Source organism: Plasmodium brasilianum, chromosome 2 (genome assembly GCF_023973825.1).
Source record: "Plasmodium brasilianum strain Bolivian I chromosome 2, whole genome shotgun sequence".
NCBI lineage: Eukaryota > Apicomplexa > Aconoidasida > Haemosporida > Plasmodiidae > Plasmodium > Plasmodium brasilianum.
Window position 1 is genome coordinate 110755 of NC_090115.1, and position 52352 is coordinate 163106.

At 22.0% G+C, this 52352-nt stretch overlaps 7 protein-coding genes across 7 annotated transcripts; 1 reads left to right on the forward strand and 6 right to left on the reverse strand.

Moving 5' to 3' along the window:
* Positions 1-11513: 11513 nt before the first annotated feature.
* Positions 11514-12481, forward strand: MKS88_000633 (tryptophan-rich protein; the record flags this gene model as incomplete). Its single annotated transcript, XM_067217533.1, has 2 exons — positions 11514-11597; positions 11828-12481. 2 exons carry the CDS (start codon positions 11514-11516, stop codon positions 12479-12481), a joined length of 738 nt encoding a protein of 245 aa, XP_067075419.1.
* A 9400-nt stretch (positions 12482-21881) lies between these two features.
* Positions 21882-22319, reverse strand: MKS88_000634 (lysophospholipase; the record flags this gene model as incomplete). The annotated part of the gene is made up of 1 exon (XM_067217544.1): positions 21882-22319. The coding sequence occupies one exon, from the start codon at positions 22317-22319 to the stop codon at positions 21882-21884; it is 438 nt and encodes a 145-aa protein (XP_067075420.1).
* A 54-nt stretch (positions 22320-22373) lies between these two features.
* MKS88_000635 (lysophospholipase) lies at positions 22374-22898 on the reverse strand (the record flags this gene model as incomplete). The annotated part of the gene is made up of 2 exons (XM_067217554.1): positions 22374-22757; positions 22842-22898. The coding sequence occupies 2 exons, from the start codon at positions 22896-22898 to the stop codon at positions 22374-22376; spliced, it is 441 nt and encodes a 146-aa protein (XP_067075421.1).
* A 4838-nt stretch (positions 22899-27736) lies between these two features.
* Positions 27737-29363, reverse strand: MKS88_000636 (PIR protein; the record flags this gene model as incomplete). Its single annotated transcript, XM_067217565.1, has 3 exons — positions 27737-27907; positions 28275-29066; positions 29151-29363. 3 exons carry the CDS (start codon positions 29361-29363, stop codon positions 27737-27739), a joined length of 1176 nt encoding a protein of 391 aa, XP_067075422.1.
* A 6328-nt stretch (positions 29364-35691) lies between these two features.
* MKS88_000637 (PIR protein) lies at positions 35692-37039 on the reverse strand (the record flags this gene model as incomplete). The annotated part of the gene is made up of 3 exons (XM_067217576.1): positions 35692-35874; positions 36100-36852; positions 37013-37039. The coding sequence occupies 3 exons, from the start codon at positions 37037-37039 to the stop codon at positions 35692-35694; spliced, it is 963 nt and encodes a 320-aa protein (XP_067075423.1).
* Positions 37040-41386: 4347 nt separating this feature from the next.
* On the reverse strand, positions 41387-42783 carry MKS88_000638 (PIR protein; the record flags this gene model as incomplete). The annotated part of the gene is made up of 3 exons (XM_067217588.1): positions 41387-41569; positions 41782-42561; positions 42712-42783. The coding sequence occupies 3 exons, from the start codon at positions 42781-42783 to the stop codon at positions 41387-41389; spliced, it is 1035 nt and encodes a 344-aa protein (XP_067075424.1).
* A 4054-nt stretch (positions 42784-46837) lies between these two features.
* MKS88_000639 (PIR protein) lies at positions 46838-49037 on the reverse strand (the record flags this gene model as incomplete). Its single annotated transcript, XM_067217599.1, has 4 exons — positions 46838-46935; positions 47383-47536; positions 47879-48685; positions 48978-49037. The coding sequence occupies 4 exons, from the start codon at positions 49035-49037 to the stop codon at positions 46838-46840; spliced, it is 1119 nt and encodes a 372-aa protein (XP_067075425.1).
* Between the last annotated feature and the right edge of the window lie 3315 nt (positions 49038-52352).

The window sequence follows — 52352 nt, forward strand, 5'->3', positions numbered from 1 at the left end:
TTTTTTTTAAGCACCTTTATACATTTAAATATTTGTTTGTATCTTAATATAGTATCTCTGTAAAATTAGAAAATTTACTTTTTTAGAAATAATTATTCCATAAATAAGTATAATATCACTCCATAAAAACATTATCTTTTACCCTATTATATGCAATACGCTATAATATTATAGGCGCATTACCATAATTTACTGAGTGAATATTACAAAAATTATAAATATGTAAATATAAAGAAGAATATTTGAAGAAAAGAATAAATATAACACAAACATATATTGTTTTCAATATTATAAAGAATATTACTTGGAATATACTTATTTTATTTATAATTTCATTAATTTTTAGGTACCCTATATATATATATAACTATAGTACAAATAATTCACCTCTATTAATGACCACAATGAATTGTAAATCGATATTGTTTTTTTTGTTTCATTATTACAGTTCACATAGTGTATATTATATTTTTCATCAATGCGTGTATGCATAAAATAAACTAATCAGATCAATAATTTTTAATAAAAACTTTAAAATGTTCATTCCCTTAAAAAGAAGAATAAAAGCATTTTTATTTTTCCCGCCTAATAAAAATATTATTTTGAGGATAACTAAAAGGCAATTAGCATAATTCAAATATAGTTAAATATTAAATTTGGGAAATATATTTACAATATTTATTTAATTTTTCATAGAAACTAAAATAATATTTAAAAGGAAAATTATTATGAGGCACAATTTGTATGGATTCTTTAATCCTTTCTATACTTTTTCATTTTTTTAATGATAAATGAACTAAAATATTATTTATTATATCATTAAAGAAAATATCAAAGAATATTTTCTTATGTTTTTAGGTATATAATATATATATATAAGATTCGGCAATTTAAACATACAAACATAAAAAATGTTATAATTTTGGCATAAGCCGATTATTAGAATGTTTTAATAAAGTTACAACACATGAAAATTAAGAAAACAATATTAGAAGGTATATTGTATATATTAATATATATGGAAAGATTTATTTTCAGTCAATTTTTATGCATAACAGAAAATAAATATTTTTTATGATACATATTACATTTACATTTTATTTAATTTTATTTTATTTTATTATTTGTTTTTTTGTTTGCTTAACTTGTTGGTTCGCATACTATTCCTTTGTTTTGCTACATAAATAAAATATTTTATTATGTTAATATTAATATAACTTGTTTACATGCAAAATAAAAATGCGAATAAAAGTATGTTTTCTTAATGAAGTTTCATTAGAAAAAAAAAATAAAACTTATAATAATACTTCCTTATACATTGAATAAAAAAAAATAATAGTATTGCATATATTTTCAAAAGGTATCATATGCTAATTTTTATTTTATTTTGTTCTTATAATTTACTTATTCTGTTATATACTTTCTTTCGTTAGAGGTATTAACAGCTATAAGATTACCTTATTGTCATTCATGAGATTACACAGAATTACCTAATGATACAATAATGGACATTGAATAATGTAAATAAAATGCTTTAATTATTTTTTTTGAAATATATCTTCCTTAAATCCTTTTTTAAAAATTTTTTCTTATTATGTTAGATTATTTATTTTTTATTTCGGGAATCTCCATATGTTAAATTCCATAAATTATACGCTTAATAATTTCCAGTCATAGTCATCATACAATTACCATTAGATATATAAATTATTTTTATAATCCTGGCTTATTTTTGTTTATTACTTTAAATATGTTATGCTTCAATATATTAAGTATATCAAATGAACCAATTAATCCATTAATTTTTTAATATTTAACTTAAAAATTTTCCTCTGACTTATTCCTATTCTTGCTTTACATTTTAGTTTGAAGTTAACTTGAAATGACGATACTAAAAATATTTTCTTTATTTTTGAAAGTATGTAGTGATATACAGAATTTATTTTTAGAAAAATGTGCATATAATTATTAAGTACTATACATTTTTTATGTTCTAAAGAATATAATATTATATGAAAAAAGTAATACGTTCGAAAAATATCCAAATTTAATATTTTATCCAAAAAATCCTTATCTGCTGATCATATATAATATAGTATTACTTATTATCTATTTGTTTAAAAATAAAATATTTAAAAAGAAAGAGTATCCATTTTTGTTAGCTACTATGTAAGTTCAGTTTATATGTAAATATGGATATACTTTTGAGATGACCACATTATAATATTACTCAGCAGTTAAAGTAACAGATATATTTAGAGAACTATTAGATATATCATTATTAATATTGTTTTATATACATTTTTTTCGATCATTAATTTGAAAAAATATAAAAAAAAAAAAGTAATTTATGCATTATTTAAATGAGAAAATATGTTTCATGTAACATTTTTTTTAACTGAATAATTGTGTTAAATGGGTATATTTTCCATATAATTCATTCATTTAAATTTACTGTTTCAAATTATATTATGTGGTATTATAAACTATAGTGTATACAATAATGTGTAAAGAAGTCTTAAATACTTCATTTATTTGTTAAATATTTACTAAGTCAATAAATAGATATATAAAATTATATGCCTATTCATTTGGCCAAATTAATGGATAAAAGAATAAAACACCAGTGTACCTCAATTATATAACACCTATTAATAAATACTTTATATTCATATATATCTTTTAGTAAAGATATATTAAAAAAATATATTATTTTACCTCACCTTTTCACGTATTTCGAAATTTTTAGTACTTCGTTAGAGGTTTAAGAAATATTTTTTCAAAGTTTAATCGGAGTAATAATCTTTTCTAAATATATAATAGATATGCTGATAAAAATATGCGTACCATTACATTATATTTAATCATAAAACATATAAATTATCATGAGGGTGTTAAATTTATTAACTTCTTAAATTTTAGAATATCACTAATAAAATATACAACGTATTTTCCTTATTAATACCATACAGGGAATACGAAACACGTAATAGACATCCATACATTTCTTGTAAAATATTTTTCCACAAAAAAATATTAATTTAAAATGCATATATATATATATATATATGTGCTATTATCCTAAATTTAAAATTCTATAAAATATTGGACAAGCAAAATGAAAACAGTCCAGGGGATGTATTACATTATGCTTATTAATTAACTAATTTTTTGAGTATGCACCATTATAATGAAAAATTCTGTATATAAGGATAAATAGGGAAATAAGAACACTTTAAGAATAATTAACTATTAGTCCTTTAATCATTCCCATAATTATAATTCTCTAATATGTTTATTTAGACGATGCTAAAATATATATATTACAGTCAATAGAAAAAGGTAAAGAAATAACACAATCCAAAAATGAATTTAAAAGAAAATAAGGATACTCCTTAAACAGTAAAACAAATAACACATATTATTAAAAAAATAAGGCTTTTACTATTGTTAATTCGATAACTATGGCAAACGCCGTTAAATATTCAACATATTTAATGTTACTGTTGGTGAAGCATCAAAAGAATAGCACAGTTCTTAGCAGTATATAAAAAATAATCTCTCCATCATTTAAGCAAAAATTAATTAATAATATTTAAATAAATAAAAAATATATTTAAATTATTCCGTTTGTATATACCTATTATATAGCTTTCATATTGAATGCTTTAATATACATACATACATACATATATATATATAAGTTGTTCCTTAACTATTCTATTATCTAAGCAGTGAATAACTTAAATAAATGTAGAACAATTATACAACTGATACAACACTATATGAACATTAACACCTAATGTGTTACTTATACATATTTAACAGAACATTTTATACCAGTCAATAAATATAAAATAATTCCTTGAAAAGTACTGGAATTTCCCTAGTGATGCAAAGCTCTATAAATATATGTTCTATTTACGCCTTCTCTAATTAATATTAAATATAAGAAACATTACCATGTTGAAAGGTTAAAGCAATAATCGTAAAAAAGTATTGAAATACATTGACAAAATGAATTTATTACTATAGTTAAAATGGATAAAACTGAGAGGAATTACTCATATACAGATTGCAAGCGATCACCTTATATAAATTTTATATACTCCAATTTTATTATTTAATATAAAAAAAGAGTAGGCTTCAAATAGCCATTTTAGTACTAAGTTTTATATTCCAAGTAAATATTTAACATATTCATACTACTAATAAGAACAATTTAACAAATATTAGGAACATCTAATTATTATAAATTGATATTCCTAAGCTGCAATTTGTGAAATAGGGTATCATACAATAGTTATGTTCATATAAAATAGCAAAATAAAGAAAATGCATAAATAAAGCAAAATAGTTATTTCGTATGTTTAAAAAAAAAAAAAAAAAAAAAAATATTATCATCAAAGGAAAACATTTCTATCCGTTCCTCCCCATTTAGTTTTATAATTTTTGGAATATTCTGTTTTACTTTCCATTTCCATTTATTATTCCATTAATATATGCTTATCACTCTTATTCAAAATACTATATGTAATTCTTGCATTCACATATAAAAATTTAAAATATATAATACCGTAAAAAAAGTAAAATATTATTATCTTCTTACGTATATCATAACCATGAAATATATGTTGACCTGAATTGCAGTAAAAATGAGGCACGCTAAAAAAAATATAAATATAATCTATTTTTAATGCTATATATAAAAGCGTATAAATTAAGAGTAAATCAAGCTAACAATTTATAAGTGTAATATATTAACTAAATGTAATTATAACAAATTAAATATTCTGCTTAAAAAATGATACTCACAAAATTTTTATTTATATATTTATTCATTTTTATATTTCTCACCATTCTCTATCTCTTATGTATACATTTTAAATGAAGCATTAAAATGATAAATTAAGTATTTCTATTAAAATAAAATAATCTACATTTTAAGTAATAGGTATAAAATCTTCTATAATTTAACGTACAAATTGTCGTCCTAAAAGCATTATAGAATTAAGCATTCACTATTTTATATTTTACGGAAAATTAATACTTATTAATAGTATTAAAATAATGTTGTAATAAAGTAATATTTTAGAGAAAAAAAAAAAAAAAAAAAAAGAGAAATAGGCATCTCCTTAATCTACTGATTCAGATATTTTTATGCGTCATTAATATAAAGTAAAGATAAGCCTTAAACTTTTTATTATTTAATGCAGTATATATTATTCGATTTACGTAGAATTATACTATTTTTTTTATAATTAATGTAATAATATATATAGCGTTTCTTTATATCCATGTAATTCAGCTAATTTTTCTGCTAATATATGATAACTATTTTTTGTATTTTATATAAGCAGCTAAATTTTTATTTTATTCATAAATATACTTAAATGAACTTTTTATTGATTAAAATTTAGTTTGAATAAAATTATTTACGTCCAAAAGTGAAAACAGGGATATCAAGAAGTGTACAAATAAAGAAAAAAAAAAAAAAAAAATATTATATTGAATTCTTACCAATATCTGAAATTATGTTGATATTACTCTACTATACAAAATATAATTAATTTAAAAAATGTAAAAAAAAATTTAATATATTTATTCAAATTACTAAAAAAAGTAATAAAAAGTAGTACTAAACATACTTTTATTCATTCACTTTTTATGTAAGAGCTTTATCTAATTTGAAATGGCTATTATATAGTATCACTTGCGCATATCCATTATTCTGTCATTTGATTCCTTAACTGATATAATGAATGTATCCAAATAAAAATTCCTTTAAAAAATTTACACAATTATTAATTATAATAGGGTATAAAACATTCTACTAAGTAAATTATAAAATTGTAATTACTGTTTAATTAAATAAAATTATGACAATATGTTCCAATACTTTTGATTCGTTTTAGGAATATTTATTTTCTTAAACTTTCTTTTGATCCTACTATTTAATAGATATATTCATCCTTCTTTAAATAATAAATATATTCATAAAATTAAATTATCATTTATATGTAGTTTTGTGTTTCACTAAAAACGTTAAATATATCTCTTTAGAATAATATAAATTAATCAAAAGCCAATTACCTCCTTTACATATTTTTATTCTCTTATATATTTACATTATCTATGTGGAATTTTTATAACTACATTTTTGTATACCACTATATAATCAGTAGTAAATATTTTTATGCTTATCCTTAAAAGTAATATATTTTTACTTTAATGAATGATTCTATTAATTCTATATGCGCGCCCGACTATTTACTTCTTTTTTTTTTTTTTTTTTTTTTTTTTTTTTTTTTTTTTTCCTTTTATTATATTATTCTCCCTATACTTTTATTAACTAAAATTTAGAAATAATATACTTCCATTCGGATATTAGTTCACACCATATGCTGCTATATATATTGTATGTTCTTCCACGATAAATGTAATAATTAGTAGAAACTAAAAGAAAAAAACGAGACATAAATCATTTTAGCTATTAAAATATTTCATCTAGTAAACAACTAACTAATATATTTAAAAAGAACATAAAAAAATATGAATTTTTAAACCTTTCATTAATACTAGAACAATGATATCTAATAATGCATGAGACGATAAAATTACATAATACATATCATTATGAATAAATCAGAATGTTTGGACGGAAAAAAAAGTTTGTGCCATTATGTGCATATTACAAATTACATTGAAAAAAGGTACAAAATTAGAATAACATATAACTAAATCGTGCTTCCTTCTTTTTAGTGCTTTATTTGCAGCACGTCTATTTCGCGCAAACAGGATCAATATTGTCGATTTAGCATAATTAAATAAAAAAAAATTAAACAAAACAGAACAAAAAAAATCATTAAAGCAACTTATAACTAAAATCTGAAGCTACACATAAAATTTGCTAAACGCGTTGGCACCCTTTTTCCGTACTCTCGAAAAATAACCACAGTTAGGAGGAGATAAATCGTGGACTTATAATTTAAATAATGCTAAATTCAGTGAACTAGTTTAAAAGCAGCTTGTCCAGGAAAACAAATAATAATATCATCTTTTGTATTTTTTGCATATCATATTTTTTTTTTTTTATATCCAAATTAGTATGTATATAAAAATTTACGAAATCATGAAGTATAGTTTTTTTAAAAAAAACCCTTTTTGTGATACGTATTTGGGCGTATAAAACTTACTATAAACATGTACATAATTGCTATCCCAAATACTTAGTTTTACTGTTACACAATATTTATATTTTTTGAAGTTACCCTTAATAACCTTAGAAAAACAAAATTATTGAAATAAAACAATGAATATTATTCCAAGTTCACTTTTCGTACAACATAAAAGATAATTCATAGAATGTTAAAGTTTGTTCGCACAAATGTACAATGTATAGTGATAATTAATAATTCCTCATAACAGTACTTACTAATATATTAGGAAAGATAGTAACACTATTTCTGAAAAAAACAATTAAGTGTATTGTTATTGATCTGTGAGTTAACCTTTCCTATTTATGATGCTACTCCGATAATCCTTTTGAACTCTTTTCGGACAGTTGGTACTTTTCCATAAGTATATTACTCACTAAAAAGTTAGATTCATATTATTGTACTTTCCTTACCATGTTAAACGTTATTTAATTAATAAGAAAAAAATTATAATTTGACACTAACATCCATAACAGGTTATCCTCCGAATGCCCATAATAGCACAATGGTATTCTTATCTCATTTTGGTATTTTAATAGATGCTCATTCTATTTCACGCATTGTTTTGATGAAACTCTAAGGCACGCTGCACCTTATAGCCTGCTCACATAAATTATTATTATTATTCATAACTCAATAGTGTTTAATAAGTAATTTTAGAAATATATACTTACGTTCACCCTGTTACTATTGAAAATTCTTATAATTTGAACTTTGTCAATTAATTTATGTAATAGTAATCTATTTTTCTAAAAAAACATTTATAACTAGCAAACGAATAGTAGTACTAAATGTATTAAAAATGTAATAGTTAACAGTTCTATTAATTGGTAATGATTTTTTACATTTGCCAATATTTTGTACCTTTTATAGGAGCAGTATACCTTTATATCATCATAATATATCCATCTTTGTAGACATGATTTGTTCATATTCCTTCTTAACTCATTGTTAATATTTTTAGGCTCTTCTTATTATACTAACCCATGAAGTAGTTCTACCATTTGATTTGTTATTAAATGGATAAAACTTCTATTTTATTTTATTTTATTAATCGCACTACATATTACGATAATAAATGGAAAAAGTATAAGAAAACGATGCTGATCAAAAATCTCTTTTATCTTTCATTTTTTCATTTTTTTTTTTTTTATACCATGTTACATGTTATTCAAAAATTCAGCACCCCCCGTTCTTTCATTATTTTAGGAGCAACTATATCTTTACTGTCTTTTTATTATAAAATCTTTTAAATAATTATTTGTTTATATGCTGACCGAAGCTCACATATGTTTTATACATGTATCCATTTTTATAAACAGCGCACAGTACAACTTCTTTAAACATAATTCGCATTTATCAGCATTAAATTTGTGTTATCACTTGATTACCATAGCTATTTTGTCATATTTAAACAATTAAATTTCTCTTTCATCCATTTTTTGAACTTTTTTTTTCTAAATTTTTTTTTTAAAAACATCATCTTATTACTTAAAAAATGAGGACACATAAACATATATACATATATATCATAGCTATCCATTTAACATATTATTAAACAATAATGTATAAGCAGTTGGAATATAAAACATGTATAATTAATGTCTAATAACTGGTAATTTCTTTCTCTTTTTTTTTTTTTTTCATGTAACTTAGTTTAGTCCCACTAAAAAAAGATTTTACAGTATATTCATCCATTGCATATAAACTTTGTCATTTTTGTATTATGCGCATCTGTAGGCAGACACGTTCTCGATTAGTCTAACTGCATTCTACTCATTAATAAATAATATATAAAACACAAGTTTTTATGATAAAAAAAAAAAAAAAAAAAACTCGATATAATGCAAATGAATATTTTATTTAATACAAAAAATTCAATACCTAAAATAAAAATACATGTTCCCTTCACATTTTCATTTAAAGAATATCTTTATTTTATGCTAAAATATAATAAAAGTGATATTCATACTGATAATAAAAATACATATCTTCATTAGATTTATCAATTACACAATTTTTAAGTAGTTGTAAAACTAAAAAGGAAAGTAATTATTTTATATATATAGATGATTAATCCTTTAAATACCACGAATTGTAGTTCCTCAGATAAAAGTTCAAATGAGAAGATAAAAATATGACTCTTCTACCCTTTTACTTTACTTCGTAAGCACAGAAGAGAGTTAATTTCACATAAAAATATATATATGTATATGTACATATATGTACAGGTGTATTTTGGCATATTTTTCTAACGATTTTTTTTCATTTTAAAATGCAAAATAAATATAGCATAAATCCGAATTACTCATAATTTATTACGCTTAAGAGTTCTAAACAAAAGATGGAAAGTGTAATAATATTTATCCTTTATTTAAAGTTATGAATTTTTAATGAGACCATTTCAACTTAATTTATTTACATATGTAATTACGCAAGTCCACAAAAAGCATTTATAGTTAATTTATAAAAAATTATATAAATACGATATATTATTAGCCTTGTTATTACGATGTTTTACTAAATACTCCAAAATAACAAAATCACTGCATTATCCTCAGTGTTATGTAAAACTAAATAAAGACGACGGTATTATGTATACTGTTCGTTGCCATTAACACATCATTTTTTAATCTATAATATATACATATATATATACATATAAATACAAAATTCATCTATGAATTATGGTTAATAATTTTTCTTTTTTCTCTAATTTTTTTACGTGTACAAAGTGAGCAATAATATAATATTCTTAAAAAAATTACATTATTACATTATTACATTATTAATTCCACAGCTTTTATTTATTCAATTAAATAAAATATATTATATTAAAAAGTAAGTACTTATCATCGTATTATTCTAACCAGAGTGTGTGCTAAAATTTATTAATGAAATCTTTCAAAAAACAATAAAAAAATGAAACTATTTTCTTTTTTCAAAAGTTCATTTTTATTAATAAATATTAAAACAATATAATATATAGTTTAAAAGAAAAAACAAAAAAAAAAAAAATAAATAATTTTATATAATTACCATTATTGTATTTTTTTGTGTATTTATTTTTAAATTCAACAAAACCATGCTTTATCTTATCAATCCTTTAAAAAAAAAGTTTACCTTTTTTTTTTTTTTTTTTTTTTCCTGGATCTTAATAAATATAATAAAAAAATTCTATTAACAAAGTATTAAAAAAAAAAAAAAAAAAAATATATTTTAATAAAATAATTAACCATGCTCTTTTTTTACAGCTTAAAAAAAAAGCCTTAAAAAAAAAAAAAATGGCTATACTTTTTTATTTACCTCGCTTTTTTCTATTTTAGCCCTTTACAGTATAACAGATCTAATAAAAAAAAATATAACAATCTATTTTTTAAACGTACAAATCAGTGCTTTTTTCATCCTTTTCAAATTATATATTTAAAATAATTTTTAATGTAAGTTTTATGGCATCGTTGTAAAACTCTAAACATAATCTTTTATATGTATTACTTCAATTATTCTTTATATTTATTTTCTTTAATAACGATTATGCATTTATTTAAAGTAAACTGAAGTATAATTTTTATTCAAAATATTAAATTAATTGTATAGAAAAAAAAAATATACTTTGTATAATAAATTCTTGCCAAATTATGATATAAATATCGTAACGCCATATATATTATATATGTATATATATATATTATTTGTAATCTTTATAATTCAAATTACGTAAGTATACGTGAATGGTAACTTCCCCACACCTTGCATATCCTATTTCAGAAAAACCTTTTTTAAAAATAAACAGTTAAGAATAAATTAAATATTTATAGGAATCCCTTTGTTGTTTCAAAAAGACATAAATAATTTATTTTAGTGTTTATATATATGCCTAAAAATTAATTTTTATACATATTAATGATGCCACCTACAAATTGGCTCACTATAAATATTTCTTTCTAATTTTTTTTTTTTAGTTATTATCTATTTTTATATAACTAGTATTCTTTTTTTTCTTTTTTTTCTACCTTTTTGTAAGAAAGAAAATAAGAAATATTTAACGTTAAAAATTTTTCAAAAGTAAATATTATTAAAAGATTTTAAATTTTATTAAGAATTTTAATTTATAATTTAATAAAAGTATATATTATTTTTTTTTATTTTTTAATTAAAATATAAAAAAAGGAATATAACATCAAATTAGAACGTAAATACTAGTATATAAGGTATATGTAATATATTGCTATTTAGAAGAATTATCTCTTTATCAAATCTAACATTAAAAAATAATCATTAATTTGTGTAAAGAAAATGAAAGAAATATTTATATTTTCGTGTTTAACATCAGTATTTGTTATCGTAATCCCTTCCTTTTTTTTAATTCATGATTCTGCAGTAAGATAAAAAAATACATAATAAAAGCATTCCATTTTTCTTAAATATTAATATTACTCCAAAAAATTGATTGTTGTGAGCAATGTTTCTAAGTAAACATTTATATATATATATATATATATATATATATATATATATATACATACGCGCACATACCTATATATATACACATATATACACATACACATATATATGTCTTTTCTTTTTTTTTTTTCTTAAATTTTACTTAGGCCGCTCATCAAGCGAGTTACCCCAATATACAGTGCCAAAATCCTAATGTTGCTCCCTTGGCACTTCCTCCGGCAATTTCTACACCATATCAGCCTGTTGAAGAGGAAAGGAATACAGATGAAATAGATCCGGATGAAGTGGAAAATTGGATGAATTCAATAGATACAATATGGAATCAGTATACAAAAGAATTGGGAGCTCAAGTAGAGCAATCTGAAAAAAGAAAAGAGCAAGAATGGAATGATTGGATATATAATTTGAAGGATCAGTGGAAGGACTTCAATAATTTTGTCGAACAAAAAAAAAAAAGGTGGATCCATAAAAAAGAACAAGATTGGAGTGCATGGATTAAGCAGATGGAAAATAAATGGATAACTTATAAAGAAAAAATGGATACAAGATTGAGACATGCATCCCAGGAAAGACCAATGACACAGTCGGAACTTAGGAATTTGGAAGATGATATTAAAGAAGAAGTAAAAAAAAGAATGATAAAAGATTATAAAAGATGGGTTAGTATAAGTGAAGCCAATTTATATAAGTGGATAAAGAAAGATTGGGAAAATGGAAAAAAAATAAATTGGATGAATGGAATAAAAAAGAGTGGAAAGTTAGCGAAGAAAATTATTGGGCAAATAAAGATAATCAGTTAATATGTGGAGATCAGTTTTATTTTTTAAAACGTAAGAAGAAAAATGCATGGGAAGAGAGAATTAAAAGAGAAAAGGAACAGTGGAACGCTTTAACAAGAAAGATTGAAGAAGGATATATAGATAAACCTCACAACGAATGGGAAGAATGGAAAAATTATAAAAGTACTTGGTATTTTAAATGGATGAAATATTTCCTTCAAAATTTTGTATATTCGAAGCCAATAAATCCGTATTTCTAAAAATGAAGATATTTAACATACATACATAAGTATTTATATATATATATATATATAATACATAAAATCCCCGCAAAATAAAAATAAAACTTCAAATAAACAAAAATTAGTAAAAATAAATCAATTACTTTTCCCGTACATTAATTTGTATCTATACAATGTTCTACAATGAGAGAATGGCTATAGTAGTCATCAGATAAAATAGAAAAGTTTATAATAAAGTGAAAACATCTTTATTCCCATTGCAGAATTGTTCAAAGGTATATTATGAGTATCATGTAAGTGGTAACAATATATTTAAGAGGAAGGAAAAAAAAAAAAAGAAGATCCCATAAAATAAATAAGAACAAACCAAAATAAACCATAATATAGTAAAATGAAAGTAAATAAAAGTGTAACCTAATATAATCAGCGAAATGACATAATAAAAAAATATCATGTATTCAGAAACACAAATAATTTGAAAATATAACATCCAAAATAACATCTTATATGGTACAAAAAAGATAATGAAAATTTGATTCTTATATTTATGTTTTCTGCATATAATTTTATATTCATATGCCTTTTTTTTTTTTTTTTTTTTTTTTTTTTTGTATTTTAGTGATTCTTAATTTTTTGTCCATTTTATGTCATTATATAATAAATTTTGATTAAAAGAAATTTTTGTTAATTGTTCATTTATTAGTAATTATTATCCTAGTTATTCTATTTATGTATACGCTTATATATACGTATATGTTATATACGTATTATCTTACATTATCATATCTTTCCTGAATTAATTATATAAACATTTGCTTTTTTTCGGACTCTTCCAATATGTTTTTAGTTAAACATCTGCTATGCATTTTTCTGATTTTGTTAAAATAAACCTACACATATTTAACTTGTATGAATAAGCTTTTTATATATATACTTGTCCAATTATGTTTAATTAGTAAATTTTACCATACCTTTAGTTTTTATTCCTTTTTTTTGTAAGGGTATTTATAAAATTGTAATTGAACTATTGACATAGCATATTCATGTTATTTAATGGTTAACCATGTTAATAATATATGTGCACCGTAAATATTATCAGATCATTTTGTGGTTACGGTGAGAAGGTATTCTTAATCTTCGTTCAAGCATATTTTTATGATTTCTATTTTTTTTTTCAATAGTAAATGGGTTTTCCAAAAATTATGTACTTATGCATATATAGATATATAAATGTTTGTACACATTGCCCATTATTACAATCGAGCTAATTTTATAATCAATTTTTGCACTTAATTTACTATAGTACTTATTCAACAGTTTCGATTACTTTTTTTTTTTTTTTTTCTCCTTCTTTAACTCTACTATTTAATCTAATATCTGTTGTACTCGGTTTACTGCTACTACGCTGTTCTAACTTTATTGATGATTACTATGTAACAGCTTATTATAATATTAAATTAGTATTAACACGAATTTCAAATCATTTTTTTTTTCCTTTTTTTTTTTTTTTCTTTTGGTTTTCACTTGAAAATAGAGAATTTTAATAAGAACCTAATTTTGTATATTCTTAAAAAATATGTTTTATAAAAATCTGACTTCAAGCAAAATATAAATACAATAATATAAGGCAGTATTATGATAAAATATATGTATTTTAAGGAGTATAAGTAAATGCAAATATACTCCACGAATACTAGACTCGTAAAATTATTACTTAATAAAATAGGTATTTTAGCGTTTAATTAATATGCCATCATCTTTACAACATTAATAAGGAATAAACAACTAATAACATGTACATATCAAATAAATTACCTATGCAAAAATAGATATAATTTATTATATTTAATAAAAAGAAACGCAGTATTTTGTATTTTTTTGCAAATTTTAAAATATCTCTTTTTGTACTGTTTTTATGGATAATTTGTAAAAAGAAATTTAACTAGATATTTACAGAAAATTGCGTTTAGAGACATGATATTAATTAAGAATTATTATACTATTACAAGGAAAACATGAATACTGGAATAAAATATGAGTTTAAATGAATTTCATACGCACAAAATTTATAATTATATACATTTTATATACAATGATAACTTTGAGTATTGTTCAGGTAATACATGGGTTAAATAAGGAGCAATAAGTAAACTCTATCGTTATATTTCAAATTTTTGAAAAAAAATATATAACCGAATAATAGGTGAATAGATCTTACTACTTATTTTTATCTGTTCAAATAAAATTATTTCTTCCTTATGTGCCTCGTAATAGAGGAAAAAAAAAAAGGAATGGTTTCGTTAAATATTCAATACAAGACCAAGTTTATCATCATCCGAATTGAATATACCAATACACAATATAATTAAAAGAAGTAAAAAAAAAAAAAAAAAAAGGAAAAATCATATTTTATTTAAAGGAGAAACATATAAGGAATAGATGCCTTTTTAAAAAAATATGTAAAAAATTTGTACTTTATACGGATCATAGATTGTAAAAAGTAGTGAAATTTCCTTCAAATATCTTACATTTATTATTCTATTTGAAAAGAGTTTAACTCAGGAATTCGACGAAATGGTACAGTGCAAAACTAATCGAAAGGGACTTAATAAATTTTTGCAAAAAAAAAAAAAAATTTCATTTTATATAGAGGACCTTAAAAGGTGCATATATATAATATATATATATATATATATATATATATATATATATGCATATGTTTGTGCTAAATTTTAAATAATTTATTTTACAAAAAAAGGGTGCATTAAATGGATGTTTCTTCTTGTAAAAAATATATAAGACCCTAAATGTGTTATAATTCGTTATAACTAATGTTTTATGTTTACCTTTTCTAAAAATAATTTGGTCACAGAGAACTATTAAAAATGGATGATATTATAAATGTGCATTTCACTTGTGCAAATAGGAATGGAAATTCTCAAAAGAGAAAATTTTTATATATATATATATTATAATATATATATATAATATTGCACAAAGAGTATGAAAATTTTTTTTTTTTTTTTTTTTTTTATTGAAGTTTCAATGAATATCACTAAGTTTTATATGTATCCTTATACATTGTTTATTAGCAACTGTAAAAGTTCCTAGTGCACTAATTTCTAATTATTAATTCCATATTACATTGAATTTTATTAGCTTCCTTCCACTTATTCCTTGATTATTTATATTTTAAAAAATTATATATAACTTAAATTAAGGCTAATACAAAAACTACCTCATTAGAATAGGGTAATTTTTAAAAATATATATTTTTTCCAGCTGTTATTTTTGCGTGCTAACGTACTATAACCCAATTAAAATTTTTTTTTTTTTTTAATTATTTCACGTTTATACCGAATTTATAGTATGTATCAGAAAAGTACAAACTTTTATAAACAATTTATTATATGTAATACATACATGCATATATAATATATATAATATTATATATATATATATATATTTATATACATACTTATATATATATCTATATATTTATTGTATACATATTTATAGTATACATTTTCAGAGACATGCTTTGCCATCCAAAAGTATTGAAAGAATAAGGATTTATGAATATAAACATTTTTATTTATTTTTTATGTCAAAATCCTAGTAAATATTAATTATTTTAATTAACGGAATTTTTATTCGAAGGAAATACCTTCTTAAATGCTTTTAAGTAATATGATGTTCCATCTATTACATTTTAATGTGCAATGATATATATATACATATATACGTAAGTACATATTTCCTTTAAATAAAATATTTGGCAGTATTCTGTTTATTTAGAAGATAGTGAAGAAGAATTATAAACTGGTATACACTATTGTATGTTAATTCAAATTTTTTATATTAGAAAGTAATTTTAATGTATTAGTGAAATTGTCATATGGAAGATACAACATTAAGAGCACATTCTTTTTTATTAAAATTTTTACACTTTCTCCTATGATATGGACATGAATATATCCTTACGGTGTAAGATAATTAATTTAAATATATATAAATCTTTACCGTCTCGTCAATGCATTTTTTTTTTTTTTTTTTTTTTTTTTTTTGAATAATGATAATATGGGTAACAACTAAATTTAATATTAACTCTTCTGAATCTTGAATATAATTTAAAGGACGTATGTAACAAGTATCTATTTACTTCTCTTTTTATAAATTAACCCGTTAAAAAAAAACAAAGGTTTTAATATACTATTAAGTGAAAGTCCAACAATAAAGAATGAACAACAAAAAAAAAAAATATTTAAAAAAAAATAAAAAAAGAGTAATAAAAATGTTGAAAAACAAATCATATTTCTCTCTCAAAAGTATATAAAATGAAATAGTACATAATACTAATTGGGGGAAAGAACTTAATAAGTTTTAATACAAAATGATAATTTAAAAAAAAAATATATATATTATATTATACTACTTAATAATGAAAATTTTGAAAAAAAAAAATTTATACGTCGAAAAATGATAATAATATTGATAAGATAACGAATTCGGCAAGTCTTAAAGGTAATTTCGAAAATAAATAAAGTTCAATAAAACAAAATATTAATTCTGAAAATTTAAAAGGTTGATTTAAAACTTGCTGAAAACATAATGAACTTATTTGATGATTTAAAAAAAAAAAAGAATAATACTGCAGAAAAAGTAGTTAATGCATTAAAATCTATGAATATTCTAAAGAAAGTCATGTAAATGCAGAAATATGCGAAGAAATACATTTTAATAAAATATATAACAAAATATAGAAACTATATTCTTGTCTCTATTTAAATATTTATGAAAAATTAATAAAATACTTAAAAGTTTCTACTAAATTAGCTAGTAAAATATGAATAAAACGATAATTTAAATGGAGAAATATTTAAAAAAAGGACAATATTCAAATGTGTTCTGTTTTCTTTATCCAAAATTGTAGTCAGTGCTATCTTATTATGTTAATTTTTGAACCCATAATATTTGTAATTCTACTTCCCTATCGGAATTGTACTTTCACTTTAAATTATACAACTGCAAACGTTTACATAAAGGTACCCAACTTTTTAAGTTCCTAAAAAATTGTAAGGAACTCTTAAATAATTAGCTAAATTGGGTTTTACATTTATTTGCACTATTTTGAATATGCTTCTGAAATTTTATCCACTCAGTAAGAAATACATGTATTCACACATATATATGTACGTATGATGTATATTTTTTTTTTTTTTTTTAACTCTTATAAAATCCTATCTATATAATATTGCACTCTCCCTAATATAAATATTCCATATTTGCATTTTGATTATTTACTTAAATTATTAATATATCATATTTATTCTAGGAAAATTTACCCCTTTTTCTTACATGAATTTATGATTCTAATTTTTTTCATATGTGTATGAAAGATATGCCAACATTTAAATAATACGTTTTTCATTTCAATGCATATATTTACTTTTCCACTATCCAATCTATAAAAAATATATTTAGCTATTCCAAATGTTATCATTTTATTTTATTTTGTTTTGTTTTATTCTTTTCTTTTCTGTATTTAATTATTTTTGAAATTTTTCTTTTATTATTAGTTACAATAAATAAAATTTTTCGCCTTATGCAGACCCTTATAGATAGAAGGTATGCCTATATACATATTTATACGTATGTATATATATATATATGGTGTGCTAATTAAAATGAGCCTTTTTGAAAAAAAAAAAAAAAAAATCAATTAATAGCATGTTTTTTGTGAAAAACAAATATAAGTGATATATATTATATACATCTATGGGTTTATGTTCACAAATGCATATGCATGTACGTATGTGTATGTAAGAAAACTCCTTTTTGCCTGCAGCAATTTCTTTTAGAAGACCTTTTATTCCGTTTAGCTGTACATGACCAAAAATTTCTCTGATAAACATAATAATCAATAGTGTTTATAAAATATTAATGGAAAAAAGGAATATATATATATAAGTTTTTCATAATATATAACTCCATTAAAATACGCAATCCTTCATTCTGTCATATAATGCCCGCACATAATATATTGAACACGTGTGATATTATTATACCCCCACGTAACAATGAATCTTAAAAAGTGCATAAATGCAGCGCATGAAATTTCCTAAATAATTAGTACGTTTAAACATCTAACTCATGTATGTTAAACGCAACGTGCTAATCGTTACAACGACATTAATTTATGGTCAATCTAAAATACTTAGGGTACTTTAGAATATATATATAATTCATTCACACATTTGTAATATGTTCTAATAAGCATAGAATGTTATACATAAAAAAAAAAAAAAAAAATGTATAATATTAACAATTTTAACATTTTTATATCAGCGGAACGTGTAGCCATTTTTCACTAAAATTTACAAAAATGCTCAAACTTTTTGAGTCCCTTGTTAAGAGAAAATAAAACAAGAATTTATCATATATATAAGAGCAATTAGATTGTATAAATAAAAATAGCCACTCTAATGTTATTAAAGTATGTACAAATATATATCAATCTAATAATTCATTTTAAAAAAATTCTTTATTAAAACTTTTATGTCTATCCACACAAAAATTCAGTAACAAAATGTTATACACTACATATCGTTTGAACGTTAATAAAATGCCAAATGAAGGACAAAAAATAAAAGAAAAAAAAGGAGCGACAAAACAGCAATTCTTTAGGTATATATATATATATATATATATATATATATATATATATTATATATATATATATATATATGTATATATATATATGTATATGTGACACCCCTCAAAAGAACCTTCAAGTGGTTATTACATATAACAGAACAGATGCGTATTAAAGGAATAAAAAGGATATATACAACAGTTTTATAATTAAAAATTTGTAAAAGGAGCTGTTATTAATACTTACTGTTAGAATATATATTAATCATGATTCTTCATTTTTGGTTACTTGTCTTCACTTATGTAATTATAACTAACCTTATGTTCATATAGCATCAAAACTACTTAATTCGTGAAAGTTTTTATCTGATATAAAATCTGAAATGTTCTCTAAAAAATCAGTGTCTCATAGTTCATATATGGCTGATTGTTATAATTTCCTATTGTCTCCCTTTTCCTTAAATAAAATACGGTACCATATTAATTAACTATTCAATTATATAAATATTAAGGAGTATTATATCTTTTGATTAACATTATAACACTTCGTAAGTATGTTTATAAGTTCAGATTAATATTTTTTTTTTTTTTTCTTCTTTTTTTTTTTTTATTTTTCCCATAACTATGAGAAGGATTGATATGCTTCTTTAATATATATTAAAAGAAAAAACATATATGTCGTAATCGTTCCTTAGTCGTTCATGAGCATATTTTATTCTAAGTTTAATTTTACTTTGTATTTAGTTCACTCTGCAAAAAAAAAAAAAAAAAATATTTCTGCAATGTGTGAACAACTTATCAAAATTATTCAAAACAACAACTATTCATCATGTCTTCCATTCCCCTCAGTTTAGCATATTTTATTTATAAAAATAAATATAAATATAGATATAATCAAAAATGCAATTAAAAATATAAATATAAATATAATTAAAAATACAATTAAAAATATAAATAAAAATATATATAATAATATAAATATACATTTTGGTTTATTTTGTAGATAAAATGGATATTATATGCCGATATAAAAACCAGAAAAAGCTTTAAAATTTACGTAAAAATTATGGGGAATTTTCACCTTCTTATTATGTATACAGATAGGAAATATTTTTAAATTCTTTTATTTTAAAATTTTCTGTAAGTTAACAAATTATTTTAATTCATAAATTTTTACGTCATTCCAAGTTCTCATTTTATTTTTTTTTTTTTCTATCACCCATATATACATATACATATATATATACATGTAGCATCAGTTCGTTACGTATAACAGTTTTCTAGTCCCCTTCTTTGACCACTTCACTACGTTAACATACGACGAAAATATAAAACATGTACAAGCACTATAAAAAAAGTGCTACTTAAATAATTTAAAAGGTGCCCCTGAAATATCAGACGCGAATTTTCTATCATAAACATGATAGCGTTGAATGCCCTTTTTAACAGCTCATTCAACGTTTTGAGGTTTGCATTTTTTTTTTTTTTTTTTTTTTTTTTCTCTATTTCATTGTTCTATTTAATAAAAAATAAAGGTAAAAATAATTTATCATGATATTAATCAGTAATGCATGCCATGGTTTTCTCTTGTTAACAAGTTCAAACTAGTAACTCTTATTTTACATACTTTTATACATAAAAAAAAAATGCAAAAGTAAACGAAACATTAAGCACTAAGCATTAAAAACGTAAAAAATTAAACTTTAAACATTAAGCATGTAAATATGTGTATATGTGTACATGTCCACGTTAAATGGTTAAATTAATATTAAGCAAAAATCACGTACACTTGTAGAAAGGTACATTTTACTGTATCCAAAAGGAAAAAAGAATGAAGCAAAATAAAAGAATGACGCAATGTAAAAAACGAATTAAAACATAAGAATGAAATAAAATTTATGAATGAAATAAAATTTATGAATGAAATAAAATATAACAATGAAATAAAATATGACAATGAAATAAAATATAACAATGAAATAAAATATGACAATGAAATAAAATATAACAATGAAATAAAATGAAAAAAAAATGATATGAAAATGATATGAAAATAAAGAAAAAGAAAGTAAAATGAAGAAAAAGAAAGTAAAATGAAGAAAAAGAAAGAAAAATGGCGTAAATTGGAGTATAATAAAGTAACTTAGCGTATAATAGAGTATAATAAAGCAAAATGTCGTAAAATGAAGCAGAATAAAACATTCGCAATTACAGTTACATAATGATATCACGCGTCATATTGACACAAACGTGCGGTATATAAAACAATCCAAAAGGTAAACACACACACACATATATATATATATATATATATATATGTGTTTGTATGTATATGTTGATATGTTCGTATGTGTGTACATATGAATATATACATGCACAGCATTTTATCAATTACAAAAAACGAAACAGTAAAAACGGGCCTTTTTGAAAAAGGAAAAAAAAAAAAAAAGGCCGTTGTTATTTATTTTTTTTTTTTAATTTTTCTCTCAAGAATTGGTAATTTCCTCTTTTGGTAAATTATAAATCTAATCAGTAATTTTATTTAAAACATTTTCGTTACTCAGTTCACTTGTTAAAATATGATCCATATCCTCTATTGTGTACAGTTCTTTATTTTTAAGTTTAAGTTTATCATAAAAAGATACAACAACTCCGTAATAACAAATGCAATCATTCCTTGAATGGATGAACAATATAGGAATATCTTTAGTAAAATGTTCCATATCTTTATTTAAATTTTTCATTGCTCTTAATATTTCGTATACAAATCTGCATGTTACCCCACCTTTAAATCTAAATTTATCATATTTACACATATCTATAATATGTGGAAAACTTGAATAGTGAATTTCGGATACAGAACGTATTGTTGAAAGAATGGACGAAATTATTCTTGTTACTGGCATATAAAATAATCCATATAAATAGGAACCTGGTGGTGCAATTTTCTTAAAGGAGGTCATTCCAGATAAAGATATACAACCCTTGATATTAAATTTTTTTATCTTATCTTCTCCTTATTTTCCTAATGATTGTTCTAATAATTGTAGTGTTCTAAGAACAATATTCCCACCCATTGAATGTCCAATTAGATATGTAGGAAGCATTTTCCCATTATTTATTTTATCTTCATTAGGAGAATCATTACTACTTGTTCTTGTCTTTTCACTTACACATACTGAGTCGTATATTTTATTTATATATTGTATAACATCATTTACTAAATTATCAAATTCTTTTATATTTACTTGTAAATTTTTCCATCCATCAGATTGCCCATGACCTTGTAAGTCTAATCCATATACTGAATATCCATTCTTATTAAAATGTTCTATCCAGCTATCTTTATATATATAGTAATTATCACCATCTACTAGTATGGCCTTATCATTACTTATAACCTGTACATTGTTTTTTAAAAATGTTAATCTTGCATATGATTATAAACCATGAACTAATATTATAATGCCTATAACATTTTTTACTAGCCATTCATATGCTCTTGGTAATAATCCATCCTTATTAAAAAACGAATCAAGCATGGGCTTTCCATCTAACCTAAACACTGATGATCATAATTCTTCATTATGTAACTTATATTCATTCATGATAATAAACGAAAGAAAAAAAATTAATACATATTACAGTTTTGTTTACAAAAGAAAAGAAGCAAAATGGTAATTATATTTACGTACATACACATATATAACGCCCACTTTTGTATATATTAATCTGTACATATTATATTATAAATATTATTCTGTGCATATTATATTATAAATATTATTTTGTAAATATTATTTAGCAAATGTTATTATGTAGATATTATTTTACGACATTAAAGAAAAAAAAAAAAAAAAAAAATGAACTCTTGATGTATTAACGATTACCTTTTTTTTTCTTTTTTATAATTTTAAAAATCTACAGAAAAATCAGAAAATACAAAAAAAATGTAAAATCGTATTACAAATAAATGTTAAAGCTAAATTAAATTTAGCTCGAAATATAATGGCTGAGAAATTAAGTAAATCAAAATTCATTGTAAAATGTACAAAAAAAAAATGCTAAGTTTTGGGTACGTTCTCATATATATACATACATATATGTATATATGTGTGTGTATATGTGTGTACATATATATATATATATATATATATATATATATGTATGTACGTATCCGTGTATGAGTACGTGCATATTTAGGTACATACGTACGCACGTCTGTACTTACGTACTTCTTCATTGATTAAATACAAATAAATTTTTAATATTCCTTTTCCTTAACTCGGAATAAATTATAAAAATTAAGCATATTAAAAAATAATTTATCTCTTTTCATGCGTATTTAAAATGAAGTTTAACATAAGTAACATTTTTTTTTTTTTTTCCATAAAATCGTTCCTCTTTTAGATTTAATTTTAAGTAGAAACATAATTATATTTCAATAAATACATTTTATATGTGCTGAACCTTTCTACATTTCTATACTAAATCGTACTTGCGTTCTTTTCTTTTTTTTGTAAATTAAAAATTATGAATTTTAAATAAAAATTTTATAATTAAAGCAAATAAGAGATCTTCTAGCTCTTTTTTTTTTTTTTTTTTTTTTTTTGAAAACAGCATTTCTTTTGCGTTCTAATATGCTCATATACGTAGGTATTCATGTTTAGGTATGTTATGACAAAAGCACTAATTTAAGCCTGTAGTTATAGTGGTAGAATTAGTGTCTTAATAAAAAACTAAATTGCATCCTTGAACCTGCGTCTGTTCAGCGGTAAAACTCTTAAAGTAAAGAGGTGAAATTTTTAACCATTAATTATAATCATATTTTTATAAAATATATATATATATATATATATATACTATTTTACGAATCAATTAAAATCCTCGAAAATTACCATACTATATGTTTCTTAAAACATCAGAAAAAAAAAAAAAAAATTTCATTTCATTTATGTTTATTCATGTTGATATGCTTTTATAATACAGTAGCAGGAAGGAAAAAATTATTGACAATTATTTTTCAAAAATTAATGTCTTAATTTTTTTGAGAAAATAAATTAGCTCTTACATAAATAATATACCCTAATTTCTGATCATCTGAATTTAAGACGAATTAATATAACGTCAATCATATATTAACAAAAAAAAAAAAAAAAAAAAAAAAAAAAAAAAAAAATGTAATATTTAGGTATATTTAATTTCTCTGTTGCATTTAATTTTTAATTTTGTTGTCCTCCTCATTTCTTTTCTTTTGGTATACATATTTTATTAGCTACTTAAATGCACAAATGAAAAGCATTCTCTGTAGTATAATTTTTTTTATAAAAGCATAACATCCCATTCATACAAGTAGGTGTAAAGATGTTTTAAATATGGTGCGTTATAAAAAAATATGCACGCAATATTTTTACATATGATTAGAGTTCAACAAATTGTGAAAACGTTATACACCTTAGTTATTAAATTATTCAAATACTTTTAATATAATTTATTAAGAGATATGCAATTTTTTTAAAATAAAATATTAACCGGTTAATGCATTTCAGCAAAATATACACAACATAGTAAGAATGTAATTTGCTATATATTCGTACGTACGCTTATATTTGCACGTGTAAGTACATACTCCCATTACGGCTGTATATTTGTAATCAAGAAGTATATATTTTTTTATGCACATGTATATATATATATATATATATATATATATATATATATGTATGTATGTATATATATTAATTACAAACTTGTACAAAGCTTAGAAAGAGTGCGCTAAATAATTTTGCTCTTCAAATGAAATGATGGCACATTCATTCGGCAATATTACATAGAGTTAGTGAAAAATAATGTGCACCTTGTCAAATTGCTTGGCATCTCCGTTAAAATTTTCATTTAATTTGTTCAGATCATGTGATATAATTTTTAAAAAAATAATTACAAAAACAAATATATCTTTTTATATAAATAGCAATTGTATAATTGAAAATTTTGGTATATGTACTACTATGAATAAATCAAAATTATCAAATATATTTTTTTTTTTTTTTAAATCGTTCTCAATTCTCATTTCTCATTTCTCAGTTCTCAATTCTCATTTCTCAGTTCTCAATTCTCATTTCTCATACATAAAAGGATACCAATTATTTATATGACAGCGAAAATTATATTATATGTACCGTACTGAAAATAGCATATATACCGTTTTGAAAATAGTATATTTACCTTATTGAAACCTCATCAAAATAGTGGTTTTCCATTTTTATGCATAAATGAACTTGAATATATTTTGTAAATGTTTTAATGTAATATGCGCAGGATACTATAAAACTTACAACTTTAACTAATAATTTTATATTCCTTGGTAAGGTGAGCCTGCTTTATTTTTTTTTTTTTTTTCTATTTAAAAGTATATATATCTTTGTATATGTACCCTTATGTCATATAATGTAAAAAACTAATAAGTCCACTTACTTTTACCATGCTAGTTAATATCCGAAGCATAAATTTTTTCAATCGTGTATACTTATATATATATATATACCTGTATATACATATATACATATGGGTATATTATATCTTTGTTTACTTTTTCCCTAACTGGTGTATAGTGCTTTACTTCGTTTATGTTTATCAGTGAAAACGAAAGTAGTAAAAATGCTTATGTATCCTAAATATTAATCATTTTGCCATAAACTTGGGTGACAATATATTTTTTTTTTTTTTTTTTTTTTCCCACCCCGTATGTATACAATAATACATACATATTTGGAATTACGCCAAAAGGTAAAATACTAAAATATGATTATATATATTTTTCTTAAAAACAAAGAATTTTGTAAAAACTTATAAACTTTTATTCTTCTTAACATTCTTAAATAGATATTTTGTATAAATTATTAATTTTATTATTTAAAATGTATATGCTTGGATTGTTATCCCTAATCATGGTATCCATATATTAATTTTGTTAACAGAAATAGAAAAAAATTTACGAAATAAGAATGAATTGTTCATCAGTAAAAATGTATGAAGTGTTATTGTGCAAAATAGAAAGGCACGTTTCAGTTAAAAAAATAAAAATGAAAAATACAAGGAAAATATAAGGTGTATTATATGAGATAAACGATATAAGATGTATGATATATGATATGTGATGTACGATATAAGATAAATGATAATAAAAGATAAAAGAGTAAAACAAATATTCCACACACATAGTAAAAAGGTAAAGCTGCGCAAAGTTATTCAGTATTCTTGATTTTTTAATGAGCGCTAAAAGGAAATGCCACTATGGCTAATAAATGTACTTTCTTATATTTTATTCTCGTTCCTTTATCGTACGCCATTAAAATAACAAAACAAATAAATATGTATCTATATCTGTGTCTATATATATATGTATATATATATATATAGATATAGATATAGATATAGATAGATAGATATACGTATACATGTACGTATACATATATATATAACGGATAATGGATTAATTTGTTGTGCAAAAAAAAATAAAAAGCATAAAAATTTTAATTTATTTAAATTAGACACAAAAATAAGTGAACAAAAACAAAAAAGAGATATATTGAATAATATTTTGACTTAATATGTCCGTGCTACGTAATAACTAATAATTTAACTATATTTTTATCAGATTTTTCTACATGCCATTTTTATGTATATTTTTTTTTTATTTAATATTCTTTACATTCTTCTGTTCCAACATGCGCTTTAATACAGTTTGGACAAGCATCTGACGTATAAGAAAGGACCAACACATGTGTAAGGTTTTGATCCGCATATTTAGTATCATAGTAAATACTTATTCCGTGGGTAGAAAACCTCCCTTTAGTATTTACTTTATGCATAGGTTATAGATTTCCTTTTATGTTAACGCATAAGCGCATTTTTACTGTAATGTAGTTACAAAGGCGTTTGTCATTTTGGTATATATTTCTTTTACATTTGCAGCAACAGTGATATGCCAATTACATATGTATGTGTTTATACATATATATATATACATTTATTATTATCATATTCACATATCGAAATAGTATTTTAATTTTTTTCCCCTATGTATCCAAGTTCCATCTTTAATATGCTGCATATTCTTAACGTGTTTAGGTTTATAAATAGTACATTATTATTAACCCCCTCTCCCTTTTTTTTTTTTTCTCATTTCCCTTATTTCTTATTTAATAAAATGCTGCTCATTCTATCTATGCCTCATGTTGTACTAGCAGCACAAGGCGGATTATTATTATTCCGTCTTCCACGTATAATATGTATGTATGTATATATTACATACGTATGTATTATATTGCATATATATATATAATATATATATGTATGTGTGTATGTATGCATGTACGAATTATCTGCTTTCCATATAATTCGAGCTCGAAACACTTGGGATGCTCAAGTATGAATCCGCAAAATCAGTGTTTCCTTCATTCACTTGTTCATGAATTTGTTTTTGTATGTTTCTCCACAGTTTTCTTGTTTTTCTCTTTCGAGGTTGAACTAGGGATCCCAAAGGGGTAAACTAATATTAAGAAAAAATATAAACAGAATTAAAATTATTAAAATGAAATGAAATAAAATGAAATGAAGTAAAATAAAATGAAGTAAAATAAAATGAAGTAAAATGAAATGAAGTAAAATAAAATGAAGTAAAATAAAATGAAGTAAAATAAAATGAAGTAAAATAAAATGAAGTAATATAAAATAATGATATATGGGTAATATACGTATGTATGGTTGTATGTATGGTCGCATGTATGGTCGCAGACGTGATAGTGTGCAAATAGCAAAATTAGGGCCAACTCAGGGCAATGAATTCCCTCATGTTGAATTATAAAAATAATTTTACAGGAGTTAACAAATTTTATAAATGTAGAATTTTTACTAACCTTATACAAAATGAACATAATTAAAAATATTCCAAACATGGTCAAAAGAACAATTCTTGTATTATCGAATCCTGACAATTTTCGTATCCCAAATACGTAATTATACAAATATGTATAATCATTCCTTGAGCACTTCACTAGATCGTCAATTGAGGCTTGTTTAGAAGTAACCATTCCTAAACTTTTTAAATCATCATACAATATATTTTTATATGATTCAAAAAAGTTATCTGCTTCCATACATATGGGATTTCCATCAAATTGACGAGGAGAATCACCATCACATGTTGTATATTTATACTTTCTATATATTTGAAGACATTCATTGATAAAATTACAATATTTATTTCTGTCTGAGCTATCTACATCTAATATTTTTTTATCAATATTTCCAACATTTTTAGTAAAATAATATAATTTCGTTAAATCGCTTAATTCAACATTGCTCATATAGGAGGCTTTAAATTCATCAAATTTTTTAGAAATATTAGCTGTAATATATTCTCCAAATTTTGTTATCAAATCTCTCATAGCAACAGAAGAAAAATCTATTCCACGTTTATTTTGAGGAAACCATTCCTTAAAGTTATTCCAAATCGATTGAGGATCGCCATCTAAGACACCCCCTTCAATTACATTATCCATAATACTAAATAAATCAATGCAATTTTTTTTTTCATAATATGAAGAGTTTTCACTAAGATTACTACATAAATTTTCATAATAACTCTTCTCATGATATCCTCCAAAATTTGTAAATTCATACGGTGGCTTATTTTCCAAAAAGTTATACTAAAAAAGTAAAAGAAAATAAAATGAATAAATTTTATTTATGATCGATTATTAAGTGAACATTGTAAATGTTGCAAATGTTACAAATGTTGCAAATGTTGCAAATGTTGCAAATGTTGCAAATGTTGCAAATGTTACAAATGTTACAAATGTTACAAATGTTACAAATGTTACAAATGTTGCAAATGTTGCAAATGTTGCAAATGTTGCAAATGTTGCAAATGTTGCAAATGTTGCAAATGTTGCAAATGTTGCAAATGTTGCAAATGTTGCAAATGTTGCAAATATTGTAAACATCGCAAATGTTGCAAATATTGTAAACACTCTGATTAGTGTTGTCTTAAATTGTCAAGGTCTAAGCAGCTACTAAAAAAGCTAGCGACAAATAGTGATTTTAGTATATACATATATATATCTATATATATATAGTTAAATTGTACCTCCGATCCCAATTCTGCAAGAGACATGTTGTTTCTGGATAATTTAGGTAAAATGAAATTAAATAATGATAAAATGTCTATATAATAATTGTCTATTATATCATAGATACTTTATATATTAACAAATAGAATAATCTATTGACTTATGTATGTACGTATGTATGTATGTATATATATATATATAATATATATATTTATACTCATTCATTTTTTATGTTTTTTCACTAATTTTAGCATAAAAATATCCCAAAGAAAGAATTAATAATTCTTAGTTATTTATAGGAAAGAACACAACTAAAATAGCACTACATTAATATAACCCTAATATAAAGTAAACCCACTTTTAATTATAAAAAAAATATGTTATTATGTAATATGTATTCTATCCTTATATGTTCCTATATGCAACTATATATATTATACTATATATTATGATATATACTATAATATTTTATTTTATTATTTTATTTTATTTTACTAAGATGTTCCATTCAAATAGACAATTTATTTTATATGTCTAACGTCCAAAATAGTATTGGTCTTCATATTCATCGAAGAACTATTTTATCTTATTTTTTGACCATTATCTAATTTATCCTTAAAAATAAGGTTTACAGAAAAAATATTGCGCATGTAAGAAACAAAAAATATATATTGTATACTCTTTCTATTTAATAATTATTTAATAGTTAATAATTATTTAATGGTTAATATTTATTTAATAATAATTATTTAATATAAAATTTATTATAACATACAAGATAATAACTCCTTAATAAAAGGTATTCTTATCATTACATAATAATAATTATTCTATAACGTTGTTCTAACCCCATAATAGTATCAGGTAAAATCCATGCATATGCAAATATTAATATTTACGTAAAAAAAAAAAAAAAAAAAAAAATACATAACACAAATGACACTTTTCTAATTATATAAAAAAAATATTATCACATAAATAGACATTTTTTATTATTATAATAATCCATTTAGTTTTAAAATATTAAAAAAAATAGTTGTACAATTTTTAAATATAATAAGCCCCGTTGTCATTTTTTTTTTTTATTTTATATACCATATATATATATATATATATATATATATATTATATATATTTATATATATATATTATATATATGTTGTGTTTATCGCCCATTATTCGCATTTACTGATTTATTTGAACAGTAAAAAAGTAAGGAAACAATTTATTATCATGTTATAACGAAATTTATGTCGAATTAAAAAAAAAAAAAATTGGGGAAAAATTGCGGACAATTATTTTATGGATAATAATTTTAAAAATGAGGGGGAGAAAATATGTTTTCTATATTTCTGTGGACATATAAAATAAAAATATTTTGTATGCAAATTTTAATTAAAAAAAAATTAATATAATTTTATATAAAAAAAATTAATTTATTTTATATTATATAAAAAATGTATTATTATTTATAATATATTTTTTTATTTCTTTTTCAAGTATATAATTATGAAATATAATATTAAGCCAAAAAAAAATAATGCATCAAAATTTTGAATTTTCCTATATTATGATATAACAAAAATACGTATTTCGTCCTCCATTTTTATTAGAATTCTAATAAATAAAGGTATTACATTTTTAGAGAAAAAAAAAAAAAAAAAGTGTTAAAACAATTCCCTTTCATTTTTTTTCCTGTTTTACAAGTAAATATTACGCAATAATGATACAAGGAAGTATCAATAAGTATATATATATATTTATTATGTATGTATGTATGCATGTATCGCCTTAATAAGTCCATTTAATACCTTAAAAGGGTTAAACATGTCTGACAAAAATATTTCCAAAAGAATTGCTATTCTTTTTTATATGGTCATGAGAACTTTTCATTTCTTGAAGTACAACACGGAGATTCAAAAAAATAATACATTACATTTTTTTTTTTTTAGTTAAATTTTATGTTCCGGGTTTGGAAAATAATCCATTTTATCCTATTTAACTGTAATGAAAATATATGTTGTATATATTTTGTATTATATATGTATGTACATATATATATATATATCATATACATTTTTATCATAATAATATAGCTTATCATTTATCCCATTTTTACTTTTAAAAAAGGCTTAGTTGTAAGAGTACTAAAGTAGTGCGTTAAAAGCGTATTTTCCACATTTGCTAAAAAAAAATTTTATACTAATAAGTATTTTAAAATATTGCCCAAAAATATTGTGTAAATGCATAAAAGCACATATGCATAGAAGCATAGATGCACAAAAGCGTAAATACATAAAAATATAAAAGCATAAACAAATTCAATAGTATACATATCAGTAATATATTCTGAGTTAACGTACTATTTCTAATTTTTATAAATAATGACTTGCACATTTTGAGAGGGAAAACTAATTACCATTTTAGCATATGCCATTTTTCATTATCGGAACTGTAATGTCTTCTGATGAAAATTAACGAAATATCGAAACGGTTTTAAATCGTTTCTTATTTTACTTGTTTTACTTATTTTACTTATTTTACTTATTTTCCTCATTTTATTTTATTAAAATTTTAATTTGATTTGATTTGACTTAATTTGATTTGATTTGACTTAATTTGATTTAATTTGATTTGTTTTGTTTTTCGTTGAAATTTTCGAGACAATTGTTTTCACCTGAACTGATTAAAGGGCATGAGTAGGCATTTATATTAATACTCATTCTTTTAAAAGTTTCGTCTTTTTAATTATTTTTAAATTTACCAAAAGTTTATTATAACTTAAATTTTGAATATATTAACTTTTGTTCACTTAATTTGTACTTGTATAAACGACCAATTTGTGCTTCAAATTTGAGCCTTAGACTTTTTCTGTTTTCCCTTCTTTTTACTATGAACAAAATTTAGGCTTATATTCATACTGCGGTACATTAATAAGAAGTATAATAAAACTCGTAATTTTTTTTAACAATTCTTTGAATATTTTTATTGCATATTTCGTTCATTTTCGTTTTCCAACGGTCATCATAAATATTGTTTTGAAAAAAATTCAAATATTATAATTTTACGAAAATGAAAATTTCGTATCCTTTTAAAAATCATAATACTGGACGACCATAATATATGAACAGTTCAGGTTGCCTTATATCCAAAAAGAGGATGTCACTATTAATTTAACTGAACAGCATAGTCATAATATTTTCATATTATTTTCGTACGTCCTTACTATTTTCTTACTTATTATTTTCGTACGTCCTTACTATTTTCTTACTTATTATTTTCGTACGTCCTTACTATTTTCTTACTTATTATTTTCGTACGTCCTTACTATTTTCTTACTTATTATTTTCGTACGTCCTTACTATTTTCTTACTTATTATTTTCGTACGTCCTTACTATTTTCTTACTTATTATTTCCGTACTAATTATTTCCGTACTAATTATTTCCGTACTTATTATTTCCGTACTTATTATTTCCGTACTTATTATTTCCGTACTAATTATTTCCGTACTTATTATTTCCGTACTTATTATTTCCGTACTTAATATTTCCGTACTTAATATATCCCTACTTTCTTATTATTTGCGTACTTACTATTTCCTTAACCTCTTTGTAATTCTTGCCTATGCATTATGCCATGGCCTCAAATATTTTGATGAGTATCCATTTTTTTACAATTATTTACAAATGCACGTTCAGAATAGCTTTAATGGATTTTAATAAATTATCCTTCAATATAATAGTTTAGTTAATATCGTTTTATTATATGTATGACTTTATGCCAATTTCTTAACAGAGCGTAATATAGGACTATATATGCATAAGACAGTATGATCAATCAAATACAGGTAAATCTTCGTAGTATATACTATATACCTATTTTGTTTAAGATAAACAAAAATATGTCAAAGTTTATAATTTTAATAAATAATTTTTTATAACTGATAAATATATATTTAAAATTAAATTTTATTTTTAAGTTTATATTATGTTCCAAAATAAAAAAAAAAAAAAAATCATTAAAAAAAAATTTAGAACCTTATAACATAAAGAAATATTAAAGTTAAACTACTCCAGCCAAATTAAACATAATAAAATCGTAATAAAATGTACTAAAATGTACTTAAATGTACTAAAAAAATATATGTACATATACATAAACAAGAAAATTTTCAACAGTGAATTATGCATATTTTAACTACAATATTAGTTATTGAATGAACATGTATAGGTCTATAACAAAAAACATATATAACATAAGTATATATTACAGTACAAACACAAAACTAACAGGTACGCATCAAACTTTAGTAGGAACACATAATGCTGCATTTCATTAATAAACACAAATATAGTTGATCTTAAAAATGTTTTAAACGAACATACGTAAAGAAAAGTGTATGAAACAAATTAGACCGTCTTGACTATATAAATACAAAAAATAAATTCATAAAAAGTAGGTATGCATATATATATATATAGCTACTTATAGTGACGAGGTTATTAAAAAATGATAAATAAATTATTTTTAGTATATGAAAATTCTTACACATTTAATAATATGTTGTTTTTAAACAAATATAATTATATTCATCCGAATTGAAATAAGTTAAAAAAAAAAAAAAAAATGAAAATGAAAATGAAAACGAAAATGAAAACAAAAACAAAAAAATATAAACGAATTTTCGAATTTTCTCAAAAATATTTAATTCATTCGTATGAGTTGTTATTTAATAAATGACTCACATTAGGTTCATCTTTGTTAAATTGTCCTCCCATCTTAATATATATTTATAATTACCTACATATTGTCCATTATAATATTATAAATTTTAATGTTTTTCCCTATGTATAACAATTATTCGAAAAGCTAATAGTACTTCACAAGAATATAATTATATATATATATATATGTACATCAATATATATATTCATGCTGTTGTAGAAGTACCATATATAATGTTTCTTTTCTGTCCAATTTTTCATGCACAATTTTAAAATTTTTACATTTTAATCTTACACTAATTTTTTCCCCCCATTTAGGTAACCTATACTGGCTATACCATCCTATATATATGCACCATTTCAATAATATCAATAATTTCGATCATATCTATAATTGTGTTATTTGTATTGCTTGGCATATAAGCATGTAGTGATAACCGAACAATACCAATAATTATTAGGATTATATCTATTCCAACTGATTAAATATTTATGTAGCTGTTCAACCTAGCACCTTTAATATTTACTATAGAAAAAAGTACAAATATTTTAAATAAATATACCCTTATATTTACATATTTGCACATTTACATATATTTACATATTTACATATTTACATATATATATATATATATATATATAAAAAAAGATACTTCATCTTGTATATATGGTGCATCCACACGTTTGCTTCTTAATGGAAAGACTTTCACCTATACCATGGTGAAGTACTGGTATTTCTATATTCGTATTTGTTTGTTTGTTTTTTCTAAAACAATATACATTACAAAATAAATTAATATATTACCGTGGCACTCATTTTGAAATACAATTAACGCCTTATTAATCCATCATTTTTTATTACCATATTACATAATGTACAAGTATTAGTAAAATAAAGTCTTCATCAAATATATCAACATATTTGGAGTTGGTAACCCTAACTAATATTTGTACATAATGAATAACTTTACCGTATTTTTTTACCACTGTAATATGTGCTATATATTTTTTGTCTACTTTTGCCAATAATTATTAGTATATATGTAAATTATATATTATACCATATTACTTAAATGTCAAATATACTTAACTGGTATTACCTATTTTGTCGTGCATGCATCTTCATCATTCAGTCAGTACGAAGCAAATACATATTATATATATCATTATTTCTATATATCTATATTTCGCAGTATACCCTCTCACATCTTGCATTTTTCTATATACCAAAAATTAACCTTTATACTGTTGTTTCTCTTTTATTCAACATAATGATATAGTTAACCGTAGTATCTTCATCCCCCCTAGATATTTCAGCACTTGCCTTATCTTTTAATGATCTACATTATATCATGCCATCCCATTGCTTCATCATTTTTGGTTTATATGCACAAATGGAAATACATTGAACATTAAACTTACATAAATGTATATATTTTATGCATGTATGCATGTATATATATATACATATATGTGTTAATAAAGACTCTGTGAAGAAGATGAAGAAGTATAATCCATATAATTTGGTATATGCCTAGCACTTTCCTCACTTTGACTATCATCATTAATAAATTTATTTTCAGCATTTCTTTCTATGTTCCTCCAAATTCTTCTTGTTCTTCGATATTGCGGATTTATATAAGAACTCAAAGGAGTAAACTGATATTAAGACAAAAAATGAAAAAAAAAAAAAAAAAAAAAGATATATATACGTACTCACGTATGTATGTTCTCATGTATACTGATAACTGAAGACAAAACAAAACATGCTAATGGTTTATACAAATTGTTCCGAAATAATCATATTAGTAAACTATTTTTACTAACCTTATATAAAAAGAAAAGAATCAAAAAAACTCCAAAAATGGAAAAAACTGTTATTACTCCTTTTCCTGTTTTTGTTAATTCTGAACTACTTCTAAAAAAACTATGAAAATTATTTCTAAATGGGTCTTCTGATGAGCACAATATTGCATCAGTAATTGAATGCTTCGGTTCAAGTTTATCTAAGTTTTGCAAATATTTTATATGGAGGTATAGTTTCTCTCCATATTGTGCCAAAAAATTTTTTACTTCTATACATATGGTGCTACCACTAGATTTATCATTTATATTATAATTCGAGCATTTACCATTTTGATATTTTCTTACTATTTCAAGACAATGATTAATAAACCAACAACATATATTATTATTTTTATCATGTGCGTTACTAATCATTCTATTAATATTTCCAAGGTTTTCCACAAAATAATACAACATCATTGTGTCTATAACTTCTTCTTCCGTCCCATTTAAATTCTTATATTTATTAAAATTTTTCACATAATTTTCTTCAACAATTTTTCCAAAAGTATCTATGAAATTGTCCATTGCAGTGGAAGAATAAACCTTGTTCTCCGGTTTATATGAAATAACATTTCTAAAACTATTCCAGATATTGCTAAATTTACCATGTGATAAATCTAAAATGTTCTCTAAGTTATCTAAAATAGTATGTAACTTAACGCAATTCTCTTTACTTTTGTGCAGCCCAAATCCATTGATATTAATACATTCTGTTGTTCTATAAGCATCATTAACAATCCCTCGCAAACTGTCAAAATTATATTCGGGCCAATTTTCCAAAAAATATAACTAAAAAGTGAGAAGGAGGAAATATAAAAATATAGAAATATATAAGGTATAACATTAACACTCATTTAGTAGAAAGAATCCTTTCATTGTATATAAGGAACAATGGATAATATATTTTAAAATAATTGTAGCACAAATTAATTTTGGGAAATTAACATACCTGACGTTTTATTTGTTTTACGGACATTTTATATTTCCATAGATGCAAATAAAACAAAAAAAGTATTTTGTGTTCTCATAAAAATGTATGTATCAAAAAAAATAACAACATACAAATCTGCATAAACTTCTCTCTTTTTTTTTTTTTTTTTTTTTGAGCACAAATTAATAAAAAAAAAAAAAAATATGTTTTGTAAACAAGAACGTTTTACAATTACATTTAAAGAGCATTGTAGTATGCACTATTTTTTATTATATCATTTAAAATGGGCAATTACAAATTTATAAAAAAAAAAAAATAGAGTAAAATTAAAGTAAAAAATAAATATAATAAATATAATAGCTTATAAAATGAAAATATGTAAAACAAATTAAAATAAAGTAAAACAATTAGCAAAAAAACATTGGAAACATCATATACAATTAATAGTAAAAATATTATTCCATCAAAATTTCCCTTTTATATCAAATATATATCATTATTTCATTAACAATTTTCCAAAAACTGGTTTACAAAATTTTTTTAAGTACAAATATATATAAAAGTTTACACTTAGTATTCATTGAGGCAATCCATAATTAATTACCCTTTTTATCTATGTAAAATATTCTTATGTGATAAAATAAACTAATTACTTTAAAAATCTTAAAATTTAATTTTTTTTATCATCAATTTTATTTTTATTATGTATTATATTAACTTATTTAAAAAATTTACATAATTAATTTTTAGTCAATTTTGGCTCTACAACTCTATATATATATTAGGTTAGTAATATTCAAGATGTTCTAATGTAGCATTCTAAAATTTAAGTAAATGAAAATTGATATTTTTAAAGAATAACAATTATTTTTTTATCTTTTTTTTAATTTTGCACATATAAATAATTATACATTAAAATATGTCAATATTTATTACCTTAATGTTCATTGTGTAATAATAATACTTTCTTCACAATCAAATATCAACTATTTCATGTAAACGTTTTTTCAAATTACGTAAAATACTATATAAAAAAAATAACAAGATGTTAAATATTAATTCTAAAAATTTTATATATGCATTTATATGTATACTTACGGGTATAATTTTTTTTTTTCGTTTTATATGTTGTTATATATTATTTTACTATTTTGCGCATATCTACCATTACATGTTTAAGGCAGTGATACATAGTAGTATTGTAATGAATTAATTTAACATATATATATATATGTATATATATATACATGTATATATGTACAGAAAAAAAAGTACATTAGGAAATTATGGTAAATATAGTGTATAATTTGAACACATTTTTTACCTAATTTGTTGTTTATACATAACGGAACGATAACCATATCTTTTTCTTTTCATGCATAAGACATAAATATTTTTATCCATATTGGCATGATAACTATTATTATTTCTTATTATCGTAATTTATTTCCCATTTCATGAGAATGTTACAAGGTGAAAGACATCTTTTTAATGCTCGCTCCAAGGAAATGTATGTATCTTGCTTAATTATGCAAAAACTTATAAATGTATATACTAAAAGTATGTACATAAATATATACACATATAATACTATATATATATATATATATATATATATATATATATATACATGTTTGTGATAAAATAAATTACATTTGGATATTATTGCAAATAGTATTCATATTTTTACTCTGATCTTTTACTTCACCTTTGTTGGTTTTATTTATAAAAGAAAGCTAAATAATTTTTTTTTAATATTTTCTCCTCAGCTCATTTTATAAAAAATTTGTATGGTTCGTGTTTTTTTTTTTTTTTTTTTTTTTTATATATATATATATATATATATACTAATTTTCGAAATAATAATTTTCACCATAACTGATTAAATAACATGCTTAGTCATTTTTAATAATACTCATTGTTTTAATATTTCTGTCTACAATAACTATTCTTAAATTTGTAAAAAAAAAATTTATTATGATTTATTTTGAATAAATTTTTATAAACAAAAATTGTATTTATACAAACGACCAATAATTATTGCTTCGAATTTGAGCCTTAGACTTTTTCTGTTTCTCCCCTCTTTTTATTATGTACAAATTTTAGGTTTGTATTTGTACGTCAATATATAAATAGGAGTTATAATAAGACTTGTAATTTTATTTAACAGTTGTATGAATAATTGTATTGCATATTTAGTTAGTGCAGCTGTCTTTTCCTATTCTCATCATAAATACTGTATTGAACAAAATTTACGTATTATAAATTTGCAAATATATTTTTAAATATTGTAATATCAGATGATCATAATGTATGTATTATATATATATATATATTATATATATATATATATATATATTTATATTTATATTTATATATATATTATATTTATATTTATTTATAGTTATATATATATTTATATTTATATATATATTTATATATATTTATATTTATATATATATTTATATTTATGTTAACATAATTAATGGTATGTATCTAAAAATATATTTTTATTGTTAAATTAATTAAACTGTGCCATTATAATTTCATCTTTAATCTGTTAGTAATATGTGTCCATTCAATATGTTATGACCATATATAAGTTTTGCCAGTTTTAACACAATATTTCAAGTTTTTATTATTGCTTGTTCATAAATTTTTTATTGAATTTAAAAAATGTTCTTTTATTGGTATCATAACTTTTATATATTATACAACATTATTATATGTGTATGTCGTTATACTACACTTTAGACAACGCATAAAATATGGCTTTACCATTTATATATTATATGATATAATGTTATTATTAAAATAAACTATCAAAAATTATTTAGTGAATAACACGTTTACTGTTTCTTATGACATGTTAATATGTACAGAAATTATTAAAAAAAAAAAAAAAAAAAAAAAAAAAAAATGTATTATTTAACAATTTTAAAAAATTATCTTAATCGATATCTTAAAATTAAGGGTAATCAAATGTCTATATAAATTAATTTTTAACATAATTCAATTGTTTTTTAAATAAAATTTTCACCTTTTTTTTCCCTTTTTACAAAATTAATATTCTCTTTCACATATAGATTTTCACGGTTACTATTATCATAAACATAGCAAATATAATCAATATCAAATAATGTAGCTAGCTCCCAACATTTTTCATATAAAATTTATGGCAAATGACTATTTTTTTTTGATTATTTTGTGCCTTCTGAAATTTCATTAATATATTTAATACCCTTATGTGCACAATGAAATATAAATATATACATATATATATAATATACAAATTTCTATTTACTATTGTTGGGTAATAATTTGTTATTTACGCACTAATCGCAAGACCCTCTTCATCGGTAAGTATGCTCTAACAGTGGACCTCCCACAACCATATTTCATATTTCCCCTTCGTGAAAGGCCCTGTATATATCTTCTTCATTTAAATAAAATACCCCAAAAAACAATTTATACAAACATGTATTATATATGTATATAAAAATTATATAAAAACTTGATATTTTGATACGTTATCATGCCAATAACGTTGCATATGTGCCATATTATTTATTTTCACACGCAAATATGATAACCACATTTATTATGTACTAGCACAACTACTAAATAAGATCAAACATATACAATATAATACTATGTGTAATAATCATTTTAGATACAATCCATCTTATTCTAATTATTTTTACTTATATTTATATTTTCACTAAGAATTTTTTAATTTATGTTTATAAAATTAATACAACTTACCTATATTTATACTATATAATATTTATCGTACTATATAATATATTACAATCCTATTTTATCCGCTCATAACTACATTTTTTTTTTTTTTTTTTTTTTTTTATACGTTTTATTTTTTTTTTTTTCCACTACTCCAGCTATATATATAATGATCATTATATATACTCATCTGCTGAATTATCCTTTACATTAATATTACTATTTACATGTGCAAAATGTTTTCACATTCCATAAACCAATAATTTTGCACAGAGTTACTACATTACACTTAAAAAATGGAACAAATTGTGTTGATCTGATAGAGAAATTGCCAATTTTAATTTTTTCCATAAATTTTCTATAAATCTTAATTTCCCCTATATAATTAATCCCTCATGAAGGTTTACCATTTTCTTTTATTCCCCATGCTAAAAATATAAACATAATTACGTTTCAACAAAAAATGATATTTATATTTTTTTTTCCTTATATTACAATACCTCTTTTGATTTTTATTTCGTAATACACTGCTTCATAAAATGCAATATCATCGCACAGTTGTTTATTATTCTCTATATTTCATTACACAAATTTCACCTTCCATTTGTTTTTCATAATTTTGCATTAACTATTCAGGTAAAATTTTTATTATTAATTAAACATAAATCGATATTTTTCTGACGTAACCCTTTCTCCACTAGTTTCCCTTCGGTTCGGTTGGTCCATATTTGTCGAATGGTCAAAATTTACTTGCTCATCAAAGCTTTCAACATTTCTCCACATTTTTCTTATTCTTCTACCTCGTGGGTACATTAAATTTCCCAGAGGAGTTAGCTAATTTTAATAAAAAAATAAATACGTAAATAAATAAAAAAGTAAATAAGTAAATATATGTATATATATGTATATATATGTATATATATATGTACTGTACACGTATCCACTTTTCATTGTATCCCTTTTATCGTAAATTTTTTTATGAAAATGGGCCATGGGCACCACTTCCCAATACGTTACTCCCATTTTAACAAAAATTTTTAAATTACCTTATATAACATGTAAAAGATCAAGAATATTCCAAACACTGATAATATAGCTACACCTGCCTTTCCACCTGTGGATAACTTTTGATTTTCCCCAAAAAAAGAAATCTCAGAGGGATCTTTTAAGCATTTAATTGGAGCAGTATCATTAGTAGTCTCTTTAGAAATATTATGCATGCCTCTTAATGTATAATATAAATGCAGTTTATATTTACTATAAAAATGGTTTACTTCAGCACATATAGTACTAGGATTACTATATGTTATATTATTATTTCCTGAACACTTAAAATTATTATACTTATTATATATTTCAAGGCATTCGTTGATAAATTTACAAGTCGAATAATAGTCTTTATTGTCTGGGGAACCCATTATATGATTAATTTTTCCAGAATTTTCAGAGAAATAGTATAATTTCAAAATATCCATTACTTCAGTATTATTTCCATATAGTCCCTGGTACGTTTTAAAATCATCTACATACGTTCCTTCAAGTAATACTCCAAGTTCTTTAATAAATTTACTCATTTCACTGGAACCTAAATCAATGCTCTTTTTGTTTTCAATAAACCATTTCTTACCATTCTCAAAAATTTTATTATTAGCACCTAATCCCCTCCTGATAAATAAACTCTCTAAAATACTAAATAATTTAATGCAATATAGTCTATTATGAAGAGATCCATTATTATCATACATACACATATCTTCATATTTACTTTTATAAATTCCTCTTAAATCTTCAAAAGAATAGTCAGGCCAATACACCAAAAACGGATACTGCAATAATAAAAAATATAAATATATGAACAGTAGCCATTAGGAATGTTTACCATTAAGAATGAACATATTTTGTTCATAAAGAAAAAGATTATTAAAAAAATGAGCTATAAATAATAATAATGTTCTTAATAAAAAATACAAACAAACCTTTTTCTTCAGTTCACTAAAAACGGGAGTACCGTGCACTACAGGTTCACTCTCTATACTATCACTACTCATTTTAATTAAATAAAATAATAATATCGTTTGTTCTCGTAAATATTTATCTATATATAAAAAACAACTTCACATAATTTATTTACATATTATTATGCTTTTTTTTTTTTTTTTTTTTTCTTTTTGAAATTAATATATGAACAGATACTTTACACTGTAATAATTATTCCTTAATAATATTTTAAATTTTAATTAGAAGTGGTGTATACTACTAATTATTTCCTATATAACAATAAACATCTTTTAACTAAAAAAAAAAATTAAATAGAACATGATAAAACAAAGTTTACCAAAATAAAATAAAATTGACCAAAATAAAACCAAATAGAACAAAATAAAAGATTAAAACACAAAAAAAAATAAAATAAAATAAAACTAAAAATCAGGAATAAAATTGTTCTACGTAAAACTTCTATAACGGTAATATGATACTCTGTATAATAGGCAAATATTTTTTCTCTTTATATGGTAGAAGTATCATACGCTATTATTAATATACATGTATTATATAATACAGTAACAAATTATTTTTAATAATGTAGATAATTCTTACAATAATACATTTCTTTTTTTTATAAAAAATATACTAATTCTTAATATATATATAAATAATTTTCATTGTTCTAAATTATTCTCTATTATGGAAAAATGATGGACTTCACAAAAAAAAAAAAAAAAAAAAAAAAAGGTAAAATTTTCCTTTACTAATGATTTATAAAATCAATTTGGATTTTTTTTCCTTATAAAAGTGTATAAAAAATTTAAAAAAATTGTATCATTTATTTTTTTTTTAAAATTACCATAGTACTTATATATATATATATATACATATATAAGTTAATCCCACAATTTTTGACTAATATAATAAATATATACTATTACTACTATGTACAAAAGAATACATAAATATATAATAAGAATATAGCGCACAAACATTTTAAAATAAATTTGTTGATTGTATTACGTTTGATATTATTAGCATTTATCAGAAGTTATTATTTATTCTAACTGTAGCATCTTCTTTTTTTACATTTATAATTTTATATATTAGAATTTTCAAAGGAACTCCTTTCCTACTCTCCATTTAAACCCCAAAACAAAAGGAGTTTTCAAATTTTAAATTATTAACAAGTCATAATATAATAATATCATTTTACATTTGTTATTTTCATTGAACTAAATATAAAATATTAAAAATGCTTAAACGTAATAAATATATTTTACGTTTTTAGAATTAAATAAAATGATATTTTAAAAAATATGGAAAATTACAAAGTTTTAAAATATTAAAAAAAAAAATAAAAAAAAAAAAATGATAAAATCAAAGTACAAAAGTTTTAGTACACTGAAATTATATTTTTGTAAAATTAAAGGAAAATAAGTAAAGCATTATATATATATAATTAAAACATAAGTATATATAATAAATAAAACGTGTAAAAATAAAAGATATATTTTTAAAAATGTAAAATGCACTTTAAAATATATTTCGTTTTATGTTTATTACATTTAAATAGAACTGTGAAATTGTTAATTTGGTCGTATTTTTCTTGTTTTCTTGTTTTCTTGTTTCTTACTTTTATTTTATTCTTATTATTTTATTTCGCTTGATAATAAACTTTTCGCATAGAAAATTGTATATACCACATTCCTCATATGTGTATTTACATTTTAGTTAGGCCATAATATGCAATTATTATGTATAAAAAAAAAAAAAAAATGGAAAAATACAGAAATATAGAAATGCAGATATGCAAAAATGCAGAAATGCAGAAATGCAGATATGCAGAAATGCAGAAATGCAGAAATGCAGAAATTCAGAAATGCAGAAATGCAGAAATGCAGAAATGCAGAAATAGTTAAAATACTATACTAAACATCCTTTTAATTATCCCTTTTTTTTTTTTTTTGAAATAAATATGAACAGTGATACAATTACAATACAAATATAGTATAGTAATTATAGTAATATATTCTTTTAAGCCTTGCATTTTATATAAAAACAATATTGTTTAAATATCCATTCAGACTAATTATAACAAAAAGCAAAATTTTCTTCTTTCATTTTATCCCCTAATATTTATGGTACGTCTAATTATATAGTATATAAATATAACACTAGTTTGTGTAGTAAAAGAGTAAAATAAAAAAAGAAAAAAAAACATTGCTTGGGTCCACTTTACGCCAGGAGATAAAAGCTTTTTTTATATTTATTGTTTTCAAGTTTGCTGCAATGTTATTATAAATTTACAAAATGACAGAAGTTTATATTAAACATTAAAAAAAAAGTTTATATTGCTTGTAAAAAAATATACATAGTAATATACATTAATAATAATAATAATAATAATAATAATAGAAGCAGATTATTTCTAACTATATAAAACTATTAAAAAAATGCATATATATACTGACGCATATCAAATGATACGTTAGTCGTCTCAACACACAAAAAAAAAAAAGAAAGAATAATAAAATAAAATAATTATAATATAGTAAAATATAACAATATAACGATATAGAAATATAACAACATAACGATATAGAAATATAACAACATAACGATATAGAAATATAACAATATAACGATATAGAAATATAATAACATAACGATATAGAAATATAACAATATAACGATATAGAAATATAATAACATAACGATATAGAAATATAATAACATAACGATATAGAAATATAATAACATAACGATATAGAAATATAATAACATAACGATATAGAAATATAACATTATAACAAAACGACAAAAAAAAATCTTCCAAAATTGTTAAACAGTAAACATTTTAATAATACATGATAAATATATCAAAATGAATAATTATAAATTTTAACAACATTGCTATTCCTACGCCAAAAAAAAAAATATACATATACACATGTAGATGTACACATGTAAATGTACACATGTAAATGTACACATGTAGATGTGCACATGTAAATGTATACATGTATATATATATGTGTGAAATATATGTAATGTATATGCAAAATATATATTTATATATATTTTGCATATATGGATATATAAATATACGCTGCACATAATTCTTACACATTTTAACCCCTGCTATGAGAGATTTATTTTTCCAAATTTAATAAAAAAAAAAAAGAAGAATACACAGTAAATAAAAAGCTTTAAAAATTGCTTAAAAAGTATATTTTGCTAGGGTTAAACAAATTATAAAATATAAATAGAGAAATAAATTAATTATAATAATTAGAATATTTTTAAGCATATTATTTTTAACGTATTAAAAACTTCTTCAAAACAAATCTGCATCTATTTTATTTTAAAATGCATATCATAATTCACTTTTTATTTTTATTGGTACTGGTATCCACCCTTACAAATAATGGAACCCAAATTTTACATTATCCGGATTTCCAAATAAAATAATAAATTCGGTCATTTTAATACGTGCATATATGTATGTAATCGTACAAGTATATCACCATACACCCATGTGTACATATATTATACACATAATACACATATATATGCACTGATTAATACATTTCAATACCTCATATGATGTAACAACCCTATGCTTAACACGCCCCCCCCTTTTTTTTTTTTTTTTTTTTTTTTTTTTTTTTTCTTGTACTTAAAAATAATCGTTCTGTGTACATATACTTAAAGAAATACATCTCCATTTGACCATTTATTATCCTCATAAACCAAATTTTAAAATCTTTGTTTTGACAATACAACTATATCTCATAACAACATATAAATATACTTTAAACAGTAATATAATTTACATTTTTAAATTGGCATTTACATATAACGCATACAGTTACTATTCTACATATGCATACTTCTAAATTCCACTTTTGTCTAAGTCATTCCTCATACAGTTAACACCCCAACTTATATAACCTACTTTCTTGGCGCTCACTATTAACAGTTTAGCGCAATTCTCATATATGCGCAGATGCACACACATACATGCGTAAACATATAGAACATATACAAATATATTTTATGCACTAAACCTGCCCTACCCACACTAGTGGTACTTAACACATATAAACACACTTAAAACATTTTTGGTTTAAAGCTTCCTACGCTTCCTATGCTTCCTACGCTTCCTATGCTTCCTACGCTTCCTGCACTTCCTGCACTTCCTGTGTTTCCTACTTTTCATTATCCACATGGTTGTATCTCTATATGGACATAATTTCTCTTTTTCAATTCCACACTCCTTTTGGTATTCTTCTTAATAACAAAGGTGGCAAATATCGTTGGTATCAAACGGAAATGGTATATCTTTTTTTGTTTCATACTCTTAACTACACGAAACACACACAAACTCAATCAAACAAACACGCAAACAACCTATTACATCCTGTTTTTATAATGCTACTATTTAATCATTCATTTTTATTATACAATTTTGGGCATTTTTCTTTTGTCAACACACTACAAATGAGCATTTTTTTCTTTCCTTTTCTTTTCTTTATAGATCTTTATTTCATTTTCCAAAAAAAAAAAAAAATCTGTCCGCATTGCACATATATGTATGTACATACATGTATCTGTTTGATTCTTTATTTATGGTTTAAACTGTGAAGTGTGGTAACCCAAATTAAAGGAATTGTTTGAATTGTTTGAATTTTGTTTACACATATTATTCGTAATTGACTTTACTTGATCCTTAAATGCTGATTGTATATTTCTCCACGACCTTTTAAATTTCTGCCGTCGTGCATTTACTTCTGATCCTAGGGGTGTAAACTGAAGTTCAGAAAAAAAAAAAAAAAAAAATATATATATATTATAGCAGTGATATGAAATGGTGGAGTAGAACAACAAACGGAATAGCGGAGCAAATGCAGAAAAACATATAAACATAAATTACACACTATACATTATGTATTACATGTTATGCATTATACGTTATAAATAATACATTATGTACATGCAAAATGAACATTGAAATACATCGCACAGTGCAGTAATTTTATTTTTTTCCCCATAACGGTGCAATCGTGCAAAAAAAAAAAAAAAAAATACTACTGCGCATAATATAATATATTATTATTATTCCATTTTTAATATGATGCAATTTTTATTAACCATATAAAGAATATAAAAGGTTAGAAATATTCCAAATATGGAAAGAAATGATATAAACGTTTTTCCAAATGGTGTTAAATCTCTTTTAATATTCGTAAAGATTTTGAAAGCTGGATACCATTTATATAATGATTCACTGAGATCACATCTAACGCGAGCTAAATCTGGGTACTCCCTTAGAGAAGCAATATTATTATTTCTTCTTAATGGAAGATACAAATGATTATCATAATTTTCAAAAAATACTTGTAATTCATTACATATAGTACTATCTGTAAATCTATCATACATATCTGCTGGACACAAATAGTTCAAAAATTCTCTATATGTATCTAGGCATTCATTTACAAATTTACATACATTTGCATATTTTTGATCATTCCTATTTGATAATATATTCTTAATTTCACTAACATTTTCATTAAAATAAAATAATTTGATTATACCACTTAACATATCATTATTTTCATATACATCTTTTATCATAGTAATATTTTTAAATACTTTATTTCGTACAATATTTTTAAAATAAAACATAAAATCTCTTATATTAATAGAATTAATTGAATCGGATAACTTTTCTACATTACTATATTGCATAAAGTCATTATAAACACCTTGAATAGTATCGCTTGTTCCACTATCATCAATATAATTTTCCAATAACCCGAATATTGTAATACAAACATCATTCTCAAGCCTTCCTTCCGAATATAAATTTATTTCATTACATATTGATTGGTAATTATTATATAAACCATTCAAACTATGCGTACTGTATTTAGACCAAATATTCAAATGAGGATACTGAAAGGTGAAAAAGACACAAAATTGGTATAAAATATATACACAAAAGTGGTATAAATTAAAAACACAAATGTGGATATGGTGCATATGCAAATACATATAATATATATATTTATAAACATATACATAAATATACATATATATGATTATTAAATAAGCAATACGTAAGTATAGAAACTCATTCTCACAAAGCAATCTCCATGATGCTGCAAGAACACAAGGATCATAAAAAATAATGCAGTTTTAATAAAAAATAAAATAAATAAAAAATAAAATAAAATAAAAAACTAACCTCCTCTTGTAAGGATTTAATAATAGCTGTATCCAGTATTATTTTTTGATTACTTTCCATGTCAAATTTAAAGTAAAAATTCTAGTAACTGAATTCAAATTTTATTAGGTATTTAAAAAAAAAAAAAAAAAAATTGAACAGCATCTATAATAATTTCTCTACTGTTAATATAATATTATTCGGTATACCTCACTCTTTCTTTTTTTTTTTTTCCCTTCAGTTTTAACCTTAATAAATATGAATATTTCATTGTTATGTTATGTATAAACTAAAACCCTACTTTTTTTCATAATAATCTTCTACATTCAAATATATTATGGGGCTTCCCCATTCATTTTAATATTTTACAAATACGATATGCATACGATATATTTTACATATACAATTTATATAAACAATTTAAATATACAATTTATATATACAATTTAAATATACAATTTATATATACAATTTAAATATACAGTTTATATATACAATTTAAATATACAGTTTATATATACAATTTAAATATACAGTTTATATATACAATTTAAATATACAGTTTATATATACAATTTATATATACAATTTAAATATACAATTTATATATACAGTTTATATATATAATTTACATACATAATTTACATACATAATTTACATACATAATTTACATACATAATTTACATACATATACTTTACAAATAACAATATACATGTGTATTTTACAAATATATCATTACTGTATAAATATATTTATACAAATAAAATAATATATATATATATATATATATATACGAAAATTTTCTTGTACAAAAAAAAAAAAAAAAGAATGGAAAAGAAAGGAAAAGAAAGGAAAATCAAATATAAAATAATATTGTTATAATAAATGAGGTATTTTTTATGAGCTATTAATTATTTATAATAAGAAGATATTATTTTAAAATATATAGAAATAAATATGATTTGCTATATAGACAGGAAAATATGGCAGTTCAACATAATAAATGCATAAATATATATAATACGTATAGATTTGCGTATAAATATATATAAGTACATACATACATACATACAAATATGCATGTATACGTTTACGGGCACTCTTCTATTCTTATATTGACATGTATAGTATACGAGTAACGCAATGATAAGATAAATTTTATTTTTAATATACGTAATTTTACAATCTCTAAGATACATAAATATATACATATATATTTTTATATGTTCAAAATATTTCCCTGCTTTGTACCCTTTTTCTTCTCCTTTAAAAATAATTTTAAAAATGTAAGATATGATGTTGGGTATAAATAAAAAAATATTTTATACTATTTTTCTTTTTTGGAATTAATAAAATTTTATTGAATTAATTTTATCTAATTTTATATAACTAATTTTATATAACTAATTTTATATAACTAATTTTATATGACTAATTTTATTTTTTTAATTCTATTTTTAAAAAAGTTTTAAATGCGAATCCAAAAATATGAAATTTCGTTTAAAGTCCTCTAGTAATATGTTAATAATAAATTTTTAATTTTGTTGTACTGGATCCATAAGTAAGAAAACTGAGAAAATCAAAATAAAAAATTGTAGTTTATTATATATAAGGGTCGTAGAAAATACATTATTATACGCGGTTTAATATATATATATATATATATTTATAAAATGTATTATGTATAAATTATTCGTATAAATTCCTATACATATATACTTGCATATTTATAAATATACATGAACACATAGAATGGATAAACAATAAGTACCCATCTCTTTTGATAATTAAAAAAATATTTATGAAATTTTAAGTGCTCTTTTTCTTTCTTTTGTTTAACTATAATTTTTATTATTACTTTTATGTTCTCACCGATTGTTATAATTAAAAAAAAAATATTTTTCTTTTACCTCTTGTTGTTAACTCTAATTGGAAATTTTTAATATTTTATATTTTTTTTCATATTTAATAATTATCTGTTTATATATATATATATAATATAAATGAAATTGGTAAATTTATATATGTGCAAGTATTATATGCACGTATGGTGGTATATATGTATTGATAATATATTACATGTATGGATAATATATTACATGTATGGATAATATATTACATGTATGGATAATATAATACATATATGGATAATATAATACATATATGGATAATATAATACATATATGGATAATATATTACATGTATGTATAATATTACTTACGTATGATAGTATTACATATGTATGATAGTATTATATATGTATGATAGTATTATATATGCTACCATACGGAAGTTTTACTAAATGAATATTTATCTTTAATAATTCTGTCAAATAATAAAAAGCCAAGAAAAATTATGTTTAAAAAAAGAAATTTTAAAAAAGGGGAAGCTAATATATTTTGCATTTTTCGTAAATATTAAAAATAAGGCTAATTCGAAAGGGAAAATGGTATGAAAAAACCATAAACATACATAAATTAAACATATAAATAAATATACAATTAAATATATAAATAAATATATATTAAACATATAAATAAATATACATTAAACATATAAATAAATATATAATTAAACATATAAATAAATATACATTAAACATATAAATAAATATATAATTAAACATATAAATAAATATATAATTAAGCATATAAATAAATATATAATTAAGCATATAAATAAATATATAATTAAACTTGTAAATAAATAGATAATTAAACAAACGGATAAACGCATAGATATAAATTAAATAAACATAAAAATGAGCATATAAATATACATAAAAGTGAGCATATAGAATATATATATATATATATATATATATATACATACATACATACATTTAAACTTGCATGTATGCTTATGCGTAATAAATTTGAAAATATTTATGATATTTTTTTTTTTTCTGTGAAATAATTAAGGAAAAGCAAATAAATAATAATATGCGTTTTACATAAATTTATTATGTATACACATGTAGAGTAGGCACATCATTTAATGCGTTCCCTTCAACTGTATAGCTAATTTTGTTTTTAAAATATAACGTTTAAAAATTTTGCTAAATAAACCAATGTTTCATAATAATGCTTTAATGTATTATACACATGTATATAACTATTTTTTTGTATTTTCATTTTTTATTTTGTATTTTTATTTTGTATTTTCATTTTGTATTTTTTATTTTGTATTTTTATTTTTATTTTTTTTTTGGAATAAATTTTGTATAATCCCAAGTGCAAATTTAAAATAGTATTTTATGCAATTTTCATTTAATTCGAAAGAAAGGGGGGATATGAAATCCATTACACAGTATTTTGGTCAATTTAAATAAAATAAAGAGGTTAAAATTGTTTTAAAAAGTAGTTTCACGCACGCAGTAAATTATAGTAATAATA